The 72,089-nt window shown below is 36.1% G+C and overlaps 1 pseudogene; it reads right to left on the reverse strand.

The window, feature by feature from the left end:
* Nucleotides 1-27,989: 27,989 nt before the first annotated feature.
* On the reverse strand, nucleotides 27,990-40,343 carry LOC121476185 (annotated as a pseudogene).
* Nucleotides 40,344-72,089: the final 31,746 nt, after the last annotated feature.

The raw sequence follows: 72,089 nt of genomic DNA on the forward strand, positions 1-72,089 counted from the left end.
TACATATCACTATCCAACACAGAGCCCAACCCCTATTACATACTGTGGAATGCTTTATTGATTAAATAAATAAAGTAGTTCCAATAACTATAATAACTCACTATGGTGTTGAATAGTTCGTTTCCTAATATTTACCTGCCTACCCCAATCGCACCCAGACTGATAATCAAGGGAAAGGGCTGTGTCTAGTATTTCTCTGTAATTCTAGTGACTGGCCTAGAATCTGAGATAGAGAAAGCACATAGTACATAAATGTTGAATGAATTAATTAAATAATGTAAAGAGTTTATTTTCATTCATGTTTAGATTCAAGTCAAACAAGTCATGGATTCTTATTCAATTCTGTCTCTTCAGCCTAGAAAGACTGTGCAAAAAAAAAAAAAAAAAAGCAAAGATTTTAAATACTGACAGGCTTCTTTCTTCTTTCTTGATGACCTTTACTCAAATTGAGAAGTTGAGGTTTTTATAAGCTAGACTTATCCCATAAGATTACTGAAAAGGTCTAGGTGGGTTGGCAAGTGAACACGTGAGTGTCTTCACAGAGATGTGTGGGGCAAGAAGAGGCCGTGAGTGACACAAAAGTTATTATGAACACAGAATTCCCTATGGCTCAACAGGCAAATTCAACTCCAGTATCTTCAGGATAGATTATTTCAAATAATACTGACAGCCTCAGCCATCTGTGAACAGTTTGGTCATGCCTAACTTCTCTGACCTTTTGAAGTGCCAGGGACTCCTTTGACCATATCCATCAAACTTTGGCAGCATCTAGACTCCGGTTGAGCAAATGGCTCCTCTCAAACAATCTAACCTCATCTATGTAATAGGACCCTCTCCTATTCAAATAGCCTCCCAGCTTCAGAGGATTTTTTTCCCCATAATTGTACAGAGATTAGAAGAATGGTATTAGGGTGGATGGACAGAATTGTGAAAGAGAATCCAATTAAAAAAATAAAACTAGAGAGATCTAGTTAAAAGAATATAAGCATAAGGGTTTTTCTTTTCTGTGCAGAGTACAAAATTATACAGATTTAAGGTGTATGTCTTTTTTAGTAAGTTTATAACATCAAACATTTTGTGCCCGAGAAATGTCACTTCTCTACCTATGCATTCATGCATTTATTCATTCATTGATACATCTATGAAATATTTAATGAGTGCCTTCCATTTAGTACAAGGGACAAAAGAGCAAGATATGTCTCTATAATTTAGATTATTACAATATAATCCACAGGTAATTATGGTAAGAGCCAACCACTGTAGTAATTAAGACTGTATGGGACAGAAAAGGAGGACAATCAGGTAATGCTTCATAGTGCAGCAGGAGTCAGGGCTGGAATCACTACTTAGAGGATGATGCATAGAGGAAATGTTCTCTCTACTAAAACATAAAGAACAATTGGAAAATTTTATAGTTGGTCAAATATTTCAAGCAAGGAAATCAGTAGGTATATAAGTCTAGAGATCTGAGAACTCATAGCCTTCTTTGAACTGAAAATAGTTCAGTATGGCTAGGACAACAAGTGATACAGTGTACATGTGAGGAGAGGAAAGAGTGTATATATACAGTGTATATGGGCAACAAGTGACACAGTGTATATGTCAGAGGGAGGAGAGGGAAGAGGCAAGCAAGAGAGGAAGGAAAAGAGGGAGGTAGGTCCGGGGTCAGATCCGGAGGAGACCTGCACACTATGGAATATGGGCTTTATTTTGAAAGCACCTGGAAACTATTAAAAGGATTTAACCAACTGATTGATGTGATCATATTTGGGCTTTAGAGACACTGTGCTGACAGCACTGTGGAGAGTGGATGACAAAAGGGGGGGGTCTACAGACAAATTTCAATGTCTGAATGAGAGGCGGTGGCTTGAATGAGTGTGGAGACAGACAAGATACAAAGAACTAGTGTATTTTACTTATATTCAGGCAGTAGAAAAGATAGGACTAGATAACTTGGCATTAGAAGGCAAAGGAGAGAAAACATGGATATTCCTGGGATGCAGTCTTGAACTTTCTTTGTCTTGAGAGAATTTTTTGGGTCAGCACAGAAAGTATGCCACTCACTCCTAGGTAAGGGCTTCATGTTCTAGTGTTAGCATCTAAATCACATATGAACTATATATATATTATATACGCCAAGGTGAGGGATAGGGTGAGGATGCCAATTTTACAACTTACTATACTGGCTTTAAAAAGTCTCAAGAATTGGGAGTCCCTGGGTGGCTTAGCGGTTTAGTGCATGATCCTGGAGTCCCAAGATTGAATCTCACATCAGGCTCCCTGCATGGAGCCTGTTTCTCCTTCTGCCTGTGTCTCTGCCTCTCTTTCTCTCTCTCTCTCTCTGTGTCTCTCATGAATAAATAAATAAAATCTTTTAAAAAAAAGTCTCAAGAAGAAAATATATTTCAGGTACGCAGGAATTAGTGATATTAAGGAGAGTTATTTAATGTAGGTGAACAAAACTTATTTTTGCAAATAGCATTATCTGATGAACAGATGAGAGATATATGTCTCCTTTATAGAGTAATTGTTAGGATAAGTACCTATTCTTGGGAAGTGTCTCCTCTCACAGAAGCTCTACATGCTAAGACACAAAGGAAGGAAAAGGAACAAGCCTTTCAGCCTTTATAATTTTACCAAGTTTTTGTTGCTGTTTGTTTGTTGGCATAGTAACATCAAACTTCTCCTGGTTAAAACTGAGGGATAATTTTGTTTTGAAGTACTGAAATAACATTACACAGCTATGAATCCAACCCTGACCCCCATCATTGGTGCTTTTGTGCAAAGTGACTTTCATTGTTGGATGCTCTTCATTTTTTGAAATATGAATACTACGTGCTGCACTGTGCATTGGATGAAACAAAGTACATGAAGTTTTTTTCAACTATAATCATAATTTATAGTATTCTTATTATCCATTGTGAATAGAGGTCAGAATCCGTACATTTGAAAGGTAAAGAGAATGAGCCAGAATGTGAATGTGAACACAGAGGAATTTAGGTAAGAAGCACAGTATTCATTTCTCTTCCAGGTGAGGAAGGCTGCATAGTGCCTATATGGCCCTGAGGACACCAAGGTCATTAGCTTCGGAAGAGCAGCAGCAGGGTATTTTCAGAAGCATCTGTTTTTGTATAGAGCATTTCACTATAAAACAAAAAACAAACAACAACAACAAAAAAAAAAAAAAAACAGTAGAAGCCATCCTAAGAAAAGGTTTTTTGTATGTATTTAAAGTCTCCTAAATTTATCACATATAAATGTTGAATATCTCCAAAATGTCAATCAATCTTGTTTTTCAGTTAACTCAGAATAAAATGATAATGAACTTTGCATTTAGCCTGCACCTTACAAAGAGTGAGAGTCATTAGACTTGGAAAAGATCTATCAAGGTATCCAATTTCATCTCTCTGCCCAGAGAGGACGAGTCCTCCTGAGAATTGCCTATTACTGTGTCCTGACTGGTTTTAAAAGTCTCAAAGGAAGAAGTATTTACTATATGCTTGAAGGGCTATTTAATTACAGGCTTAAGAGGAAGGAATACCTGCATAGGAATCAGAAAGCAGCGGTTTTGTTCCTGATTCTGTGGTTTCTTAATTGGTGGTTTTGAGCCAGATGCCCAGCCTAGGCCAGCCAAGCCTCTATTTACAAATAGTATCAAACTCCTATCACAGAATTGTGGTGAGGATCAAGAGAGCAAACACATGTAAACTGACAGATACAGAGTTTGGAATATTATAGTCACCTGACAAATAAAAATTTCTTTCCTTCATAAGGCTCTCTACCTGCCACTCCCTTACTGTCTCCTACCTCCCCACACTACTTCCCCCAATACTTTATTTGGGAAAGTACAGTTTCTGAATTGGGGGGGGGGGCAGGATATTTCTGTTTTTCTTCTTCCTAGGTGTCCATGTGTATTAGATTCCTAGAGCTACCATAACAAAATGCCACATGCTGGGTTGCTTAGAATGAATTCTAGAGGACAGAAGTCTGAAATCAAGCAGGCTATGCCCTCTCTGAAAGCTCTGGTGAAGAAGTCCCTCCTTGCCTCTTTTTAGTTTCTGGTGATCCTCAGCCATCCTCTGTATTCTTTGTCTTATAGTTAGGTCACTCCACTTCTGCTTATGACTTCACATGGCCATTAATCCTGTGTGTATACTGTTTTATGTCTTCTCTTCTTATGGGGACAGCAGTCACTGGATTTGGCTCATCCTAATCCAAAATGAACTCATCTTAAAGTAATTATATCAGCAAAGATCCTATCTCCAAATCATGACCCATTACAAAGTTCTAGGAGGAGATGATTGTGGGGGTAATGCTTCAACCCACTATGTCATTTATCATATCTATCCTTATCCAACTTCCCAAAGGAGCAGCTTCTTCCCTTTTAAGATTCACTGAAGACTCTAATAAGTCATAACCCTGATGCTGTTGACTTGGTCAATAATCAGACTTTCTCTTTTGACTCAGTTTTCAGCACTTTCCCAAATGTTTTCTCCTTTGTGCCATCAGCCAAAGAAAATAATTACCATTCTGACCCAGTTGTATTTAGGTATCTCTGAAGATCCTGTATGCTGAGTGAGAGGATAAAGGAAGGATGAGAGATTTCCATTACAAGACAGAAAAGAGAGTCTAGGCTAGGAACAGTCCAAAAGTGCTAACTTCCTTTGCACCATCCTTAACTCTTTGCAAAGGAAAGAGTCAATGTAAGTCCTTAACCCTTCTCGTGTGCTGCTAAGTGACTTAAGCAATTTTTTCATTTTTTTTATTGGAGTTCAATTTGCTAACATATAGCATAACACCCCATGCTCATCCCGCCAACTGTCCCCCTCAGTGCCCATCACCCAGTCACTACAACCCCCCAATTCCCCTTCCACTACCCCTGTTTGTTTCCCAGAGTTAGGTGTCTCTCATGTTTTGTCATCCTCACTGATATTTTCACTCACTTTCTCTCCTTTCCATTTATTCCCTTTCACTAATTTTTATATTCCCCAAATGAATGAGACCATATAATGTTTGTCCTTTTCCGATTGACTTATTTCACTCAACACAAAACCCTCCAGGTCCCTCCAAGTTGAAGCAAATAGTGGGTATTTGTCATTTCTAATGGCTGAGTAATATTCCATTGTATACATAGACCACATCTTCTTTAACCATTCATCTTTCGATGGACACCGAGGCTCCTTCCACAGTTTGGCTATTGTGGACATTGCTGCTATCAACATGGGGTGCAGGTGTCCTGGTGTTTCACTGCATCTGTATCTTTGGGATAAATCCCCAGCAGTGCAATTTGGGTCATAGGGCAGGTCTATTTTTAACTCTTTGAGGAACCTCCACACAGTTTTCCAGAGTGGCTGCACCAGTTCACATTCCCACCAACAGTGCAGATGGGTTCTCCTTTCTCCACATCGTGTCCAACATTTATGGTTTCCTGTCTTGTTAATTTTCCCCATTCTCACTGGTGTGAGGTGGTATCTCATTGTGGTTTCAATTTGTATTTCCCTGATGGCAAGTGATGCAGAGCATTTTCTCATGTGCATGTTGGCCATGTCCATGTCTTCCTCTGTGAGATTTCTCTTCATGTCTTTTGCCCATTTCATGACTGAATTGTTTGTTTCTTTGCTGTTGAGTTTAATAAGTTCTTTATAGATCTTGGAAACTAGCCCTTTATCTGATACGTCATTTGCAAATATCTTCTCCCATTCTGTAGGTTGTCTTTTAGTTTTGTTGACTGTTTCTTTTGCTGTGCAGAAGATTTTGTCTTGATGAAGTCCCAATAGTTCATTTTTGCTTTTGTTTCCCTTGCCTTCATGGATGTATCTTGTAAGAAGTTGCTGTGGCCAAGTACAAAAAGGGTGTTGCCTGTGTTCTCCTCTAGGATTTGGATGGAATCTTGTCTCACATTTAGATGTTTCATCCATTTTGAGTTTATCTTTGTGTCTGGTGCAAGAGAGTGGTCTAGCTTCATTCTTCTGCACATGGATGTCCAATTTTCCCCACACCATTTATTGAAGAGACTGTCTTTTTTCCATTGGGTAGTCTTTACTGCTTTGTCAAATATTAGTTGACTATATAGTTGAGGGTCCACTTCCGGATTCTCTATTCTGTTCCATTGATCTATGTGTCTGTTTTTGTGCCAGTACCACACTGTCTTGATGACCACAGCTTTGTAGTACAACCTGAAATCTAACATTGTGATGTCCCCAGCTATGGTTTTCCTTTTTAATATTCCCCTGGCTATTCGGGGTCTTTTCTGATTCCACACAAATATGAAGATGATTTGTTCCAACTCTGAAGAAAGTCCATGGTATTTTGATAGGGATTGCATTAAACGTGTAAATTGCCCTGGGTAGCATTGACATTTTCACAATATTAATTCTGCCAATCCATGAGCATGGAATATTTTTCCATCTCTTTGTGTTTTCCTCAATTTCTTTCAGAAGTGTTCTGTAGTTTTGAGGGTATAGATCCTTTGCCACTTTGGTTAGGTTTATTCCTAGGTATCTTATGCTTTTGGGTGCAATTGTAAATGGGATTGACTCCTTAATTTCTCTTTCTTCAGTCTCATTGTTAGTGTATAGAAATGCCACTGACTTCTGGGCATTGATTTTGTATCCTGCCACACTGCCAAATTGCTGTATGAGTTAGGGTGGAGTCTTTGGGATTTTCTATGTACAGTATCATGTCATCTGCAAAGAAGGAGAGTTGGACTTCTTCTTTGCCGATTTGAATGACTTTTATTTCTTTTTGTTGCCTGATTGCTGAGGCGAGGACTTCTAGTACTATGTTGAATAGCAGTGGTGAGAGTGGACATCCCTGTCTTGTTCCTGATCCTAGGCAAAAGGCTCCCAGTGCTTCCCCATTGAGAATGATATTTGCTGTGGGCTTTTTGTAGATGGCTTTTAAGATGTTGAAGAATGTTCCCTCTATCCCTACACTCTGAAGGGTTTTGATCAGGAATGGATGCTGTATTTTGTCAAATGCTTCCTCTGCATCTAATGAGAGGATCATATGGTTCTTGGTTTTTCTCTTGCTGATATGATCAATCACTTTGATTGCTTTACGAGTGTTGAACCAGCCTTGCATCCGGGGATAAATCCCACTTGGTCATGGTGAATAATCTTAGTGTATTGTTGGATCCTATTGGCTAGTATCTTGTTGAGAATTTTTGCATCCATGTTCATCAGTGATATTGGTCTAAATTCTCTTTTTTGGTGGGGTCTTTGTCTGGTTTTGGAATTAAGGTGATGCTGGCCTCACAGAACAAGTTTGGAAGTACTCCATCTCTTTCTACCTTTCCAAACAGCTTTAGTAGAATAGGTATGGTTTCTTCTTTAAACGTTTGATAGAATTCCCCTGGGAAGCCATCTGGCCCTGGACTTTTGTGTATGGGAGGTTTTTGATGACTGCTTCGATTTCCTCTCTGGTTATCAGACTGTTCAGGTTTTCTATTTCTTCCTGTTCCAGTTTTCGTAGTTTGTGGTTTTCCAGAAATGCATCCATTTCTTCTAGATTGCCTAATTTATTGGTGTAAAACTGCTCATATTAAGTTTATAAGATCGTTTGTATTTTCTTGGTATTGGTGGTGATCTCTCCTTTCTCATTCATGATTTTATTAATTTGAGTCTTCTCTCTCTTCTTTTTAATAAGGCTGGCTAATGGTTTATCTATCTTATTATTTCTTTCAAAGAACCAACTCCTGGTTTTGTTGGTCTGTTCCACAGTTCTTCTGGTATCTATTTCATTGGGTTCTGCTTGAATCTTTATTAAATCTCTTTTTCTGCCGGGTGTAGGATCTGTTTACTGTTTTTTCTCCAGCTCCTTTAGGTGCAAGGTTAGCTTGTGTATTTGAGTCCTTTCCAGTTTTTAGATGGATGCTTATATTGTGATGTATTTCCCCCTCCAGCCTGCTTTTGCTGTATCCCAAAGATTTTGAATGGTTGTATCCTCATTCTCATTTGTTCATTCTCTCTTCATTCTCTTCCCTAATTCTCATATTTCCATGAATCTTTTTAATTCTTCCCTAATTTCCTGGTTGACCCTTTCATCTTTTGGCAGGATGGTCCTTAACCTCCACGTGTTTGAAATCCTTCCAAACTTCTTCTTTTCATTTAGTTCTAATTTCAAAGCATTATGGTCTGAAAATATGCAGGTGACAATTCCAATCTTTTCAGTTAAGACCTGATTTGTGACCCAGTATGTGGTCTATTCTGGAGAAAGTTCCACGTGCATTTGAGAAGAATGTGTATTTAGTTGCATTTGGATGTAAAGCTCTGTAAATATCTGTGAAATCCATCTGGTCCAGTGTATCATTTAAAGCTCTTGTTTCTTTGAAGATGTTGTGCTTAGAATGCCTGTCGATTGTGGAAAGGGCTACATTCAAGTCACCAAGTATAAGTGTATTATTATCTAAGTATGTCTTCACTTTGGTTATTAATTGATTGGTATACTTGGCAGTTCCCACATTTGGGGCATATATATTGATGATTGTTAGGTCGTCTTATTGGATAGATCCTTTAAGAATGATATAGTGTCCCTCTTCATCTCTTATTTCAGTCTTTGGAATAAACTTTAATTTATCTGGTATAAGGATGGCTACCCCTGCTTTCTTTTGAGGACCATTTGAATGGTAAATCGTTCTCCAACCTTTTATTTTCAGGCTGTAGGTGTCCTTACATCTAAAATTAGTCTCTTGTAGACAGCAAATAGATGGGTCTTGCTTTTTTATCCAGTCTGAAACCCTGCGCCTTTGATGGGGTCATTAAGTCCATTCATGTTCAGAGTTACTATTGAAAGATATGAATTTAGTGTCATCATGATACCTATTCAGTCCCTGTTGTTGTGGATTGTTTCCTTGGATTTCCTCTTTCTTTTACGGAGTCCCCCTTAATATGTCTTGCAGAGCCAGTTTGGTGGTCACATATTCTTTCAGTTTCTGCCTATCTTGGAAGCTCTTTATCTCTCTTTCTATTCTGAATGAGAGCCTTGCTGGATAAAGTATTCTTGGCTGCAGGTTCTTCTCATTTAGGACCTTAATATAACCTGCCAGCCCTTTCCGGCCTGCCAGGTCTCTGTGGAGAGGTCTGCTGTTATCCTAATGCTTCTCCCCATAAAATTTAGGGATTTCTTGTCTCTTGCTGCTTTAAGGATCTTTTCTTTATCTTTAGAATTTGCAAGCGTCACTATTAAATGTCCAGGTGTTGAGCGGGTTTTATTGATTTTAGGGGGGGGGGAATCTCTCTCTATCTCCTGGATCTGAATGCCTGTTTCCCTTCCCAAGTTAGGGAAGTTCTCAGCTATGATTTGTTCAAATACACATTCTGGAACTCTGTCCCTTTCGGCGCCCTCGGGAACCCCAATTAAACGTAGATTTTTGCTTCTGAGACTGTCATTTATTTCCCTTAACCTATCCTATGATCTTTCATTGTTTTTCTCTTTTTTCCTCAGTTTCCTTCCTTGCCATCAACCTGTCTTCTGTCACTCACTTGTTCTTCTAGCTCGTTAACCCTCATCGTTAGGACCTCTAGTTTGGATTGCATCTCATTTAATTGATTTTTAATTTCGGCCTGATTAGATCTAAATTCTGCAGTCATGAAGTCTCTTGAATCCTTTATGCTTTTTTCTAGAGCCACCAGTAGCTTTTTTAATAGTGCTTCTGAATTGGCTTTCTGACATTGAATTGTAATCCAGATTTTGTAACTCTGTGGGAGAGAGGACTGTTTTGATTCTTTCTTTTGAGGTGAGTTTTTCCTTTTGGTCATTTTGCTCAGTGCAGAGTGGCCAAAAACAAGTTGTACTGGTAAAAAGAGAAAAGAAAAAAAAGGGGGGGAGGGAAGGGGGGGAAACAAACAGAAAACAAAAAACAAGGGGGAGTATCCTCTGTTTCTATATACTGTAAATCCCTCGACTTCCCCTGGAACTTTCCAGTGCTGCTTGGTCAATAACTTGCTTTTCCCCTGTCTTTCTAGTTGGTCTTCTGGGGGAGGGGCCTGCTGGGCTGATTCTCAGGTGTGTGCACGTGGGGAGTTGCCCCGCCCCCTGCCAGGTGCACGGCTCAGTGGGAGCTGTTTATCCTGTGAGGCCCCTGCTCCCTGGCGTCCCTGCTCAGTCTCAGGCACAAGGTGATAACAGGAGGAGCAGCAACAGTGGTGGCGGCCAGGTCCCCAGCCCTGGAGTCAGCTCCAGTAGTAACTCCCACAGCCCCTGGTCTGCAGGGGCCTGGTTGCTCTGAGGGCTGGGGGCACTGACCTACACAGCTGGGGGCCACCTAGCGGCAGCAGCGTCCTTGCTGTCCTGTGCCCTCCGGACTTCTGCCTGTCCCGGGGGTGGGGGAGCACCAGATCTTGGGCTGTGTCCCCCAGTGCCCTGGGCTCCAGGGCCTGCGCAGCTGGAATCATGCTCCAGGGGCTGCGCAGCCCCCTCTGCGTGGAGCTGCCGCCTCTGCTGCTGCCCAGCTGCTCCCGGCTGGCTGGGGCTCACGCTGCAGCCCCTTAGGGAGCTCCGCCACGGGGTGTGGCACGCTCTCCCCCGGCCGCAGGTGTCTGTCAGTGACCCCAGGATCCTGAGGGCATCCCCGCCCTCCTGGGGTCCTGCCCGAGCTCCCTGCGAGCCCGAGCTCCCCTGAGCCTTTCCGCCCGGGAAGGTTGGTGCAGCTCCTGCTTCCCCCCGCCTGGGCTTTCCTGTCCTGCAGGCGCTGGCCCCGGGGCCTTAGCCCAGCTCCTGGGGGCCCCTCCCCCTTGGATGCTTTTTTTATTTCTTTTTTTTTTTTTTTTTCCGTCTTCCTACCTTGATAGAAGCGTGAACTCTTCTCACTGTAGCATTCCAGCTGTTCTCTAAATCTCAGGCCGAATTCCTAGGTTTTCAGGATGATTTGAAGGTTATCTAGGTAACTTGGTGGGGACAGGCGACTTGGGGAGCCTACTCTTCCGCAATCTTGCCCTGTCTCCCAAGCAAGTCATTTAATTTCTTTCACTATCACCATTCCTTTTTATACATAAGCTGCGGGAAAAACAGCAAGTTTAACTGGTTCTCAGGGTTGTTGAAAGGGCGCTATGACATGACCAATGAGAAAGTAATTTAGAAAGATTAAGAGATACACATGTTTGAATTATTTTGAAGAATATTATTGTTGCCCCAATAGATTGTAAATGACTTGGGAATTAGTCCTGTGTTTTTCTCATGTTTCTTCCTTCTTTATCCCCCCCCTCCTTTTTTTTAAAGACTCATTTATTTATTCATGAGACACACAGACTGAGAGAGAAAAGTGGAGACATAGGCAGAGGGAGAAGCAGGCTTCTCAGAGGGAGCTCTGATGTGGGACTCCATCCCTGGACCTAGGATCAGATCCTGTGCCTAAGCCAGGCGCCCAGCCACCAAGCCACCCAGGTGTCCTTTTGGACAGAGCACTCCACTAATGCCTGTAATAAAGCTTTACATATTTGGAGATCTTAATTTATGTGAAATTGAGTTGAATGACTACTTTTCTAAATCCTGTGCTTTAAATAACTGTTAACAAATAGGTATAGGAGTAGTTTTTACATGAGTTTCTTAGGATTATTTCCCAGATATTAACTAAATTCCTTATTCTGTTTCTGAATTTCTTTTTATACGTACCAAATGTTCTTTTGCATTTTCCCAACATGAATAGTCAAAATCATTTTTTATTTGTTATGAAAACTGCCCCAAATAAATTGCTTGCTGTTGACTTTATATAAAATAAATGTGAGAGATATTGTTGGCGTCTAAGAAAAATGTGAGAAATAACTATTATGTTACGTATAAAGCTCTTGGTATATAATGACAGATGTGCATAAAATACCCCACTGGTCCAGTTCCTACCAATTCTCAGAAACTCAACTAAAAGCTACATTAGCATTTCAAGCCACTCATTTGGTGGGATCCACAAGGTCAAAAGCCAATACAAATAACAACAGGGAGGGATGCCTGTGTGGCTCAGCGGTTAAAGCATCTGCCTTCAGCTCCAGGAGTGGTCCTGGAGTCCCACATTGGTTCTCTGCATGGTGCCTGCTTCTCCCTCTGTCTGTGTCTCTGCCTCTCTCTCTCTGTGTCTCTCACAAATAAATAAATAAAATATTAAAAAAAGAAAAAATAACAACCTAGAAAGGTGGTGTAAAAGCCAGAAAAAAAAAAAAAAAAGCCAGAAAAAAGATAAACTTGCTTATTTTAACATTGTTTGTTAGCATGAAATATTGTGATAGGATAAATACTTTTCAAGATTTTTTCTTGGGATCCCTGGGTGGTGCAGCGGTTTAGCGCCTGCCTTTGGCCCAGGGTGTGATCCTGGAGACCAGGGATCGAATCCCACGTCGGGCTCCTGGTGCATGGAGCCTGCTTCTCCCTCTGCCTATGTCTCTGCCTCTCTCTCTCTCTCTCTCTTGCTCTGTGTATGACTATCATAAATAAATAAAAATTAAAAATAAAAAAAGATTTTTTCTTTACTTATTTATTCATGAGAGACACACAGAGAGAGGCAGAGACACAGGCAGAGGCAGAAGCAGGCCTCATGCCGGGAGCCCGACGTGGAACTCAATCCCGGGTCTCCAGGATCAGGCCCTGGGCTGAAGGCAGAGCTAAACCGCTGAGCCACTCGGACTGCCCAGGACAAATACTTTTCAACATGGAATTCATATGAATGAATATATCCCTGAGCATGTGATTTTGTTATTTTCAAATGAATCAGTCAAGGTGACAGTAGTTTAGATAACATCAGGAATCAACTTTCTCTAGCTATTGTTTGATTTGACAACAGCTGGACCTTGCTGCACACCTAACCTTGTTTTTTTCTTGTTTTGTTTCATTTTGTTTTGTTTCCTTTAAGCAAACTAAACAATTCCTTTATTTGTAATAATGTAAGTTCTCCCCAGCATCTCCTTTCTTTTAACTGTTCATTAAATTAAATACAATCTTGGGTCTCTGCATGAGATACAGTTCTTTTTTTTTCATATGGTTTGATCTTTTCTTTTCTTTTCTTTTCTTTTCTTTCTTTTCTTTTCTTTTCTTCTTCTTCTTCTTGTTCTTGTTCTTGTTCTTGTTCTTGTTCTTCTTCTTCTTCTTCTTCTTCTTCCTCCTCCTCCTCCTCCTCCTCCTCCTCCTCCTCCTCCTCCTTCTTCTTCTTCTTCTTCTTCTTCTTCTTCTTCTTCTTCTTCTTCTTTTTCTTCTTTTTCCTTTAGAACGCACATGAGCATTTTTTCCCCCTGGTATACTATATTGAGGGTAACTGTCCTTTACTGGAAAAAGGAACCTAGATGTATTGGTTCTGTTTTTTTGCTGGCATTTGACTTAGTCTCTCTATATCTACTTTTCTAATTTGTAAATAGGTAATAATACCAACTTTGTATGGATTTTAGAAGGATGAAAATGAAGAGCCTGAATGGTACAGAGGCAAAAAGGTGTCAGCGGAAATGCTTCTTCCACTTAATAGCTGCCTAGCTCCTGGGAAGCCCACTCATCACTGCACTGAGCCTCAGGTTCCTCATATTTAAAGTGAAAATAGCTGTACCCGCATCATAGTTCAGAAGATTCAGAGGATGACAAAGAAAGCACTTAAATGTTTTCTGAGAATATAAAATTATTTAAATGCTAGGTAATGGACAGCATTTAGAAAACATGAATTCAGTTTCTTCAATAATGGCTATTTCTTATCTTTAGAGGTATTTGTTTAGGGGATGGAATGGAATTATATTTCCAACCCCAATGTTATCTACCACACTAAAAATTTTTAGTTTCTAGATGCAACAGCTCTGATGCTATCTAAATAGAACTATCTTTAAAAAGTAGTACTTTAAAAAATATTCTTTAAAACTAATGCACAGAAATTTCAAAGAAATGTAAAATTCAAAACAGTATTCTATTATCTCTATGGTCACTACCAGTTTTTGCAGTAGAGGAACCAATAACAATACAATCATTAAAGATAGAAAGGAAGGAAGGAAGGAAGGAAGGAAGGAAGGAATGAAGGAAGGAAGGAAGGCAGGCAAGAATGAAAGAAGGAAGGAAAGAGAAGAAAAGAAAAAATGAGTATGCACAAGGCAATAGAGAAACCCAGAGTTACAAATATGATATAAAGACATAAATGAAAGTGATAAGTTGCTGGAAATATTGTCATCTAACACATCCTAGGCTGACTCCTAGGGTTCATTGCCATAATGGTATAACTGCAGATTATAAAACATTTTGCCCAAAACTCATTTCCTGCAGACTCTCTCAAAACATCTATGAAGATCCTATCTATTGAGAGAAATTCTTTATATCACAGTTGTGAATGTGTAGGCCTAGGAGTTTTATGCCCACGATGAACAGATTTAATGTGTTAAGTGATCCTAAGCCATTCAATTTGCGACCCACACAGAGGTTTGAAAAGTAACCGGGTACAAAATTGCTAAATACACTTCAATTTAGATTAACTAAGAGCTTGTAAAAAGAAAAATGGCGAAAAAAATTACATAATTAGTACAGCTCTCCTAAGGAGAGATATAATTATAGTAATCATAAATCATTTTTCTCTCATAACTGTAAATAGGAAACGAAGGAAAACTGACAGACCCTCTTCACCAGTTTTCTTTCTGGTGAGAAAATATTTTTTGACATGGATAACTGTCACACATGATTGTCAGTTGGGGGAAAATGGGGAAAGAAAAATCATTTTGTTTTAATTTCTGAAAAAAAAATTTTTCAGTAATTGTCATGAATGTTCTTTGATAAGCATGAACTTTTCACACTTCTGATAGTTCCGAGGCCGCCTTTGAAGACAGGGAAATGAACGGGAAAAAATAGCTTTGTGCTTCTGAGTAATCTTTATTCTAAGCCTAAACATGAGATGTCATATGGACAGTCTTTGACAAAGTCGCGTTTTCTTTTTTTTTTTTTTCTCCCATACTGTGGGGTCTGGAAGGAGAAAAAAAAAAATGGTACAACTAGTTTTACTTCATGCTGACCCATTTTTCAATTCTGTAGTAAAAAAAAAGGACATATTAAAACATTTGCTTAGTCTATAATATGTTTGTCTATAGATGCAGTTATTTTAAAAAAGAAGATGCTTCATATTTGGGAAAACTTGGGGTTTCAAAACACATCTACAGAATTTTATTTTTTGACCTTTTTTTCTTCCAAATACCATCAGGTTGCTTATACTGATACTATAATTCAGATAACTTCAGAGAGATCTGGGCCTTCTTTTTCACAGCCTTGACAACATAACCAAAAAAAGTGGCAAAAAAGGAATATAATTTGAAATGGCAGATCTTTCTAAAAGAGCAATATTTGAAATATAGTGTACTAAAGCTGATAGGAAGATTCTTTTTATTTTAGTGTTTTGCTTTCACTTGTGTTTTTGCTTTAATGTCAACAAAATTTAAGAGAAGAATGAGAAAACCTCCTTTGACATGCAAAATGGCTTTGACTATGAGGGCACCATCCTGAGAGACTTTTTTTTTTTTTCTAAATTCTTTTAATATATCCAAGGTAAAATCATTAAATTACTCTGGAAATCCAGCCTTTAAATTATTATAGAAAATATACCACTTTGGCTCATGGTAGCAAAGCTGAACATATTAGCGTTTTAATGCTAGAAAGTGAATATGGCACAGAGAAAGTAAAATATAAATCCACACTTTTTCTAGCTAGCAGGAAGGAGTCTAGGCTGAGCGTAAAGAACAAGACAGTCCCATCTCCTTGTCTTGAATTGCCCCTTTGGGCTTTTGACTGGCCTAAGTAGACTATCAAGGATAGACCCAGGCTCTACTCCCACTATCTATATGGAATCTGGACAGTCATGTCTTGCCTACCCCCTGTCCACCAACCCAGTTGCAATCACATTAACTGGGCTGCACAGATGATCAGGGAAACTGGAGCCCTAATATTTACCTTTCTTGAGCTTCCCTCAGGGAGTTTTGCTGATATGAGGACTACAGGCCTAACTTGAGGCCAGTGTGGCAGAGTATAATAAACCCTTTTCAATTCCATATACCTCCCCATGGTGTAATTCTGTGTCTACACTTAACTGATTACCAAAACAAACAAACAAAAAACAATCATTTTAAGTAACATAATTACTCCTTAAAACACAGAATGCTTCAGCTGGATCCAATAGAGAAGAAGCTCTACATTATAAATTATTCAGTTGCCCAGCTCCACGGTGAGTGATGAGTGTCCTAATCCTGCAACTGCAGGCCACCCAGGATACTTCAGCTTTGTGCCTGGTGGCAAAGACTCTAGTACTCCAAGGGCAGTTTTTAATAGAAGCATTGCACATGTGAGTCACAGTTTGGTCTACCAAAGAAGAAACCAAATAATGAAGTACACCTGCCTGGGTTTCAGTGGTAAAGGCCAGCCAGAAAGGCATGGACCATGATCATCTGGCCAGCGACTAGCAGACCCTGCACCTAGGTGCCCTGAGGCTCCCTTCTGCTGTGATTTCACGAGTCCCCCCATTTTGCCCTCAAGTTCCTTATGCCTTCCCCAGTTTTCTTTTTTCCAGATAGAAATGGACACAGTTCCAAGTGATGACCAATGGTGGTATTTTCTAGAAAATCTGCTGCTTTTCCTGATACAAGAGTCATGACTACCATTCCATTTCATCCCCATGCCCATTCTTCCTTTTGAGAGTCTGCCAACCATCCTGTCACCATGAGACCAGGGCCAAAAGAAATTCAGAAGTACATTATTTGGGGGACTTAACGGCCAAATGTGTCAACCTTTTAACATTTATTTTTAATTGAAGTATAGTTCACAAACAATACTGTATTAGTTTCATGTGTATTACATAGTGATTCGACAGTTATATACACTATGAAATGCTCATCACCGTAAGTGTAGTTACCATCTGTCACCATACAAAGTTATTACAGTATTATTGACAATATTATCTCTGATGTACTTTTTGATCCCATGACCTATTTACTTTATAACTGGAAATTTGTACCTCTTAATCACCTTCACATCTATATCACCTTTCAACTAAATCCTTGCTTAATATTTAATTTTGTGATAACTGTACATTTGAATCTGAAGATTTCCTAAGCTAAATTTATGGTTGTTGTCTTAGGGAGAAGACATGGGAAAGGGAAAAATTTGAGAGACTTGCCATTTCTTTTCCATTAGTATCCTTTATAATGACTCCAAATATCATTTTAAAATTTATATTAGGTGAATTTCAATCAGAATTAAAATCTCTTATTTATATCTGTTTGTATTTATTTATTTATTTATTTATTTATTATTTTATTTTATTATTATTATTTTTTTTCCTAACTAAATATTTGGTAGGGGCTTACAGGGAAAATCAGATCAGATATCATATAAGTTTCCAAATGCTGTTGTAGCAATTTGCCACAAACTGGTGACTTAAAACACTACAAATTTATTATTTTACAGTTCTAGAGACCAGAATCTAAAATGGGTCTCACAGGGCTAAAATCAAGCTGTCAGAAAACTATGTTCCTTCTGGAAGTTCTAGAGAGAATGTTTCCTTCTTTTACAGTTTCTTGGAGACATCTGCATTTCCCTTTTCCTTTTTTTATTGTTTTTGTGATATTATGTATTTATTTTTAAGTTGAAGTATAGGTGACACACAATGTTACATTAGTTTTGTGTGTACAACATAGTGATTTGACAGTCTATACGCTGTTCTCTCCACAAGCATACTTACCATCTGTCACTATACAATGCAATGACAGTACCATTGACTATATTTCTTATGCTGTACCTTTCATTCCTGGGAATTACTCATTCCATTACTTGTTCCAGTTCTATGAAAAATGCTGCTGGCATTCTGATAGAGATTGCACTAAATCTGTAGATTGCTTTGGATACTATGAACATTCTAACAATATCCATTGTTCCTATTCAAGAGCTTAGAATGTCTTTCCATTTCATTTTGTCATCTTCAATTTCTTTATTAGTGTTTTATTGTCTTTAGAGTACAGGTTTTTTATCTCCTTGATTAAGTTTATTTCAAAGTGTTTTTTTTTTTCTTTTTGGTACAATTATAAATAGAAATGTTTCCTTTTTTTCTTTTTCTTTTATTTCAAGTTTTTATTTAAATTCTAGTTAGTTAACATATAGTGTAATATTTGTTCAGGAGTAGAATTTAGTGATTCATCACTTACGTATAACACCCAGTGTTCATTACAACAATGGCCCTCCTTAATACCCACCATTCACTTAACCCATCTCCATACCCACCTCCCAAGTCCAGCAACCCTCAGTTTGTTCTTTACAGTAAGAGTCTCTTATGGTTTGCTTCCTTCTTTTTTTCCCTTCCCCTATGTTCATCTTCTTCATTTTGTTTCTTAAATTCCACATATGAGTGAAATCATATGGCATTTGTCTTTCTCTGGCTGACTTATTTTGCATAGCATAATATACTCTAGCTCCATCCACATCATTGTAAATGGAACTGTTTTCTTATTTTATCTTTCTGTTATGTGGTTCTTAGTGTACAGAAACACAACCAATTCCTGCATATTAGTTTTATATCCTGCAACTTTACTGAATTCATTAGCTCAGCTCGTGTATCCTTTGAATTCACTAATTCCCTGGTTTCCTTATATTATTTGAGCTCTACTGGGACTTGTTTAATTGGGACCTTGAAAACTTTGATATTATTTCAGTCACATGTCTAGTGACATTCTTAGTGTCCAAAAAATTGATGATACAGAACCACAACACACCTGCCTACCTGTATACCTAACTTTAATCTGCAGAGTGGCAAAACCATATTTGTTTTTAACCACTAGGAAAAGGCTCTCCACATTTTTTAATGCCTCCATGATTTGTGTTTGTGTTATCTTCCTCTCTTTAGCCCCTGTGCTTTGGGCCACTGTGTTGCTCTCACAGTTTACTTTTCTCTCCCTTGATGGAAGGTCGTGTGTCGGCCATAAGAACTACAAGAAAGAAAGTTCAGTGAGAGATCAAAGGAAGGAAATTATATTCTGTTTAGGGGATTAGGCATAGCTTTATGAATTAGGAGTATAAGAAGGAGCCTGAAAACTAAATATTTTGCATCCCCACAGGGATCCCTTTTTCATACTAACTTAGATAAAGGGCAGTATATTGTAGTGATCATGAGAGTGAACTCTGGACCCAGACCACCTGGGTCTAGATCATCTTTCCCTTCTTCATTTTCTTCATCCATAAAATGAGGATAATAGTAGCACCTATTTTATAGACTTATTTGGGGGAGTGTGATTTTTTTTTAAGATTTTATTTATTTATTCATGAGAAACACAGTGAGAGAGAGAGAGAGAGAGAGAGAGAGAGAGGCAGAGACACAGACAGAGGGAGAAGCAGGCTCCATGAAGGGAGCCTGATGCGGGACTCAATCCTGGGCTTCCAGGATCAGGCCCTGGGCCAAAGGCAGGTGCTAAACCGCTGAGCCACTCTGGGATCCCGGGAGTGTGAATTAGTACACACAAAGTAGTAGAATAGTGCCCATAATTAGACTTGTGAAGATGTTTAGCCATCCTTCTTGTGGCTCTTCAGACATAATGCTTGGTATTATTTCCTGGAAATAAATTTTGCTTCCATCTCAGTGGATAAGAATTCCAACCATTAACTGAACTGCCTCTGGTCATTATGAATAGATGGCTGTCAAATATCACCTCCCTCTGAGATTATACAGGGAAGTCCTTAACTGGAGAAGAGAAGATTTGAAATAAAAAAATTTGGATTTGGAACTATGCGGAATACTATTCTGTTTTATTTGTTAGTTTTGTTTTGTTTTTAAACCATGAGTAATTAACCTCTCTTTAAGTTTATGGCTTATTGGATGTTTTGACTATGAAAAGACATCTTGTATAATGTATGTATATAACATCGTGCTTAAAACAAGTCATCTATTAATCATTATCACCATAAGCACCACTCTGATATAACTGTCAATATAAGCAGCAATAATAATTGGCACATTCTGATCTCACAGGATTCCAGATATATGAGATAACAAATATAAAAGTTCAGCACAAAGGATGTAGGAATTTAAAAAAAAAAAAGAATAAAACTGGTAAAAAGACCAATGACATTTATTGACTTAACTTGATAAGTCTAATTTGGCTAGTCATCTGATCAGAGAAATATGTGAAATAAACCCTAGTACTTCTTTAAGTGTGAAGTAAAAAACAGAATTTATACTTTAGGAAAATAAACTTATGAGTAAATCAAAGGATGGTATTTGAAGAGGAGGCAAGGGAATCAGATGTAGACATCAGTCAGAAGCTATTAGAGAAAACAGACAACACGTAACTAGATCCTTCACTGGGTACATGGCTGTGAAGAAGGGAAGCAAGAAGATATATACATTCCCATGTGAAAAATATTGCAGGTTAAAAATGACCTGAGCTAGGAATAAATATCTGTACCACTAAGAAAGAAAAAGCAAGCATTAGTGGATTTCTGAGTAGCAGAATCACTATTCTATTTATTTTTTATTACTAGAAAAATAGAAACAGAATAGTTAAATTGAGGAGTTATTTTGAATAGATAGATTATAAATGATGTTTCCATGCATAAATTAAACATAGACTTTAAATCTACCATTTGTTGGTTGGGTAATAAGTTGCTTAAAATCTTCTTATTTCAGATTCTTTGGATGTCAAGTGGGAATGATAACAACTACCTTTCCAGGTAATTGTAGAAACTAAATTAAAGGGGAGGCGGAAATCACAACATATTTAGGAATAGCACCTACTACAGAACTTAAAACAAAGTAGAAGGGCAATAAAGAGTAATCATTTTAATTTCATTACTGTCATCATAATTATTATACAGATTGAATGTAAAGAGTATCCAACTACAGATATTGAGCATAGATAGTAGTAGCACGGGTTTTGGGAAATCAGCAGACAAATTCAGACTATGGTTGTAGATCTGTAATCTATGGTGTACTGACTCAGTAGCTATTACTCCGCCATGAAGGAAGTATGGCACAGTAGTTTTAAACCCAGGTTCTGGAATCAGACTCCTAGGTTAAAATATGGTATTTCTATTTATTAATTTGACTTTGGACAAGTTATGCAATCTCTCTGCTTCTGTTTCTTCATCAGATAAATGTAATTAATGACAACCTAACTCATAGGCTTACTGCATGAATTAAGTGAAATTATATATGTGAAACTCTTAGAATTATATCTGATCCTCAATAAATGCCCAATAGGGGTTATTTTCATTACCTAATTGTCAAAGGTTTATTGTTTACAAAAGTAGTTGAGAGAGAAAATCTGTTAAGAACAACCTTTACCAGGACACCCAAGTAGCTCAGTGGTCAAGCATCTCACTCTTAATTTCAGCTCCAGTCATGAACTCAGGGTCATGAGATCAAGCCCTATGTTGTCACATGATTGCCTGACCATCTCACTCAAATCACTGCAAAAGTTTAAGCTTCTTAAATGTGTGGACCGTTATTGTTATTCATTGTTCTACTTCTAGTGTCTGAACAGTGCCTGAGACATAAGAGGCACTCAGAGCATATTTACAGAATGAATTACACAATAGACATGTCACAGAATAAAATTTTATCTCAATCACTTACTATATGGGTTACCATGGGTCTCATTTTCTTGATACGTATAATGGGCATTCCAATACCTATTTTGCAGAGCTGTCTTGAGGATCAGAAATTATGTAGGCAAAGTGTCTAACATAGTAGCTGATTTATAGTAAGCTCTTGATAATATATGTATATATATCATTATTATTATTACTATCACCATTATTATTATTTCCTTTAGTTTTTGGAGGATATTCATAAAAAGCCCAGTATCACTAAATTTTTAAAAATCAATTGGCAAATGAGAGGATGAATTAAAGAGGGAGAGGTGTCACTCAGAAAGGACAGTAATTCTGTAGGTACATTTCAACAAGGTAACCGTTGTAATAATAACCGTTGTAACCTGGAAATAGTTTTGATCTATTGACTTATTTAAAAAAGTCAAACTTATTATTAAGTCAAACTTATTTAAAAAACTTCAATACTAATAGAGACATTTGATTCAGATAGCTTGATGGTATTTGTAGATTGCTGATGGCCATTGTTATAAACATGAAAGAGCATTCATATCTCCTCAAAATCTAGAAATGATGCTTGCCATAATACAGGATTTAGTGAAAGGACACACAGTAAAGGAGACTGGGAAAAATAGTAAATTAATCTGGCATAATAAATAGTTATTAAAGGTGATGGTTGACGGTTTCTTAAAATTTTTAACTAAACATGAAGTATATAAATGTCATTATGAAGAAAAGTATGGAGAATCAATCTTTCTATTCACTAAAGAAGCTGTAATAATATTAAATACATGTTACTTACATTTACTGAAATGAAAAGTGTCTACAGCATTATAACATGTATGAACAGGATATATCAACAAAAGTCTTATTTTCTTTATATTAATTTGATTCTGTGCTTTAATTGATTTGAAAGTGCCTACCTTGGAGAGAGAGGAGGCAGACAAATTTCAGTCTTCAAAATAAAAACTGGACAGATTTTCCTCAATTTAAGTAAAATCAATATGTGAAAAAATATTAATTTACTGGATATATATATATTTGACGGGGTTTCTAAGGAAACTTGGATTTACAACATGACTCACCGCCATATTTCTGTTCATTAATAATTTGATTCTAAAACAGAGTTCAAATCAAGATAGGTGTTACTCTTACTTTATTCGATATTGGTAGGAAACTAATTCAATGATTGTATTCAGGGTTTTTTTTTTTCTTGTTAATTTAAATTCAACTTGCCAGGATACCTGGGTGATTCAGCAGTTGAGCATCTGCCTTTGGGGCAGGGTGTGAACCCCAGGTCCGGGGATCAAGTTCTACATCAGGCTCCCTGCAAGAAGCCTGCTTCTCCCTTTGTTTATGTCTCTGCCTCTCTCTCTCTGTATCTCTCATGAATAAATAAATAAAATCTCTAAACGAAGTCAATTTGCCAGCATATAGTATAACACCCAGTGTTCATCACAGCATGTTCCCTCCTTAATGCCCATCACCCAGTTACACCATCCCCCACTCACCTCCTCAACTACAACCCTTTGTTTGTTTCCCAGAGTTAGGAGTATCTCATGGTTTGTCTTCCTCTCTAATTTTTCCCCACTCAGTCCCCCCCCCTTCCCTTATGGTCTCCCTTTTACTATTTCTTATATTCCATATGTGAGTCAAACCATATGATAATTGTCTTTCTCTGATTCTCTTTTTTCACTCAACATAATACCCTCCAGTTTCATCCATGTCAATTGCATTCAGTTTTAAGAGTCATAACTAAAGGGGATTCTATGTTATTAAAAAGGGTCACTGATAATCTGGAAAGCATGCAGAGGAAGGCAAGGAACAAATAGGTAATAAAAACCTTGAAACCATGTCATAAGAGATATTTAACATAGATTTAAAAACTCAAATATAATGAAGGTTATTGGAATTGGGAGTATGCTGTTTGAATGACTATCCTATAAAAGAAATTATATGTAATGCATGCAGTTTTATAGGACAAGTTTAGAATGGTGGGCAGAAACTACTGGGTATATATATATATATGGCCAGTTATATATATATAAACATATGGACAGATATCACAGAAATTAGGCCCATATACATTTGAAGGGGCATCTATGTGAGGTCTTATACTAGTAGCAAGTGACCATCGTGTCAAGTTTGTCATGGGCAACAGGTTGTGAGAATGTGACAGAGAAGGTCATCTACCATTACTACTATAGTCCTTTCTAATATTAAATTAGTGATTAGTCAGTTCATGAAAAAACAGAGTAAAATTCCAAAAACAACAAACCGATTCTCTGGTTCTTGTTGTCGGTAGAGGCTAAAGAAATATTCATGGCAGTTTTGAGAGTGGAGTCCAGAAAGGTCTAGAGCACTGGCAGTCTTGTTAGAGTGATTACAAAATCTCTGCAGATGACACTTATGGAAGACATATAAGACATGACCCATTTTCTAAAATTAAAATCAGCAACTCTTTCTACTCATGTCTTTTAAGATCTGAAAGCCAAGTATCTCACATAAAGCAAGATCTATCAAAACTTCTTGGAATAAGACAACACAAACAGACAGGTGACTGGATATTTGAATGGCTGGATGGTGGAAATAAACAATTAGCAAAGGAGAAAACAAACCACACTGGACAAGGAAGCATTTTAAGTCATGTTCAGAAAAAGAGAAGGAATAGAAATTTAGTTTGGAAAACAGATATTTTAAGCACTTCTGAAACAATGATCTCCATCTTAATTGGCAGTTAAGATGACAAGAGAATTCTTTGTACCTATAAGAAGATAAGAAAAAAAAAAAACCAACTAGAGAAAGCAAAACTAAATAAATACATAAAATAATTCACATTTAGTGGACATGGGAAAAATAAATTTTAATGTCAGAATTAACAAGACAAAACTTTGGGTTATAAAATGCTTTGCAAATGTTTGTTTTCTTGGTAAATTCATATTATTTATCTATACTGTCACCATTATCAGCAAATAAGTTAGGTGGGTACTGATTTTGCTCTCATAGCACCTTGTGTTTACCTCTGTCATACCTTATTTCACACTAGAACAATTAACTTGTTTCTTATCTCTCTTATTCACTAGACTGGAAAATCTTTTTGGATTAAAAGTGTTTTCTTTGTCTCTGAATCTCTGATCCCAAGCACTATTTCTGTAACATAGACAATACTTAACAGATTCGTGGTCAAATCCCCAAATTCTCCCTATGTCACTACTCAGATCCTTGAAATTACACCCAAAAAAGTCATGCTTCATATTTTAGTTGCTATCCATGGATATCATTATCTGGGGAAAAAAATGCAAATTCCTCTGGTAATATGCACACACTATTTTCCATTGTAATAATAGCCATTGTTCACTGAATGTCTACTATGGGCCCAGGTAGTCTCTCTATATATTACATTGAATTCTCACAAAAAATGATCGAAGTATGTGGCTATTAGAAGATTAAGAAAAAATGGAGATGCTAAGAAATTAAGTAACTTGTGTAGTTACCCATCTGTAAGTGGGAATTGAAGTCAATTCTTTCTGACTTTAAAGATAGGAGTGTCCAAATGAGCCACAATTTAAAAAAATATTTTGTTATTTTGTTTCAAAATAATGCAAAAATACAAAAAAGTTGTAAGTACAGGACACAGAAAAGTTGTAGGTACAATACGCAGTCCCCTAACGTAAAACCAGTTTCAACTGTTAACATTTTATTGACTTTATCCTGTTTTCTCTTCTCTTTCCTTCCCTTCTCTTCCTTTTTATTCTCTCTCCCTCTGTGTGTGCATGTGTGTGTGTGTATGTATGTGGTGTGTGTGTGTGTTATATACCCGTTATTATGAGTCTTTTCCTCAACGACTTGAGAATAAGCTACCAAAGACTTTCTAGTGGCTGCCAATTCCACCTAGAATAAAATAAAATTATTATCCTTATTATGGCAATAACATTCTACAAGAATGGCCACAAAGTGCTACTCTAATAGTTCTTCCTGTTGTTAAATCCACTCCAGCTACAGTGGCATCCCTGCTGTTCTTCCCACCTCAGGGCCATCATAATTGCTGTTCTACCTGCTTGGAATATTTCTCCCTTAATTTTCATGGGGCTTACTCTTGCATTTCATTCTAGTTTCTTCCTTCACCACCTATATTAGAGTTCTCCAAAGAAACAAAACCGATCTCTCTCTCCCTGTCTGTTAATGTCTATGTGTATGTGTGTGTATAATGGAATTATATACATATGTATATATGCACATATGTGTGTGATAATGTGTATATTATATATATGAAGATATACATCCATATATATATTTATATACATATATGGAGAGAGGATCTGATTTATTATAAGAATTGATTCATGCACTTGTAGAGACTGCAAAGTTCCAAGGTCTTCAGTGAGAAAGCTAAGACCCAGGAGAGCTAACTATAGTTCCAGACTGAGTCTGAAGGTCTGAGAAGCAGAAGAGCTGATGATGTAAATTCCAGCTTAAATCTGAGACTAGAAGCAAGAGAAAACTGATATTTCACCTTGAAGGCCAGCAGAAAGAGTGGATTCTCCTTTACTCCACCATTTTTGTTTTATTGAAGCCTCCAATGGATTGGATGAGGCCCACCCACATGGTGGAAGGCACTCTCCTTTATTCAGCCTAACAATTCAAATTCTCACTCAAAAATACACTCATAGACACATCCAGATTTAACTCAATATCTGGGCATCCCATGACCAACTTGAGTTGGTATATAAAACTAACATCACAGAACTTTATCTAAAATAGAAGCCCACTGTTTTTCATATATATATATATATATATATATATATATATATATATATATATTTTTTTTTTTTTTTTTTTTTTTTTTTTTTTTAGGAAGAGAGAGGCAGAAGTAGAGGGAGAGAGAATCTTAAGCAGGGTTCCAGAGTCCAACACCAGGCTCTGTCTCACAACTCTGAGATCATGACCTTAGCCAAAACCAAGAGTTGAACATTTAACTGACTGAGCCACCCAGGCACCCCTCAGTTTCCCCATTTCTTTTTTTTTTTAAGGTTTATTTATTTATTTGTCCATGATAGACAGAGAGAGAGAGAGAGAGAGAGAGAGAGAGAGAGAGAGAGAGGCAGAGACACAGGAGGAGGGAGAAGCAGGCTCCATGCCGGGAGCCCGACGTGGGACTCGATCCCGGGACTCCAGGATCGTGCCCTGGGCCAAAGGCAGGCGCTAAACCGCTGAGCCACCCAGGGATCCCAGTTTCCCCATTTTTTTTAAAAAAAGGACCTATCACCAACTTAACAGGTTTATTATGACAATAAAATGAGAGATTGTATGCAAAGTATACAAAACACACAGTAAATACTGTACAATTACTTTTGTCCCATCTTTTCCTCCAGAACACAATAGAATGACAAAAGTACTAGAAGTTACTAGACAGAAAACCTAAATAAAAATTGGACATGGATTTTTAGTTTCAATGCTCTCAAGAATTTTTAACCCCTATGTAAAATAGATAAGGACATGATAAGAGTAAAAGGTAAACACATTTCCTCTACTGCATCCCCACCAGTTCCCTCCAACCCTTTGCTTATCTAGTTAATAAGAGAAGTATTGCTCAAACTAGAAATCTAAAAGGTATTGATTTCTCAGTCTTCTTTATCACTCAGATTGTTGGTCAATAAGTTTTGCCTATTTTATCCCAGAAATATCTCTGTAATCACCCCCTCTTTCAGAACCCACATTGCTTCGTCCTCAGCTCAGCATTTCAGCACTTCTTATTTATTAGCTTGGCCTTCCTCCTAATCTTAACTCCTCCAATCCAACTGCTTTAAAACTATCAATGTTGTTGAAACTCTGCTTATGTTTCTCCCTAGAGTAATGGATTCCTGTTGACTAGAGGATAAATTAAAACAAAAACATAAAAAGTAAACTTTAACCACATCTTTAAGATCTAGTCCTAACCTACCTATGTAGTCACATGTCCTCTCACCCCTCTCTAAGTCCCATATACTGTATTACTGTCACAACTGATTGCTCTGAATCTGCCCTTATCTACTCTTCACCTCCATCTTGCATGTATTTCTCCCAAACCATCCAGGCAAAAGTAGCCCTTCAGACATTCTATCACATTACTCTGTTTTACTTCCTTCATCTCCAACTCCTATTTTCTTGCTTGTTTATGTAGTATCCCCTTCTGCCAGAATGCCAATCCCAGAACAGTGGACCCTATCTTTTTCAGTCATACAATCCTGGTACCTACAAAATTACCCATTCAATAAATGAGTGAATGCTCCCCCTCCCCCTGGCAAGTTACCTTTATGTCCTCTACTGTTAGTCAACTAATATTCATTTTTATTTTTTTAAGCAAAAATTGCCCCACAAGGGGAATTTTATTGATGGTACTAGTTTATTTCGCTCTTAAAAGACCAAGTGAAGCCAAATGAACTGAACATAACCTCAAGATTTTGTTGTCTTCATCTTATAACAAAATATGAACCTTAGAACTGGATAGCTTGGCCCTTTCTCTTCTTATCCCCTCCCAGTTCACAATGCTAGCATCTCTTAATAGCCAAGCCATTTTCTCTCAGATCTGTAGTTGTTCACAACACATTCAAGCCTCCTCACAATCTTCCTTATAGTTTTAGTCTTTTTCAGGAAAATTGACTTAGTCAGCCCACCACAGCCAGTCTGCTTCCTGTCATAATGCCACTTCCCTGGGAAAAAAGAGAATCTTTGCCTTTCTTGTACTGCATCACTTTGTGGGGTTAGGGCTTACCACACTTCCTGCAGAAAGTCTGGCAGGTTTTATGAATGTTCACTATGTTTGTGAGAGCACCATCAGCACAGAAAGCCTAACACTCATTTTTAATTGCCCTTATTACAGACTATTCTTATAGACTATTGAAGGATGCGATAGAGATTACTGATGCTCACCAATATTCATATCCTCTTCTTCCTGTCCACATAGCTAGATTGTATTTCTCGGCTACCCTTGCATCTAGATATAATAATGTGAGGACATTCTGGCCAATGTAATATGAACAGAAGTGATATTGACCACTTCTAGTCCTGTCTTAACATAGATAAACTCCTTAAACAAAATCTTATTCTTCAGGTCTTACTCTTCAGTCAGTGGGTGAATGGAGATGAGTCTAGGGATCTACATAAGAGTGAAGTCACAAGATGGAAGAGGGCTGGGCACTTAAAGGCCTGATTAGAGCCTTTTACCCCATCCAACAACTACATTGATTTGACGCATAAATTTTTATTTCATTCGGTCTTGGGGTTGGAAGAGTAATTTGTAATAGCAGTTAGTTTCTGTTGACTAACACAAATAGTTTAGTGAGAATATGTGATCCTGCCGTCCTCAACTAGACTATGAACTTCTTAAGGGGAAAAGTCATGACTAATTCAATTTTACATGTCAACTCCAAAGACAATCACATATGCTGACAAAGGATGGATAATTGCAATATTTATCTTTTTTTTCAAATTCTTTGTAAAACATACTTCCTCTCAAATGGCACCAAAAGTCCCCTATCTTGTGACAGTTCTTCCTTAAGCATAGTGAAATAAAAATGAGATTTCTAGTATCTGTGTGATATAATGAAGAAAAGGCCAGAGAGACCCACTTTCAAAGACCCGTTTCCCACTTACTAACTTTGAGACCTAGGGTGAGTTATTTTACCTCTGTAAGTCTCGTTTTTTTCATCTGTAGATGCAGATAATAATTACTATGAAAATAGAGATAATGTTCATAAATCATGTAACAGTGCATGGCAAATATGCTATTCACAAAAATGATACTGGTAATAATTATTTTCATAGTTACAAGGCAAAAATGTATACTTCTACATGGAAACTGTGGAAGAGAGCAGAGTAGTATTCTTTAGTAGAATATTTGGGAAGATAGTTAGCACTCATAAAATGTATTTCATGGAAGGAAAGTTGTACCATCTCTCTGAGGTTTTGGTCATGGTCGAATGTTTGTGGGGACTTAAGCAGCATATGCTTTTGTAGAAGAAAGCTAATGGTAGCTCAAAAGTAGTGCAGGCACCCCAGGGCTTTACCAAGAGCTTAGGCCATTTGTAAGTAGCAGTGACTGACCCAGCCACTGAGAATATGACAGACAGAAAACCAGAGATTTGAGGATTATAAAAACTGAGCGATAACAACAGAAATTCCCTAGTCATTCTTCAAAATTCTGTGGTATTGCATCTATTATTTGTAAGTGGATATTTCTTAGACAAATAACAGCAAATCCAGCCATTGGTAGTGGGATTTCAAACTGGAATTTTCTCCAGAGAGATTTATTCAGAATAAGCCTTTGAATCATTTAAAAGCAAACCGGACAAATCCTCATGTATTCTTCCCCCAGGAAATCACCCCATTTCCAAGGGTAAGATTGGATGATATACTACAGCCAATATTGACTTATTGAAGATGTTATCAAATCATCTGTCTTTTCTCATAATGATAGAAGAAGTTAGAGTCACATTATGCTACTGAGTCTTCAAAGGAGGCAGAAAAAAATATAAAACAGAATTTTAACAGGGGGTAGAAAATTTGAAGTTGACATGAAATTGATTCGATGTACTATTTAGAATCCATGTCCTGGTCCATAGGAAAGTATTAAGATTGGTTCCTATGCTGGAGTGTATGCTTGTAATTTTAAGACAGATCTGGAGAAATCCAGGACAAATAATAATGATAACGATGAATGGCTCCATCATTGCCTGCCTATGGTGGAGAACTTCTCAGTTTAAAAAAGCACTTTCACTGGCATTATTTAGTTTAATCCCACAAAAGAAACACTATCAGACATTATGAGCATTCCATAGAATCAATGTCATGCCCATCAAGAATGAGGGTGTGGAATCCAAAGTATTGAGGGAGGGTACTAAACAGTCTCTCTGGTTTGTTTTCTATGTAGCAGATGCAAACATTGCTAGAGGTGAATCCAGGTGGAGTAAAAGAAGATAAAGGTATTTTGGAATACCAGACAATGGCTAATCTTTTGTGGATCAGGCTAGAAATGAGGAGTTCAGTTTGGGAAGATTATACATGATACAGTGCTTCGTAAAAAACCTTTGGTTTCAGAGAGCTAGAAGACTGGAAAATATAACTTAATGTAGTGTTATCTCATTTTATTGAGAGAAAAGTGAAGATCAGAGAAATTAATGACTTGATTAAGAATAAAAAAGGGAAAGTGGCAAAGTAGGGATAAGAGATCCAGTAAAAAGACCTGTGCCATCTTGTTCCACAAGGGAACTTCCTTAATTTGGAGAGGTGGGGGGGAAGTATAAGTGTAGTAAGTCCTCGTCTCTCACAGCACAGGTCACTAAATAATCTCTAAAATATATAACTTGACTTAGCAGTATAATTATTTTATTTAGTCATATGGAATTAATGGCCACAAGAAATAACCAGAGAAATTAATAGAGTTAAAACGGTCTCTTCTAAACAGTTACGACTGAGTATGGGGAGATTAGTTGTTTTTTTGTTTTGTTTTGTTTTGTTTTGTTTTGTTTTGTTTTGTTGTTTTTTGTTTTTAGATTATTTAGACCTAAAAAATGAATAAAAAGATAAAACTTAAATTGCAATACAATAGTTCCTTTATTAGCTCCAACACTTACCAAGATAACTTTAGAAACATTCCTTAAGCTTGACAAAACTCCCATTAAGAGGAGTTCACCCTGTATAACGGGTTGAATATTATATTTCTATTTCTATTTTCTTTTTACTCTATCAAATAGTCTTATTGAAAAAAGTTATACGCAGGACATAAATGCCTTCTGTTGGCATTATAAAGCCCGTGAGATATAATCAAAGCCTGACTAATGTATTTAAAATTCTTAGATAGGTACTACAAAGTGAAAGATGGTTAATAATCAAGATAAAGACCCACATCCACTGTAAAAGGCAGAATTAAAAGGCAACTTGTCTATTAACTTCAAAAGGCACTGCAATGGAAGGACGATCCCTTATCGTCTTTCAGCTATCCATGGGGATGGTGACCTACAGTTCTATGTCCTCTGAAGAGCAAAACAGACATGCATTTCATTGAATTTTTACCTTAAGGATTTGTGATGAAGGCTGTGCCCTAAGCATATTGGTTAATATGGAGGAAATGGCATCAATATATAACTCTTTTGGATTCATATCTCAATATTAAAATATTGGTGGCAACCCTAGATTGGAAAGCATGGATGGGGAAAGGATATAAATTCCGGGCAGAATGTCTAAGAGGCCTAAAGGAGTAATAGCTTGACCTTCAGTGACAGGCTGAGTTTTATATTCACTTCAGTTAAAAACGACACCTGGTACATTTATAAGTAAAAGACTTTATCATACTAATGGTCCTGAGGGAAACCATGGAATTACTAAAGACTTCTTTTCTCCCCTAGAGTAACTGCTAAAAGAGATCCTTTAAGATAGGCACCTGACATTTTTGAACATCCAATATTGTCTTTGCAATATGTGATGAATTGTATAACCAACCTGAACAAACTCACTAAATATACTGCTGGGCCCAAATTTTTCCTTCTACTTTTGCTTTCCAACCCATCTTCAACTCAATGGAAGACCCAACCATTTTAAATAAATATCTGACCCTATCACTCAACTTCTTCAATACTGTAGCTGGAGTCACACAGCTCACAGGATAAATTAAAAATTCTTAGCACGTTATATAAGATCTGTCATCATCTTCTTGGCTTTTCTCCAACTATCCAGACTAACGTTTTGCAACCACTTTTAATGTGCCGGGCACTGGACTAAGTCCTTTATGTGACTTATAACTTTAAAACTTAACACAATCTTGTGTGAGAAGTACTATTATTATCTACATTTTATGGATGAGAACTGAAGTTCAGAGAGGATGGTTTTACCAAAATTGTAACTGGTAAGTAGTAAAGCTAGAAGTTTACGATCTATATCTGTTTTCTAGCATGGTTTTCTAAACCTTCACTTAGCATGATTTTGCAACTCCAATCTGCATTATTATTTTCTATCCATTTAATAGTTTCCTTATTTGTACTGGGAACATAAGCATTGTCTTCTTTTTTAAAAATATTTTATTTATTTATTTATTTATTTATTTATTTATTTATTTGAGAGTGAGAGCATGAGAAGGAGAAAGAATCTAAGGCAGACTCCACATTGAACAGGGAAACTGACAGGGTCTCCATCCCACAACTGTGAGATTAAGATCTGAGCCAAAACCAAGATTCAGGCACTCAACCTACCACGCTTCCCAGGCATTCTGGTGTATTGTCTTCTAAACAGCAGTATTTAGTAACCAAGTATTTTTATTCCAGGATAAGGCAACTAAATCATTCTTATTTTGGTAGATAATTTGAAGAGAGAATTAAAATAAAAGATTGGAAATAGGGATATGAGGCAAAATTTAGACAGAGTATGAGGAGAGTTTTTCAATGAAGTCTTAAAGAAAGCAAAGGAAAATTAAACCTAGAGTTTTGAACAACATTCCTGAATTCCCTAGGCTGGAGAGAACTGAGTTGGGAGAAAGAGTGAACAAGAGAAATCCTGAATTTTTTTCTAGCAAGTAACAAGTAAATGAGTGTCAATTATTCATTTATTATTATTACTTAAACACATTATTATTATTTTTTTTTTTTAAGGAGAAACTTTTTTTTTTTTTTTAATTTTTATTTATTTATGATAGTCACAGAGAGAGAGAGAGAGAGGCAGAGACACAGGCAGAGGGAGAAGCAGGCTCCATGCACCGAGAGCCCGACATGGGATTCGATCCCGGGTCTCCAGGATCGCGCCCTGGGCCAAAGGCAGGCGCTAAACCGCTGCGCCACCCAGGGATCCCACTTAAACACATTATTACTACAGTCTTTGTTTGGTATGCTGTTGTTATTCATTTACTTTGACAGACACAGAAAAATTATCCACAAGGACCTCTGCATATTCACGTATCATAATAGTCTCTCTTCATTCTAGTTTTGCCCAGCTTCAAATCCTCCAACTGTGGAGGTTTTAAAGAATACAACTTTTAAGATTTGAGTGGGTGCATGTGCTATATTTGTTGCTTCCTAAAGATTTCTTTGATAGTACTAGCTATTTATGCAACTGCCTCACTTTAGGCATGCATTTTTCTTTCTTCTCTTCTTTAACTCCTACTTATCCATGGAGGCTAACTTAGGTGTGATTTTACCGTCTCTCCTGTGACCTCATACATTCTAGATCAGGTTTTCCTTCTTTGAGTTTTTATGGAAACTGTACTTGTACCTAGGATGGCATTTCCACATTGAATTGACATTGTCAGGATGAGAAATGTAGCTTTTTCAGTGATAGTCCATGTGTCATAACAAGTAAGAATGTTGGTCTGGAACCTGTCTAGCTAGCTAGGTTCAAATCCTGGCTTTACCTTTTACTCTCTGAGAGAGAGATTATCAACAGATTGTGAACTTCCCTATGCCTCAGTGTCTTGATCTATAAATGGGAATCATCAGATATCTGCTTCATCAATCGGTTGTGTCCATTTATGTAAAGTGATTTGAAAGACAGCACATGGAAGGTTCTCAGGGTTAAATGAGCTAACCAATTTGACTCCTGATGACAGGAAACTAATTAGCTTGCATGACTTCATTCCTTTAGATCTTATTTTCATCTTAAAGTTGAGGGCCTATGAGTTCTGAAAAAGTGAATACCTCTGTTCAAGAAATAAATGAACTGCATTTTTTTATCATGATAAAATGAATTTTATAATTTTTAGTATTTTATCTGAACTCCTTATAGCACTTACCACTTTACACTTGGTAATACAGTTTTATCATGATAAAATGAATTTTATAATTTTTAGTATTTTATCTGAACTCCTTATAGCACTTACCACTTTACACTTGGTAATATTCCTGTTTTATCTTTGTTGAGTAATTTGGCCCCAAACCTTCATTTGTACATTTTTTGTATTTGTGCCTCATGTGTTGCCTAATGCATAGTAGTAATGCAAGTATTTGCTAAATGAAAATATATAAGTAAATCTGCAAGGAATAAAAAAAAAAAACTAGTAAGTTTGATATCATATAGGGTTAACTTGAATTCTTCATATTGGGTTCTGTGACCATGAACCATTGTTAATATCCTTGAAAGTAAGGAACTTTATAATTATAAAATATAACTTCATAAATTTCTATTACAACTACAGGCACTATAAAAATCAAAATATATTTCCACGCTCTAAAATCTTAATTTAACAGAACGGTTAAGCACTCAGTGAGTATTTATAGACTTCATTGCCTTATGGTAGAGATTTGGTGGTAAATATTCAGGATTAGACATTTGCTCTCAAGGAACTTACAAGTGTTTGATGTCATTCTTCTTTCTTAAGCACATTTTAAATATATTTTATGATCCATCAAATGAGCTTATTCTAATAGCAAATGATATATTCTGCTTGCCTGTATACAATATATTTCATCAACTATATCCCACAGAGAAGAGCTTACTTTTTATTTTTTTCTTTTTCCTTTTTTCCCCCAGTGCCCTAAATATCAGAAACCTAATGTTTAATCAGATATTTGGGGAAAAAATATACAGACATGCTTGGGTATAAAATTAAAAGAATTTAAACCTACTAAAACTTCTAATGAGATCTAATATTTTCTTTTTCCATTTAGCAAATCAGAGAACTCATTGCTTGAAACAAAGCTAATTCCCCTTTTAATAATTATAGCCATTTATTTATGTAAGTTAGCTTTTAAACCTGTGAAGCTCCGAAAGACACCCTGGACTCAGCCAGAGAATTCTAAGTAACTATTTCTAAGCTCTTGCTCCTTGAACTGTGCTTTCTTTTATTTCAGATCATTGCTTTCTTCACTAACTGCTCCATAAATGGTTTTGAAAAGTGAAGGGACAAATTGGTAACAGATTCTCACACCCAAGCCTCTAATCCCCATAATACCTTTGCCAATCCTAGTCTACTTGCCTGCAAACCATTTCCTCCTGTTCCTTGTTTGCTGCTTGGAAAATCTTGACTACCTAAGGCAATGTCCTATAGGCCCATTCTGGAGAATGTCTCTGAACATCTCCACACCAAAATCAAGTTAGTTCCTTACATCATCTAACATCATGATGACATGATGACATTTCCAATACTGAATAAAGCTTCTCAGATATTATCTCATTTCATCTGTATAAATAAGAAACAAAATATGCACTATTACAATCACAAGTTTATGACTAAATAAACAGTGGCTAAGAAATGTTAGTTAACGTGCTTAAGTTCACTATGTAGAGAAACTAGAATTTAGTCTAGGTCTTCAGCCCTGAGTTCATAGCCACCAACCTATATGAAATGTTACTAAAGCAAACTAACCCAAAGTTCGTTAATTATCTATGTCATGCTCATTCTCCAAGTAGGTAGTGAAGTCCTTGAGAAAATGGACCTATTATCATAAATGGAATATATAGGATATTATTAGATTCTTAGTGCTTCAAACTTAAGAGGGGTTTAATAAGTATTTGATGGATGAATTGATGAGTTGGTAGAGGAGAGATAGATGAAAGTAAGAACAGGAAGATTAAAAAATGGACAAATGATTGAATGACCAGAATAAGTGAAAAGATATAATCCTAGGGACTGATTTGTGGTCTAACATGGAGAGAATACAGAATTCTTGAGTCTGCTTCCCCATTCTTTGCCCTAACTTGTTCTGCCTGTAGAACTATGTATAAATGCTAATGTATCTTATTTTTCCCCTACTGTTGTTAATATATACAAATTTTCACCTCTGGGAGTGCTTATAGAAAGCATTGCTGTCATCTGAGGAGTGATTTAATTTCTCATACATCCTTCCAGATGATGTATATAACATTTCATGAGACGGTATTTCCCCAAAAAGTTGGTTTGTTACCCATATAGGAGATGACCAGCAAACGGTTGTTACATGACTAAATGAATCAATCAAAAATGAATGCATAAAGGAAATCAGTTAATAATCAATCACCTAATCAATGTCTGAGTGTAGAGATTATACATTAATTTACTAATTCATGTTTATTTCACACTGTAGCTAAGGGAGCTAACATTTACCGAAACAGAACTGTATGACAGATACTGTGGTGTGCTCTTACACACAATGAGTCATATAATCTTCATAATAGTCATGCAAAATCTATGTTTTCATTCCCGTCTCAGTCATTTGTTAAAAAAGGCTGAGAGGGGTTAAGTTTGGTGAAGTAAGATTCCAAGCATCTATGAAGTGGCGGAGATCAGACTCAAACCATGTCATTTTGATTCTTCATTACCTGCTCTTTTCTTTGTAAAAGAAATGTAGAATGACCTTGAAAGTTAAATAAATTTGGTTTACAATGCTTAAACTAGTAATGCCCAGTTTTCTGATGACACTGAGTTTTACTGGTCAGATAAATTACTGGAGTTACCAATCCTCATCCTAGAAAAAAAATTATTAAAATTATGGGAAAGACTGAATACTCAATTACACAGAGCATGCCCCATCAAATTAGCCTCAGTTGCCTTCTAAAAAGCTGTGGTGAAATAGAGCCAAGGGCTTCCCCTAAATAACTAAGAGCCAACTATCTTCCACTCCTGGCCTTTTACCATCTTTTCCATACCTAGAATGATAATCACTTATTTATGTAGGGCCTTTTACAAATCAACATATTTTTCAAAAGGTGATTAATTCTGGAGAAGCTTTCTTGTGTTTACTAACTTAGCATACTCTCCAAAAGTTTAATTGCACCTGGGGAATGTACATTTCCTCAGGACAACTCTATACACCTGCTGTATCCTAAGCTGAAAACTCAGTAGTTTTTTTTTTTTTTTTTCCTCTTAGTAGCTATTTTTCCCAGCTTTATTGAATCAGAGTTGACAAATAAAAATTGTACAAATTTAAGGTATATGATATTTTGATATGTGTATCCATAGTAAAATAAACACAATTAACCTAATTAATGTATCTATCACCTCACATAGTACCTTTTTCTGTGTGTTGTGAGAACACTTAAAATCTAGCCTTTCATAAATGTCCAAATACACTACAGTATTGTAACTACAGTCACCATGTTGTAAACGAGATCTCCAGAACTTATTCATCCTGAGTAACTGAAAACTTTACCCTTTGGCTAACATCTCCCCATTTTCTCTGATCTCTGACAACTCTCATTCTGTTCTTTGCTTTTATGAAATAGATTGTTTTAGGTTCCATATGTAAGTGAGATCATTTGGTATTTGTCTTTCTGCCTCTGGCTTATTTCACTTAGCAAAATGTCCTTTACCTTTATCCATACTATAGTGAATATCAGGATCTCCTTCTTTTTAAGGCTGAATAATATACAATATATATACCACATTTTTGAAATCTCTTCATCTATCAACAGATACTTAAGTTGTTTCCCTATCTTGGCTACTATGAATAATGGTATGATGAACATGGGGGTGCAAATATCTCCTTGAGACACTGATTTCATTTCCTTTAAATATATTCCTAGTAGTGGGAATTTTATTTTTAATAGTAGCTCTATTTTTAATTTTTTGAGAAATCTTCATACTGTTGTCCATAATAGTTGTATCAATTTACATTCCCACCAACAGTATACAAGCGTTCTCTTTTCTCTGCATCCTCACTAACACTTGTTATCCTTTTTTATAATAGCCATGGTAACAAATATGAAGTAATATCCCATTGCAGTTTCAATTTGCATTTTTCTCATGATTAGTTATGTTGAGCATATTTCATATACCTGTTGATCATTTGTATGTTTTCTTTGGAGAAATATCTAATCAGGTCCTTTATCCAATTTTTAATCAGATTATTTGTTTTTTTGGTATTGGGTTGTTTGACTTCCTTATCTATTTTGGTTATTAATCCCTTATTGTATATGTGATTTGCAAATATTTTCTCCAATTCATAGGTTGTCTCTCCCAATTCCACAAGTTGATGTTTCCTTTGCTATGAGAACTTACTGGTTTTAGAAACATGTTAAACTCAAAGGCCTGGGGAGGTTGAGGGGGAAAAAATAAAAGAATTATGGATTCAGACTTAAAGGTAATAATTTAGATCTTTAAAGAGAATGAAATAGTCCTAAATTATTTATTTTCTTACATAAAAATTCTAATTCACTATTCATAAGAAAAAAATTAGATTATTTATAATATTAGATTACATATGAAATATGTTGTAATAAAGCAATTTTAACGGTAAGAAATCAGAAATAATTATAAGAAGACAATATATAGACTAAGTATTTATACTCAGTTAATTACTGTAGTTGTATATTTACTTTTAAAATGAATTTTCTGGCAGCCAAGTTAACAAAGGAAGACATTTGTCGGGTTCACAGCCTTTCCTGGCAAAAGAAAGTAAGCGGATCATCAGAAGAGGCAATTTCTTTCTGGGCTCTATCCTAGGAGGATTTATCCTTGAGCAAAAGTCAACAATGAAATGGAGGAACATGGGTTATGGATCACAGTCATCAATGGGGTCTTCTCTATGTAAACCTAGATAGGTTATTTAACACTGCTAAGATTTAACTCAGTGAAAGAAATTTGTGTTTAACATTTATTTATTTTTTAAATATTTTATTTATTTGGCAGAGAGTGAGAGAAAGAGAAAGAGCACAAGCAAGGGGAGCAGCAGGCAGAGGGAAAGGGAGAAGCAGGCTCTCCAGTGAGCAAGGAGCCCAACACAGGGCTCGGTTGTAGGATCCTGGGTTCATGACCTGAGCTGAAGGCAGACACATAACCGACTGAGCCACCCAGACGCCCCTTGTGTTTAACATTTAATTAATTCAGAATAATATATAAACTACTTTTGAAAAGAGAAAGAACAATAACAAAATAATTCCATGTATACCCATATTTAGAAACAAAATGTCACAATACCACAGGAGACCCCTGGTTGTCTCTTTCTTAAGACCCATTCCCTTCTCTCCACTCAATCTCAGAAAAAATTAAACTCCTAAACTTTTAGAGTAGCCATTCCCTTACTGCATTTTATAGTTTTCCTATATACAATGTGATGTGTATCCCTAAATAAGATATTATTTAATTATTCATGCTTTTGAAATTCATGTACATGTATCATACTGGATGCATTTTTTCTACAAATTGCTTTTTTTTCACCCAACTTTATGTTTGTGATTCATCCCTCTGAATATATTTAAGTATAGTTCAGTGATTTTCATTACTGTGCAATATTCTCTTATATAATTATAATAAGATAATTTAAACTTTTTATGACAATAGCTATTTGGGTCTTTTCCCCCAGTTTTGTTTTGTTTTGCTATTACAAACAATGTTTCTATGAACATTTTTTTTTCTATGTCTCCTATATGTATGAGAGTGTCTCTAGGATAAACTCTTAGGATGGCTATTGCTGGGAAACCAAAAATAAAAGTATATAGAGCCTACTGCCCTCAGTCTAGTCAGATGGACATTGTGTTCATATTAAATTAATCATAATCCTTGATTAATGAAACACCCATAAAAATGGTCCATGCAAGCATCCATATTTTTTACTTCCCCAGTTAATGTCAGTTTTCCAAAATGGTAATGCTATTTACATTTTGCCACCAGATTCAATTGCTCTACAGTCCAGCCAACCGTCAGATATTTTAATTTCTCTAACTCTGGTGGGTGAGATATGTAATCTCATTGTCATAATAATGATTCATCTTATTTCTAGTGAAGTTGAGCATATTTTAATATGTTTATTGCCTAGTCACAATTCTTACCTTCATGTTTAAAGCTCAGTGAAATATTTCAAACATGTTTGTTAAACTGATGAAAATAGATACATACCAAATATCCAGCACAAATCTTGGTACAGAGCTGGCATTTCATACAGGTCAATAGCCATACTTAGCTCTCACCCTTCTCATAAATAAGAACTACATCATAAAATGAGGAATAAAATCTTCCCCTAATTTTTAAAAAATATTTTATTTTTAAGTAATCTCAATACCCAGTGTGAGACTCAAATTCACTATTCCAAGATCCAGTGTCACACACTCCTCTGATTGATCCAGCCAGGTGCCCCTTCCTCTAATGTATTTAAAACATACCAAAATTTGCTCAGATAAATGCTTCTTGGGCATGTGTGCATGTGCATGTGTGCACACAAACAAACATTTTTACCCAATTACCAGAGGCATTTCTGTAAGAACCTAAAGTTAAACTATCCTATTGTATTCATGTTTTGCATTCCAAATAAACGAAGAAAACACAAAAGATTAAATAAATAAAAATCTGGCACATGAGAAAGGTATGCCAAAAAGAAGTGTCAGATACTGTAGCAGTCTTTGTCTGTTTTTTTAGCAATCCTCATTTGGGTACACTGTAGTCCCAAGTCACAATGTAGACACTCTAAATGAGAGTACATGTGATAAAAATCCAATGTAATGTAAATTTCAAAAGTTAGAAATATGTATATTATGATAAACTCATATGTTTTAGCAAAAAAATTACCAATGCTGTACAACTTTCTAGATTCTGTGAGTATAGCAACCTCTTTTTATAATAGTTAATATATACAAATGAGCTTCCAGGCAATCAGCAGGGACTCTTAGCAGTTCCCAAAGTTTTGGAGGGATTCCAAATGCAACGTAGCCATTTTTAGGAATCTGGAACTAAATCTAAAAAGTAGAGATGATAACATCTTCCTTAAAGTAACATTTCTAGGATTAGAGAGTATGTGTATAAACTGGTTGAAAGATAGAAGACTCAACAATAATTAGTAATTATCTATCCAACAATTTTAAAAAAATTCTGCAAGTATTGATTGAAAACCTAACATGCTGGCACTGTGCTAGGAACTGGAATATATGTATTATAGGAGGAAATAAACTAAAATAAATACACATAATGAAACAGAAGCCCTTTGTGGTACTATTAAAATTACTAGCTTTCTCTTAAACCTTTCAACAGAAAAGCTGATTTGAATATTGGTAGAATAGTCTAGTTATCATAAAACACACTATAACAAATGTTTTTTTTTTTTTTACTTTCTTTTCATTTTATTTTTTTACTTTCTTTTCATTAACTATATTTTAGGTGGGTAAATCCTTGTTATGGGGGCTGTCTTCTGCATTGCAGTTGTTTAGTGGCATTCTCAGCTTCTGTCCACTACATATCATTGGCACCCTTCCTTCCTCACCACCCAGTGTTGAGACAATAAAAAGTGTCACTAGGGGGCAGCCTCAGTAGCTCAGCAGTTTAGCGCCACTTTCAGCCCAGGGCTTGATCCTGGAGACTCAAGATCAAGTCCCATGTCAGGCTCCCTGCATAAAGCCTGCTTCTCCCTCTGCTTGTGTCTCTGCCTCTGTGTGTGTGTGTGTCTCTCATGAATAAATAAATAAAATCTTAAAAAAAAAAAGTGTCACCAGGGGTGCTTGGGTGGCTCAGTCTGTTAAGCAATTGATTCTTGATTTCAGCTCAAGTCATGATCTCAAGTTATGATCTCAGGGTTGTGAGATCAAGCTCTACTTCAGGATCTGTGCTGGGCATGGAGCCTGCTTAAGATTCTCTCTCTAAAATAAATACATAAAAATCTTAAAAACATGTCATCAGTCATGACCAAAATTTCCTACAGGACAAAGATCATCCCCAGTTGAGAATCACTGTGCTAGAATAAGAGACTTATGAGAGAAAAGAGACCTAAGATTGAAATCTGGCTTTGCCAATGACTATTTCTGCATTTATTTAACCAATGTAGAATTTAGAAAACAAAGCATATAGTAATAAGGCCATTCTAGTGGGGTTTCTTAGAAATTTTAGCTATTACACTAAGCAGGATTTATTTTAAGTATTAGATAAAAGTAACATAGAATAAGTAAAAATCCTGGTTCCCAGTTCTAAAAGCTATATAACTCATAGTTGAGTGACACAAATACTACATACTGTATGCTGCTGGCAAGCTCACTAACTCTGCATTCTTCTCAATGATTCAGTTTCCTCATCTGCAAAATGAAAGGTGATTCCTCACTTCCCAAGGTTTGGTAGAGTACCCAGCTAAGGATTTGCACTAGTCCATATATTCCCTTTATTGTCATCCTTTAACATACAATATTATAATTGTTTATTATTATTATTATTACTATAAATTATTATTGAAAATCTATATATTAAAAATTATTCAAATATGTTGGTTCATTTTTCTCTTATCCTTTCTCCTGTCTCTTTTCTTCCTTCCCCCCCTTTTTTTTACTACCAATATAACCAGAAGCCACAAAAAGAGAAGTTGTGTAAACAGCCACAATTTCTTATCATTTTCGGGGCTTCTACCCTTAATAAAATCCTTCCCACAGGTACACAATAATAAATGGAATTCACAGAACATAGAAATTTTTATCTGAATATTAAAAAAATTCAAATTAAAATATCTCTAGGAAAGGAAGCACTCAGTTTGCTCTTTTGAAAATTGTACTTAATTATATCTACTTCACAGGATTGTTGTGCCAGTAAAATGAGGCTTTTGTTTGTTTTGTTTTAATTAAAATCTCTATAAAAATGCAAGGAATATGTTTTGCTTAAATTTTTAATCAAGTGCAAGGGACTGATATAAATCTCTCAATAACCAATTTATCCCAGGAAATCATGAAATCTTCCTCTTGCCTCTCACTGAGGACACAATACTCCATTCAAAACATTTTTGGCAGGTGGTAATTTAATCAGTTATCGACAATCCTTATATAAGGTTGAGGAAAAGTCTAAAATCCATGACTAGAGCAGCAACAACATCCCAAGACCAATTCTGATCCCTTTGCTACTGTACCTAACTTTGTATTACTATAAAAATTTAGAAGGATCAAGGCTTCTCAATGAAACTTCTAAATTAGATGACTTCAACACAGACACAGGGTATCGGGAGGGAGCTTAGGACCTCGAATCGGAAGAATTTGTTGGAAACCCAGCACTGCGACTTACTAGCTATGCAGTTCTGACCAGATGGTACAACTTTCTGAGTCTCACTTTCCTCATGTGTAAAATGGACATGATAATACATTGCTGGTAAGGGATAAAGCTAATGTAAGTGAACATTCAAAGTAATCTGAGAGGTGGGCGAAATCTCATCACAGAAAACAAATGGGCCAAGAATGAACATTTGAAAGCATTTAATATGTTGGTTTATTTCATTTTGAGAATTTTTTCTTCAGGATAGAAAGAATGTTAAGATTGAATCAAATTCCTATACTTCTGTTTATAAGAGAGAAAAAGACAATAGAGGAATCCTTTCCTCTATAAACCTTTCCTCTATAATCCTTTCCTCTATAATCTCTATTGAGAGATTATAGGCTGTTACCAAGTTTCATGACTGAGCAAAATGTGTGGAAAACGAAGAGCTTCTCTTTGAAGGAAAGGGGAAAAAATGATATTCTCCAAAAATACTTGTACCTATCTTGAGATAATTACAACTTCAGAGAATTAGAAGCATTAGAGGTACCTACAGCCATACACAACCTCCAGAAAATGATTCATCTTTAGTCAGACCTGTCTTTCTCCTAGTCTGCCTGGTTAACTATAAACTTTTTTATCTAAGGAAAACCATGATCAACTCAGGTGGAGGCATGAGAAATTAATTCCATTATGTCCTTTCAGAAAAGTAGAATATTTGTAGAAGAGGGTCTCTGTCTTTCAAATCCCTAAAGCAAAGTGAACAGGTTGGTGATTTTCAGTTGCTAAATCAAATTCATAAATTATTTAAGAGAAAGCAGTCTCTATGGAATTAGAGATTTTCAGTCTCATCTCGTCCATTAAAAAAACAAAGCAAAAACAAAGCAAAACAAAACAAAATAAAAGGGATTATTAAAACTACTTAGCCCTCCATAGTGGGTTGAATAGTATTCCCCCCAAATTTGTGTCTACCCAGGACAACAGAATTTGACCTTATTTGGAAATAGGGTCTTTGCTAATGCAATTAGCTATGGATATTAAGATGATGTCATCCTGGGTGAGCCCTAAATCCAATGACTGGTATCCTTATAAGAAGAGGAGAGGACACAAAGAGACACAGAGAAAGAGAAGGCCTTGGGAATACATGGCGAATACTGAGATAATGTACATAAAAGCCAAGAAATACCAAAGATGGCTGACAACTGCCAGCACTTAAGGAGAAAAGCACAAGGTCGTTTCTCTCTCAGAGCCTCCAGAAGGGATGAATCTTGCCAACACATTAATTTCAGGTTTCTGGCCTCCTGAACTCTGAAACCATAAATTTTTGTTGTTTTAAGACACCAAGTTTTTGTTATTTTGTTATGGAAGCCCTAGAGGAAACTGATACACCTTACCATATTTTTATTGCCTCATTGGTGATATGCTGGTATATAGGACTATAAATTTATCTAATATTAGTATACAAACTACACTATATTTAGCTAGGATAACAATAGTCAAAAGACACAGATACATATGTGTCAGGAATTAGAACTGAAAAACAGTCTGAAAGGCATTACAATGGTGCCTTCCCTCCATAATACCTGTAGCATTAAGGGGAAGTGGGTGGAGGTAGGTCCTGGGGCAGACAAGGAAAGCTCCCAAAAAAGAGAGAACTGGGCTGAGTATTATAGCAGAGGAGAGGGATCAGCCTGGTAAGTAAGGGCCTTGGAGAACAAAATACTTCATACAGCTTGGTATTTCTCTAGAAATGCAGGCAGAGGTGAATTGTGAGTCCACATTTTTTTCTGAAACAGTGTGCTTCAGTTTCCTCATCTGTAAAATTTGTAGAATTGACCAAAGTCATAATCTTGCCTTCAACTCCGAGGTTCTGAGAATCTAGGAATATTTAAGTCCTTGAAAGCTGTTGTAACTTTGCTTTTCACTCCCAGGATAACTAAATAACAGTGCTGTTATTTAATCAGCAATAATCATCAGATAAATGAGTGATATTGAAAAGTATATGTAGTTAAGTGGTTGATTAACCAAATTAATTAATTACATTTTTTAAAATTTTAATTCCAGTACTGGTCACATACAGTGTTATATTAGTTTCAGGTGTACAATATAGTGATTCAACAATTCTACACATTACTCAGTGCTCATCATAATACGTGTACTCTTTAATCCTCATCAACTACTTCACCCATCCTCTGTCAACCATGATTAACCAAATTTACAATGCACTGTTACAAAGCTCTTTATCAAAATTATTGGTTTAAGGAAACCAAGAACTCCATTATATCCCTCTACATGAGTTTGTGTCTTAGTGAAAGATACACCAGGCAATGGATCATCCAACTAAGAAGCACATTTTATTTCTGTTTATGGACCTGTATCAGGCTTCAGGCACATTGTACAAGTCAGCATGAGCAGACTGACCATGTGAGGTCAACTTGAAATGAAAGATTTAAAAGGCCTTTAATGTAACTGAGGTGAAATCTAATCCATCCCTTCTCCCCCTCAACATGCACACATATGTAGGAGAAATGTCTTCAATTGGCCATTTTAGATTATCTTTCCCAAGTTCAAATTTTGGTTTGTAAAGGAAGGTATTGCAAAACTTGCTGTAGTTTCAAAAAAAAACTACAACTGAAAAACCTTAATTCCAATACAGTCTCTGCCATTTATTAGTATGTTCCCTTAGAGAAAGTACATAACTTTTTTCAGTATCAGGTTCTCAGCTATAAAATGGGAATGATTATACACTACCTTGAATAGTGAGCACAAGGATTTATAAAATTACATATCTCATCCATTTACCACAGTAATACATAATATATTTGAAGGTAAAGGTACCTTTTAATTAGCTTCATCAATTAGGTCTAATGGAGAATCTAATATATATGTATATATTTTTTAATCCTGAGATCTTGGATAATTTGTTATAACACATATTAAAGAGAAAACTTTAAGGTCCTAAGTACACTCCATACACTGAAATGATTTAATTTACGCTAGCTTTCTATGGAGATTTATACAAAATTATTCATAATTCATTTCTACACAGCGGCATGTGAGGGTTATGTTGGAATTTTTCCAATAATTTGAAGCTGTATACAACTTCAGACCTATTAACCAGGTAACCAATCACAACTAAAAGTACATTTCAACCTAAGAGAGGTGATCCTCCACGATTTAGAATAACTAATGAAAATTTTACATCAGTGGTCAGTTACTTAGTAATGAAGGCTTTTTTAAAATGGCAGCCCAAGTAGCACAGAACACTTGTCTTTGAATCATATAGAATTGACTTCCCATTCTAACTCTGTCACAATTTATAAGAAGAGAAAGTTAACCTCTTTGGTAATATAAAAGTAGTAATGACCACTATACTACTGCATATAGTTAATTTGATCATAAAATGAGATAATATATGTGATTAACACAGAGCTAAAATCTTAGATATAGGAAGTAGCAGAATAACCCTTTTTTTGTCTTTATTTTATAATTATTTGGGTGCAAACATTTTGCAAAACTGGTTTTTCAGTCATTTTCTTATCTAATACTTACCAAAAATTGCTGCAGCTTCTGACTATCCTCCTCCCCACAACACCCCTATACAACACACTGAATAATAAAAACCAGATAGACAACAATCACAGCTAAAGAGACAACAACAAAACCTCAAAACATCACTGGAGTCCCTCTGATAGTTTGAAGGCTACTGCTTTTTTTTTTGAGAGAGACCTAGAATTTCAGCTTTAACTCTCCAATTTGATGGTATTCCTATTATCGTTATTGTTATTATTACTATTTAAACATAATTCATATGCAATATTACATTAATTTCTGTGTAAAATATATTGATTCAACAATTCTATACATTACTCAGTACGTATCTTGATAAATATAGTCACATCTGTCACCATACAATGTTATTACAACATTAACTATTATTAACTATATTCCCTATGTTGTACTTTTCTTCTCTGTGGCTTATATATTTTATTACTTGAAGTTTGTACCTCTTAATGCTCTTGATCTATTTTGCCCATGCCCTCACTCACATCCCTGGGCAACCACTAGTTTGTTCTCTGATTTTAAGAGCCTGTTTTTTTGTTTGTTCATTAATTTATTTTTGTTTTTGTTTTGATTCCACATATAAATGAAGTCATATGGTATTTGTTTTTCTCTGTAGGACTTATTTCACTTAGCATAATACCCTCTAGGTTCTCCATGTTTCTGCAAATGGCAAGATCTCATTCTTTAAAAGCCAGGATATGCATGTACACATGCCACCTTCAATCTTTTTATGGACATAAGCTTGTATATTTAAATAGATAAAAAAGTAGTAACTTTGGACACCACATTATTGGCTTATTTTTAGTCAAATGCCTAACACAATTGCTTATTCTTCTCCTCACATTTTATTACAGAGACCTGGACAGTCTATTCTGTTATATCCTTTGCAGAGTACTCAGTTGATGGTAAATAGTAAACACAGTAGAGCACATCCTACACTTTTTATGTCTAAAAGTATCTTGTGACTCCTCAAATCAACCAAACAAAATGCACAATTTATAGTGACATATATTAAGTTACCATTTATATTCTAAAGTTCAGAACATTTTTTTTCTTGGCAAAGCAGCACTTTATTTATTTTTACCATCCTTCTGGTATTTATCTGGGTTTTTATAAATCTCACACAAAACTAAACACCAAGCATGTTGTGCATAGCAAGAATATGATTAGTATTAAATACATGTATGCATACATATACGCACATATTAAATGTCCTTGAAAACTGACATAGCAGCATCGCTTATCTGGGGAAAACCTCTAGCACTTTGTAAGAGTTATATGTGATGATGGGATTATATAAAATACATGTGGCTTTTTTTCATTATTCATATATTATTAAAAAATGACATTATTGCAGTTGCCCAAGGATTTTGCCTCAGTGCCACTAGCCTTGTCCTTAAAGATCAGGAGCCCAGAGGTAAAATGTAATCTTTTCAGATAGAAGAGTCCAAAGTCTAGACCCAAAATATTTACTTATTAATTCAGCACAGGTACAATGTGACAATGGATGGTACTTTCTCTGATCTCATTACTGCTTCTATAGAACCGAGTGCCAATCAGTCAGAGAAAATCTTCCTTATTTGTTGCATTTCTGTCCCCAAGACACCCATTTACTAGAATGAGATAAATAATGACCAATAAAAACACAGGTCTCTGAAGGTTATTTTTTTAAAGTAACTTTAAAGAAAAGGATACATATGTTTGGGCACAAATTTAATGTATTATTATTTAAAAGAAAAAGATTATAGGCTGGCACTTGCTACACATTGGGCTTGTTTCTTGAGTCCATCAGAGTAGAGGAAGTTGGGCATGCTCTATAAACCCTGATTCAAATCCTTATTTAGGAAAATGGATGCAATAATAGTTTAGAAGTAGATTATCATGACAGTGACCTTGGATGAATGAATTAATAAAGCAGCTGATATGGAGCCTTTTCCTCTTTGAGTCTCCTTGGGACAATCTTAAACTTGACTGTGGCAGTTATTTGGAGAGAAGGAGCATTGGGCCTGGGATACAAAGATCCTGGGAAAAATTATTTTTCCTTATCATTTAATCTTGTCTAACCTAAGCAATTCACTTAATCTCTCTGAACTATAGTTTATACATTATAATAATGAAAAAAACAATATCTAGTATAATTACTCCGATCGCTTACTGAAGCTGAATTAGAAACTAGATATCAAAATACTTTGTAAACTATGGAAAATCATTTAAAGAAAGTAGCTCAGGAAGTTTACTTGGAGGGATTTCCAGAGAAGAAAGAAAGAAAGAAAGAAAGAAAGAAAGAAAGAAAGAAAGAAAGAAGAAAAGAAGAAGAAAAAGAAGAAGAAGAAGAAGAAGAAGAAGAAGAAGAAGAAGAAGAAAAGAAGAAGAAGAGGAAGAAGAAGAAAACACAAGATGTTTGGAAATATGTATAAGACAATTGCATTTTAAAAATATAATGACAAAATCCATATACAACGTGTAGGGGTTTGTGTGTGTCTGTGTGCCTGTGTGCGTGTGATATATATCTTGGTGATTATTTCAGCATGGATAAATACCAACATCACTTACAAGACACAGTATTGGGGTAGTAGAGGAAAAAGAAAGGTTGGCAGTGGATCAGCAAATCAATAAACTTATTAAAAAAACTTTAAGAAAACAAAGAAAAAATAAAGATACCTACATCCAAGATAACTATATCTATATGATATACTCTATGTAAATTTATAGTGTCTAAATATTTGTGTGCATGGTATAGACATGGGCTGAACTATATAAAGATGATCACAAAATATTAATGATAAGCATCGCAGGGTAAAACCCAGTGGAGAAAGATGTTTCTACTTTATTACTAAACATGGCTTGTATTGTTTTATGCTTATTCAGTGAGCACACATTATTTATAGAATCTGAGATACACATATATTTTCATCTCAAAAAATAAAACAAAATTACTGACCTAATCCAAAGAAATACTACACTTTACACTCAGGATTTTTAATCTGTGTGCACATATTTCCCCTATTTTCCCCATTGCAGACATTACTAGTTGATCATGGCGTCCTTTTTATCAAGGCTAGATACAGCCCCATAATTCTTCACAAAATGCAACAGGAGCCAGTACTAAATGAGAGAGATAATCACATTAGATTACATTACCTTGCCATGAAGGCATCAAGTCACTTCCTTGAAGGTTAAATGGATGGATTTTCATCTCTGCAAATGCATTGCATTAGCAATATTTCAGCCAAAAGTTTACAAAATAATGAATATTATCTAAATATAATAATTATAATTTGAATTTTTATGAGGGTACAAAATACAGTATTAGGAAATGATTAAATAGCAAAAAAAAGAATAATAATGTTCATATAAGCCAATGATTCCATCTGGGAAAAATGTCAAGGACAATAAAATAATATTTTAGGTTTCCAAAGTAGAGAGAAAGATTGAACACATATCTCAAAATTGTGTGGTCATTCTCCTATTACTAGGGGAGAAACAATAGGACATTTACTTACTTGCAAACTGTATTATGGCCTCAGCAAGATAATTTGAAGACGGATTTCCAGCCTGGTTTGCCCTTTAAATTCATGATGATTTTCCAGAAATAATTTTATGTCAGACTCATATTCCTCATCTGTGAAATGGAACTAGAGCAATCCCTCATCTCACTCCAAAGACTGGACACATCTAAAAGCACTCTGCTAACAATTAAGAGGGATACAAATGTGAATAATTGTGACATTAGAGGGATATTAAGCCCATTATTTATATGAGAAAAATGATATGCTAGTTTTGAACAAAACTTAGTAAAGCAGTAGATGATTTTCTGAGGAAAAAGTTTCTGTATTGATGAATGATTTACTTTTGTTATTTTAGTTTAAGCATCCCTTAAGTCTTTAAAATGATACTTGATTACGGATGATAGCAATTGCCTCTTATAACTGCAATGAATGCTTGTTGTGTCAAATTATGTGTTGTGGAGGAAGACTAAAGATCTTCAAATTCTTGTTTTATTGGTCTTTTTAAGGAAAAATTCAACATTTTGGAGACTTCTTTTACTCTGTCTCAAGGGGAAAAACATTAAAAGGCATGACATAAAATGATTAATAATGCAACCTACTTAGGTAGTTATAAAAACTGACTAATTTCATTACAGCTCCATAGATTCCCTCCCATCACTAAGCATTGTCTGCTCAGCCACTGTATACCAACATTTTGCTAAGTGCTACAAGGTACACTGTGGGAGGGACAAAAATACTCAAAAGAAGTTGAATTTGAGACAGTCTGTAAATGTCTCCATAAAGATTAAATACAATCTAGGGGTTCAGATTTTAGTTATGTTTAACATACAACTATGTGTTAAGAAGTTACCTTTCACTAAGAACTGTGCTAGACATTTATAATACTTACCTTCCCCAATAAGGAAGAAACACAGATGTGGGGGAAAATAATTATTGTTAGGATGGCACAGGATGCTATCACAGAAGGAATCACAAGGTTTATGAAAATACAGAAAACCCCCTCCACCACCCCCCAAGACACACATAATCCCTATTTATCCAGATTAAAAAAAGGCTTTTTGAAGGAAGAGATCCTTGAGCTGTGCCTTAAAGAAAGACAAAGGAGCTTTATCACAGGGGAAAAGAGACAAAAAAATGAAGAGGTGAGTCAAAAAAAAAGGCAAGAAGAAAGATAACCATTCATTCAGCCCAAATTTTGAGGCCTGTTCTCTATTAATCCCTTTTAAAGATGATAGCTTATGCAAATGTTAATCATTCCAATGAGATATATATTATTTTTAAGCTCTATTACTGTATTTTCCTTTTCGCATCTGACAAATGACTCGATAAAGGCTCAAAAGCATTAAATGGTGATGTTGGTATTATAGCTCAATTCCATTTTCATCTCTTTTTCTTGTAGTTTTTTAATATTAACTTTTCCCTCTCAAACTCAGCTCCTTCCTTTTTGTTCCAGACACAGAATAAGAAACGAGTATCAAATTCTTAACTTTTTTTGGCCTAGAATTAAGAATGGAAATATAATTTCCCATACTTATTGTTTTTAAGTTCTTTCCTTCTTTCAAAAACATTACTGAGCAGATAAAACATTATCAAACATCAAAACATGACATCATGTAGTAAGAAGAACAAACAAGGGGATGTTGTTGTAAATTTGATCATGGATGTATAAAGATGGGTACAAAGTGTTGAGGAAACAACTATGAGAATGTTGGAGAGGGCGACATGGGAAGGTTATATTTAAGATGGAGCTTGAGGGATAAGTAGATGTATTTCCAATCCAGGGAGGAAACAGGACACATTCTAGACAGAGTGGGCCTCACTAATGAAGGAACTCCAATGAGTGGGCTGGCTATTTTGAATAAGGAACAATCTATGATTGGAACTTAAAGCACATGTGTTGGGAGGTAGCATATATCTGATATCAGAGAAAGGCACACAGCAATGAGCATACCCTAAATGTTAAGTTGGGGGGTTGGATTTTGTCTTGACGGTTTTGGGGACTTGCAAGGATTGTAAGAAACACAGTAATATGATCAGATACGTATCTGGGCGAATGGGTATGCCCAGATACGTATCTGGGCGAATGGAGGAAGGGCAGGGGTCAGTTAAGAAGATGCTGGAAGAAACAATATCAAGGGTGTTGAGGCTATAAGGATGAAGAGGAAAAAAAGAGATATGAGACCATTTCACTCAGAAAGGTCAACCATGGTCCAGATCCTGAGAAACTTAGCAATCTAATTGGGAGATAAGACATTTATTTATAGGAATGCCTATGCTACTAGGTAGCATCTAAACGTTTCCCCCCTGGTGTTACAGAAGTTGATCAGAGGGGGATGACTTCAAAGACTACTCGAAGACTACTTGGAAATATATTACAATGGCCTCATTTATTTTGAGCATGGTGGATCAGTATTAGTAACGAGATGCACTGGGTGACTGGCCGCCAGTGCAAAAAAAAAAAAAAAAAAAAAAAAATCACTAGAAGGAACTTTACCAGATACAGCCATAAGCCACTGTCTCTGTCTCTCTCCAAACACCATACTATTCTAGAGCTGTGTTTCAGCATAGTCTGAAAAGCACATGTGATTCACATGTGGGTTGAGCCACTTATAAATTTAAAGACGAAGGGCAAATTAACCATATTTTTGAACCATACTGTTTCCTCATTTGTAAAGTGGGCCAATAATACCTCTCTGCCAAGGTTGCTGTGGGGATTTAAATAAACAATTTATGTCATATCCCCTGGCACAATCTAATAGATAGTAGGTACCTAATAGGTTTTGTTTGGGTTTAGTTTTTGTTTCCTTTCTTGGGGATAATCAACATAGTTTATAGATTTTTGTCACTAACACCAAGGAAATAAATTTCTTCTGCATATGACAAGAAGAGATAGAGCTTTAGATGTTGTGTATAGTATTCTTACATTGCATGCATAGCACTGGCATATATTGAGTCCCTCTTAGACACCAGGCACTGTGGTTAATCTTGGAGACACAAAAACAGCTAAGAAAAGGGCCATTTCCTCAAAAATTTCACAACCAAGAGCAAATAAATAATCACAGAGTATTAGGTACCAAAATAGAACAGGAATTCAGAATAAGAATTTCTTACAAAATCTCCGCTGGGTATACAACATCCATTATGTCCAGAAAAACTGTTGCTAGAGGACACTTAAGTAGTAAATGAATTTAGACTAAATATTTGATGCAGTTCAGCACCACTGAGAAATTCAGCTTGTGCAGAAGAAGTATTTTCAGACCAGGGAGCATGAATAAATTCCATTAACCCCAAGTAAAAGCTGTATGTGGAAAAAAGTACTGTGATCTGAGAGACAGTTATTATTTTTCCAATTTAATTTTTTTTTTATTTTGCCTGTCTTTCCCCAGAATTAAGATTGACTCCTTTTTTTTCCCTACTTAGCTTTGATGTATATATGTAGGGGCTGCAGATTTTACAAAAATAATATTTTCAATAATATATGCTCTCTCAGATAGACAGAACTCTCTCTGTAAAATATATATGAGAACATTCCTTCCAGCCACCAGCTATGATTCATTTATTACCCAGTTGACCAGGGTTCTTGGGAAAAGAGAATGGTCATTTCTCTCAACATCCACCACCAGAGCTCTCCAGCTTTTACCTGTTCTGCTCGTTATAATGCCATTCAGAATTTATAGGATATATTCCCTTCCTTCTGCCTCTCCTCCCACCTCCTGCTGAGTTTCCTCCTACCTCATATGCTATCCTGACTCAGTAGTTATTTCCTGGTATTAAAAGCAAAACAAATTTTCCTTGGAACATTTGAAATAAAATCGTTAGAAGGGGATTCAATGTTGGCGCTTATTTATTTTTTTAAGATAATTCAAGCTTTTTTTAAAATTTCATTTTATTTATTCATGAGACACACACACAGAGACGGGCAGAGGCAGAGGGAGAAGCAGGCTCCATGCAGGGAGTCTGACATGGGACTCGATCCTGGTTCTCCAGGATCACGCCCTGGGCTGAAGGTGGTGCTAAACCGCCGAGTCACCCGGGCAGCCCAATGTTGGTACTTTATAGTTCCTATTAAGTGTTCACAAGTAACTGGCCTTTGAGTGACAGACATTAATTCCAAAGGATTTTAAGAACATTCAGATCTTCAACTGCCCTTATATAGTGATACAGTACAATCAGGAATTTCACTGTGTGCCTTCCATTCTGCCATAAATAATAAACATGCAGTCAACAGAGGACAGAAAAGAAGAAAAGAAACCCTTGGGGGAGATCTGCAGTACTTTCTAATTCCATAATATGATTCCCAATGGTATCAAAAGATAAAAAAAAAAAAATTAAGAATTAGGAATTAGACACTAAGAATTAGAATCAGACAATAAGTTTGTCTTTTAATTTTTTTTTAAATTTATTTATTTGTTTATGATAGTCACAGAGAGAGAGAGGCAGAGACACAGGCAGAGGGAGAAGCAGGCTCCATGCACCGAGAGCTCGACGTGGGATTCGATCCCGGGTCTCCAGGATCGCGCCCTGGGCCAAAGGCAGGTGCCAAACCGCTGCGCCACCCAGGGATCCCTCACTGTCACTTTAGATTAAGACTATTACTGGGGCATCTGGGTGGCTCAGTCAACTAAGTGTCCAACTCTTGATTTCAGCTCAGGTCATGATGGTGGGGATTGTGGGATGGAGCCCTGCGCTGGGCTCTGCATTGGGCTTGCAGCTTGCTTAAGATTCTCTCTCTTTCTCTATCCCTAACCTCCATCTCCCTCTCAAAAAATATTATTACTATTATGAAAAAAATATGTAATCCATAGTTTCAGGTAGGGGAAAACTCTATGTTCTGACAGAAGACGTTAGGAACTTTTCTTAATATTAAGTGTGTATGTGGGTTTATGTGTGTGTGTGTGTGGTTTTGTTTCGTTTTTTTAAATCAGATTTTTTACTAAACCAAGTTTCTGGAATATTTATACAAAGAAAAACAGAAAAAATATTATAAACTAAAATTATATAGTATAAAGCTGGAAGGGAACTTAGTTCTATCATTGATTTTACAGAGGGGGGGTTAAATTTAGAGAATTGAGGTACTCTACTAAGGTCATGCAGCTAGGTGTTGGCAAAACCAGAATAGAAATGGGATTGATTCCTCTACTGCAAAAAGATATTGGAGGCTTGGAATGCTGCTTTGTCCGTGCATCTCACCTGCTCCTGTGCCATATACCATGCCCTCCTCCTTTCTCTGTCATTACAATAAACCGCAGTCAGATGTATTCACCAAAAAATAAAAATAAGGAAGCTAAAGTCAAATAGTCCTATTACTTTTGATGCCCAGTTTTACTTAACTCATTTCCCAGGTGAAAGACTAAGGAAATAAAATTTATCTTTATAGTTAACATAAAACAGTTATTTTAAATCTGAATTCATTGCAAAATATGATGTTTCCAAAACAGGTTTCATATGTCACTGAAAAAAAACAAGCCTCTAAGGAGACTTTGCCAATAAATATATTTTTCTTACTTTCCTTTCTTCCTTAAACTTTATAGTTTGTATAAATTATTTCTGAGACAGTCTTCCAAAAAACAATGGAAATCTGAATGTAGAAATGGAATGTTTTAAGCCTCAGAGAAGGATTTTTCTATTGAACTTTTTTTTTTTTTGAATGAGTAGTTAAGTGATGTATTAGCTCTTTTTCCTCCTGGGCCTTTGGAAGGGGAGGCAGGTGAGCTTGATAAAGTGCCTGTACCAAGGAACAGCTGGAGACACTATGTCATGGTTGCCCAGCATGTAACAAGATAGACTCCTTAATCAGAACCTGTGCCCTGCAAAATTATGAAGTAGCCTATGTTCTTTTTTTCAAGACTTTATTTATTTATTTGAAAGAGAAAGAATGAGCAGTGGAGAGGGGCAGAGGGAGAGAGAAACTGCCTACTGAGCAGGAAGCTCGATCCCAGGACCCAGAGATCATGACTTGAGCCAAAGGCAGATGCTTAACCGACTCAGCTATCCAGGTGCCCCTGAAGTGTCCTATGCTCTTGCCTTTATAAGAATGGATAATACCATCTACTGCCATAATTTTCGCATCTCTCTACACACAAAAGACTCCATAGGCACAATGCTAGGATATCCTACTAAACATTCATACCCAAAGATTTTCAAATCCAACGTGGCCAAATGTATATGCTATCTTTCCCCCAATTTTCCTTCCAGTCTTCCTACATTTCCTATATAGTCTCACCCTGACAGAAGTTCTGGAAATCAACAAGCTCTTTTCTTCTGTTTTCTTTTCTTTCTTTTCTTTTCTTTTCTTTTCTTTTCTTTTCTTTTCTTTTCTTTTCTTTTCTTTTCTTTCTTTCTTTTCTTTTCTTTTCCTTTCTTTTCTTTTCTTTCTTTTCTTTTCTTTTCTTTTCTTTTTTTTCTTTTCTTTCTTTTTTCTTTTCTTTTCTTTCTTTTCTGTTTTCTTTTCTTTCTTTTCTTTTCTTTTCTCTTTTTCTTTTCTTTTCTTTTCTTTTCTTTTCTTTTCTTTTCTTTTCTTTCAAATAGTACTACCTTAGTGCAGGACCTCTTTGTTCCTTATCTGGACTAATGTATAGATTCTTTATTCTCTTGCCTATCACTTATCTTTTCCCTTACAATCATTCTGCTAATGATGCAAGAGTATTTTTCCAAAATAATAAAATTCTAATTCTGTTCACAATCTACCCCAGTTTGTCATCATCGAGGGGGGTTCCATCATTTGCAGTTTAATTTCTAAAACCGATCTTATGAAATACTAGTTGTTGCTCTGCAATAACAAAAGGAAATTCAAAGCAAAATAAATTTCTATTGTCCAATAAGTTGAGGAATGTCAGGCATACAGTTGATTCTCACTCAATGTATAATGATAGACTAGGTGGATGGATGAATGGACAATGAACTGATAACTGCTATTTTATTTTATTCTAGCTAATGAGGCAGGAAAGCTCCACAAACTAGAGTTTAATAGAGTAGTCCATTTAGAGGTAAAATAGCAAGTGTCTATTGCTTACTGTTCTGTTCTCTTTCTCTTTGGGGTTTTTTGTTTGTTTGGGAGGGTTTTGTTTTCTTTTCTTTTGTTGTTCTTTTTTCATTCCTTGCCTAAGTGAATATTGACTCTTCACACTTGAAGTTTCAAAGTAATGAAGTTTCAGTCTTAAGTTTTCTCTCTGGAGAGCCTGCCCCCTCTTCTTTCTCTTCCTCTTCTCATCCTTTTCTTCCTCTTCTCCCCCACCCTTCTCCTCTTCCTTCTCCTCATCCTTCTTTTTCTAGTGCAGAGAAGTGAAATTCCACTTTTGAGAAGACCTCATATTTCAAAGCATTCTAGATAATTTCTTAATCTTGAGGAATTTTTTTTTCTTTTAACTTCTCATATAGGTGTTTAGGTCTTTTTAAGCTTATTTATCTATTCTAGGGTAAAAATTTCTAAGTTGACTTTTGAGAATCTGCAGAACAGTCCATAATTGAATGAGCACTCTGAAGTTTGGACACAGGTATTCACAACTTCTGTTTATAGCCCTCACTTGGTAAGTTGGTTTCTTAAATTATTTTTTTCTTGTACTAAAAATATAATAGGGCCCAAGTACCAAGACTGACTCTTGCACAAATAAGTTGCTTTTTCCTATTTTCTCATTCATTATTACATTGTACTGTTCACTTTTTAAAGCTCTGGGGAACAGAACGTACATTAGATGTCACAGGAAATAAAACTTTGACTATTAACATATTCATGATAGCATATACTAAGGCTTCAGTGAGACTACACAGAGGATACTGAAAGAAAACAATGATTCTGATAAGCAGGAGATAAAGCATCAGAAAACCACAAACACTGATGAAAAACAGAAGTTAACTGAAACAACAAACTGCCAAAGTCTAGAACAGCAGAATAGCTAAATCAGGTTGGGGTGGAGCCTGACTTAGCTATTATATATACTTGCTAAGCATTGATAGTTAAAGAAGGGCTGTTTAAGAAGGTCCCAAGTGAACTATGATAAAATTATTTTTTTAAAGATTTTATTTACTTATTTGACAAAGAGAGTGAACACAAGCAAGGGGAGTAGCAGGCAGAGGGAGAGGGAGAAACAGACTCCCTGCTGAGCAGGGACCCTGGGATCATGACCTGAGTTGAAGGAAGATGCTTAACTGACTGAGTCACCTAAGCGCCCTTACAAGTATTAAATGGAGACTTCTTCAGTACATGATCAACAGTGACCTAAATGCTCAACATGATCACAGAGTCCCTGAGAAGTGGAAGGACAATGGGGTGAGAGAAGCTAGTAAAGATTTTTTCTTTCTTTCTTTCTTTCTTTCTTTCTTTCTTTCTTTCTTTCTTTCTTTCTTTCATTTCTTAAATAATTTAATATTTGGCAGAACAAATTCTTAGCAAGGAAGAGTAATCTTGAAGGAAAAACAATCATTTTCACTCATGAGTCGATGATTCTTTTGTTTACCTTGTATGCAGAGTTGCAAATTGATAATTGAAATAATAATAATGAAGGTGATATTTATATTGCACAAATTACTTATGTTTGCAGGATATTTACAGTTTCCAACACAATTCCATTGCTATTATTTCTTTGATGCACACAAAAACACCACAGAGCAGGTGACCATTTTAGACAAGAGGATCTTAAAGGTAGTGATGTCCTGAATGGCCTAACTTAGTGTAGGGATTTCTTTTTAAATAATAACTACGGCTCCACATTTCACTTTCCATTCTGTCACATCTTGTCTAAGTACCTCATAGAAATTTCTATTTCTTATAATAATCCTCTAAGGTAGGTATCATGAGTCTGCCTCACTTATTACAAACCCTAAATTCCAAGTGACAAAGTGGCTTTCACAAGGTCATGTATTTAGTATGTTCTAGTCTTGCTAAAAATTGATGTTCTACTTCCTAACCAAGATGTCTACAATTTTATACTGAGAGATTGTCAACCAGCCTCTACTTGTATACTTCCAAGATTAGGAAACTTTCTTTGTACTTAGTCTGATTTATTATCAGGTAGTCTGATCAACAGTTTCTTTATTGATGATTAAAATTTCAGCTCCTTGTTGGATTCAGTGATAACTTCCAAAGATTCCCTCTTTTATAAACAGTCTTTATTCTGTACGGAGAATTAAAGCATTACAATATTAAATATAGTAAATAGGAAAGTAATTGTTTTTGTTTGCATTGTGGACCTTGAACCAGGCCCTAATGCATCTTGGCCCTCACCCATTGGCTTTTCAGTCATAGGCAAGTGAGCAGTGTTACTCACAATCTGAAAATTCTGACAAGTTTAACAATATATGATGCTTGCATGCTTTGTATATTTGTGTATGGTTTATCAAAAGCTAACCGGGCCCTCAAGTTTGCAAGTGATTTGTTCAGTAGGTCATTTCATCAGACATCCTACCTGATACTTGAGAACTCTCTATGGATGCCTTACAAGTGAATGTAAGGATTTACATTGTAGGATGTGACATATCCACAAGGTTGGGAAACACAAGGCCGCCTGTTGTCTGTTGGATTGAAAAGAGAGGGAATTAGCAAGCTTAATACATATACCAAACCACATGGTATTTATTTTCCTCTTTTATAGGTGAGATAGTTGAAATGAATTGATGCAAGGCTGCATATCCCCAGTAGGTTTTGTGCAAGTATTTGAACCTAGATCTAACTGGCTCATTTATATACACCACATTATCTAATAAAACAAAACAAAACATAAGCAAATCATTTAGCTGATTACTTCTGTAACACAGACTCCGAATGAGGAAAGGCTTTTGTTTTTTAACTTGTTTTTGTTTTTTATCTATATATTGGTTAGTTGGAATGAATCACTGGCTGAATAATGCCTGAGTACCTCCAGAGAACTCTCAATGTGTGACTGATAAAATCAACACACAATGGATGGGTTTAGAAATATGAATAGTCTTCTTAAGGAGAATGAATAGTTCCCAAGCCAGAACAAGACTTGAATCATTGGTATTAGCTAAGCTAAAGAAGAAAAAAATATATGTCAAGAGAAAGTAGGTTGTAAGCAATGGCAGCTCAGAAAAATGAAGAGAGAGGAAAACCAATGTTAGCAGTTCATATCTGGACAGTGTCCAAGGAAAGAAAAATTGAATCTGGATAATGTGAGTATTGTCTCAGGGAAACGCAGTGGTCCTTTCCATCCAACCCCCTCCTATTATATATGTCCTTTTCTAAGAAGAGAATTATTAATAGGAGTGGCCAAATTTGAGGACATTGATTTGATCTGATTTTCTAGGAGATAGAGCTTTAGCTTAAGAATAAGTGTTTATCAGGGTAAATGCCTCTTCTATACTTCCTTGAAACAATTTTCTTTGCACAAAGCTAGCAAAACCATCCTGTGTCCAGGGTTACTGATTCTACCTGGATGAGCACCAAAGACTAGCTATCCCTGAGTTTTAAGACAAACTATCTCCTTTCCTATGGATAGAATATCAACAATTAACTGTAATTTGAAATGGGCTTACTGAAAAAACAGAGCAGACTACTCATCCTGCTATAATCCTAGGCTCTAGATGGCCTCTAGCCTACTCTATTAACTAGAGTAGACTTAACTATTGTCACAAATAGGCTTGTAAGTGTTGTTAGCTCAACATAATGAAGTTTGTTTGTTGTTCATATTAAAGACTGGTTCCAGTTTGGTAGGAACAGGTAGTGATAGTGTGTGTGGAAGTGTATGTTGAAGAGAGGGGATCTCTCTACACAGTCATTCATAAACTAAGACTATGGTAGTTCTAATATCTTCAATTCATAACTCCTAAGGTTGCCCTTAGGACCCACTCCATCCTCAAGCTGAAAGCAGCAGAAATCATACAGAATCATGTGGAAAGATTTCTATGATCATGCCTATAAGTGGTATATATCACTTCCACTCATATCCTATTCATTACAATTAGTCCCATGTTCATTCTAGCTGCAAAGGATCCTGGGGAAATGTAGTGTGGCTGTGTTCCCAGGAGGAAGAGGAGAAAAGTTTTTGCCAACACAATTCACTGCAAACTAAGCGAAAGGATTTCTACTTGTGGAGCAGCTAAGATCACAGAAGAGCTACACAGTGGTTGAGTACAACAGTTTCTCTTAATTCTAAAGCATGACTTGTGTGTTTGTCTGTGTATTGTTATATCTAGAAATTTTATCTTTTTTTTCTGTTTTTTCCTCTCTGATAAAACTTATTAGAAGGGACTTAGGTTTTGGAGTGAGATGATCTCAGATTTAAGACCAGCTCTTCTACTTCCTACCTATAAGAATTCATCAGATTTTAGTTTCCTCATCAGTAAAATGAAGGTTACAGTATCTAGGCTGCTTAAGGATAGTCTGGGATGAGATCTGGTGTTAAGGAGATTCTGTGTTTTGGTTAGATCGGCTCATATTAGAACAATCTGATCACTAGAAAAATGGGGAATAATATATTTTGAGGTTTGACTGAAAAGAGCATATTAAAATTTTTCTTTTTTCTTTCATCAGTTTTACTGAAATATATATAATAACATTCACCAATTATAAGTGTGCAACTTGATGAATTTTGACAAATTATGTAGTACTATAATAGCAGTCATAATATAAAGTATTTACATCAATTTCCATCAGCACAAACTTTCTCTCATGTCCCTTTGCAGTCAACATCTACTCCCTCCACCTCTAGTCTTTGACAACTGATTTCTATCACTATGGCTTTCCCTTTTCTAGAATTTCAAATTAATGGAATTAAACAGTTTATTTTGATATCTGGACTCTTTAATTTAGCATGATGTATATTAACAGCTAATTCATTTTCATTGGGGAACAGTATTATATCATATAGATATACCAATTTTGTTTATAAATCCCACTCATAAGTTGATAAACATTTGTACTGTTTTTGTGTTTGGCTATAATGAATGTATCTGCCATGAACATTTGAGTGTAGGTCTTTGTGTGAACATATGTTTTCATTTCTCCAGGATTAGGATGGTAGTGGTAGTCTTGCTTTGCTAGGATGCTCACTAATTTATGGGTGTTTGCTAATTTGGCTTTCGTTATAATTTCATACTGGGAAAGAACATGCATTGTATAAAAGGAAATGAATTTTGATTATTGAAATGAGATGAATCCCCATTTAATACTTTCGTTATATAGTAACCTCTCAAGCTTGGTCAATGTGAACTTGACAGAGTAATAGCAATATAATAGTAATGCTTTTCTAGGTTTCTTCCATATTTTTTCCATGAGCTGATGTCACAACAATAGCAATAAGTATTAGGCTTCATCTACTCTGCCACTGGGATATATTTGTGTGTGTGTGTGTGTGTGTGTGTGTGTGTGTGTGTTATAATGTAGAAATTAAGATGTAGAGATGATTGGATTTGCCTAAGGTTTTAGGTTAGAAAGAGGTATAGAATGGAATTCAAATCTAAATCTACCTGAGTTCTGATACATTTTCCATCTGTCTTAGTACCTTCTGACAGCTATAACAGAATACCATGGACTGGGTAGCATATCAACAAAAGAGATTTATTTCTTAGAGTTCTGGAGACTGAAAAGTTCAAGATCAAGGCATCGTAGATTCATGTCTGGTGAGGGCCCATTTCCTGGTTCATCGCCTTCCTTTCAGTATGTCCTCACATACAGAAGGGAGCAAGGAATCTCTGTGGAGCCTCTTTTATAAGGGCACTTATCCTATCCATGAGGGCAGAGTTCCAAAATGCCCCCCCTCCAAATACTCTCGCATTGGAAATTAGTTTTAACATATGAATTTTGAGGAGTTACATTCAGTCAATAGCACCACTGATCTGTGTTTTTGAATCCACAAAGCTAAGGAAAATTCTCTGGTAACAGAGATCCATTATGGCTCTGTCTTGAGAAGAACCATCTGGATGTCTGGGGGTTCCTCTCTTCTTAATAGGCATCCTTCTACCTATTACAGATCATGCAGAGCAAGTATTGGCTAGAATTGCTTTCTGTATTACATAAAATCCATTTAGACCTTTGAGAATTATTTTCAGAAGACTCTTTCTCAATTAAAAAAAGTACACTTGGGGTTTTAAATATTGTTATAGTAGTCCTTGACAATATAAAAGTTTCCTAAAAATAAATCACCACCTCGACATAAAAGAATCTCTTATAATGGGACAAACTGCTTAACAATAAAAATCAAGCCCTAAAAATAATCCTAACATTAGTTCCCTTCCCTGTAAATGTACCACATCCCACGTAAATGTACCAGGAGCCCCTGGGTGGCTCAATTGGTCAAGTGTCTGCCTTCCACTCAGGTCATGATCTCAGGGTCCTCAGATCAAGCCCCATGAGCTCCCTACTCAGTGGGAGTCTGCTTATTCTTCTCCCTCTACCTCTCCCCCTAGTGAGTGCTATCTCTCCCTCTCTCTCTCTTTCTCACTCTCTCTCTTAGATAAATAAATAAAATCTTAAAAAGATAAACTGCCTTATCTTTACAAACAATATTCGAACCCTTTAGCTACTTTTTTTTAAAAAAAGATTTTATTTATTTATTCATGAGAGACAGAGAGAAAGAGAGAGAGAGAGAGAGAGAGGCAGAGACACAGGCAGAGGAAGAAGCAGGCTCCATGCAGGGAGTCCCACGTGGGACTCTATCCCCAGTCTGCAGGATCACACCCTGGGCTGAAGGTGGTGCTAAACCGCTGAGCCCCCTGGGCTGCCCTAGCTACTTTATCTATACCTTGCACATTAGGCAAAAATTGTTTTGCTCATGCAAAGTTCTCAAATAAGTACTTATTCTAGAGCATAAGATTAATTCATCACTTCCTCTCCCATTAGTATGGATGTCACCATCCCAGGATTATGCAATTATTTTCTATTAGGACTTTGTTTTAGCAATTGCTGAGGGAGGGATTACTCATAGATGTAACCTCAAAGAGTATCATCCTGTAATTTAATAAAATAAAATTCAACTCTTTAAAAAATTCCATTAAGTTATTCAATTTATAATTTATTCTGAGCAGGGTAGGTAGTCTAAGGAATCCAGATTAGTTTCATTTGAATGTTTCTTTTCTTTTCTTTTTTTTTTTTTTGACATACTAGTTGGAGTATTTTATAGTTACCTCACTATGTAATGGACCAAACATTTTTTTTTCCCTCCTCTCCATTCATTCCTTTGTGGCAAAGCTTATCAGAAGAGACACAGTCTTTGGAGAATGCAGGTCAGATCTTTCATTTTCCAGCTACATGATTTCTTCAAGTTTTAGTTTCTTCATCATCCAAATTATGGTGATAATATTTATTTACAAAGCAGTCATGAGGATTAAGAAGCTGTTTATTCCATTCATCTAGGTAGCAAATACAGAAGGAGAACAAGTTTATATGGGGATTATAAATTCATTCCTGTGATGAATTCAGGCACCTGTGGGACAGTCATAAAATTTTAAAATGGTGGATATGTGCAATAGAGCTGAATGGCCAGATCAGAGGTATAGACATTTGAGAACCATCAGGTGTGGATGACTGTGTGCTACTGAAGCATAGCGGAGGGACAGGCTGTCCAAGAAGAGGATTTATAGTCATAGGACTCTGGACATATGGGGCTGGGACCTTGGGAATAACAGTACATCAGGAGTCAGCAGCAGTGTCTCAAAGGCATTGTAGAACTTCCAGAGAAGAAATGTATAACCATGGTCTCCTGCATACTTGTGAGTTGGAGGTGCTGTGGTGTGCTATTTTTATAAGACTTTTATTCAGTTGATTAAAAAAAAATCCTCCAAAAGAGCATTAGGAAACACCATGGGAAACCTATAATTGCCTAAATATCCAAGTTATCTAAAAAGTTGGTGACAGCTGGTCAAGCAGTCTTTTCTTCTACACCCCAATTTAGAGGGAAATGCTGCCAAAACCAGTCACTGGCAGAGAAACCAACCTGGATGCCTTCTTTATAAGGCAGGCTGCTCTGGGGGCAAAGTGTAAAAGGAAATACCAAGCTTGTCTGACAAAATTTGCATGCCTGACTTGATCCAGCTTGTCTCCTCATTCCATTCAATAAATATCCTACTTATTGAGTACCTTATCTTGTAATTGGGCTGGGCTATTAGAACAAAAATATAAGTGAGAGCAATCTTTGCCAATGGAAAGATAGAGCCACAACAACTTAAAAAGGCAAGCAAAAAGAATGCCCAACAGCATGACTAAACCAAAACTTCTCTATATCTTCTTGAAGGATAACTTTCATTTTGTAACTTCTTTCTATCTGAGGCAATATTTTGTTTTCATTTATATTGTGAAAAAGGTATTCTCTCCATTTTATAAATGAACAAATTAAGGCAGAGACCTTAATTTACCTGGCATCACAAAGTCAACGATGGGTGAAGGTAAAATACTACCTGGTTCTATTCAGTTGCAAACCCAATTTGTCATGATACCTTATGGTCACATTGCAATTATAAATGCAAAAAAAAACTATCACAAAATTTTAAATGGCAATACACTCTCCGCCTCTGAAATTCAGGAGAGACAGAAAAAGGTTGGGGAGACAGAGGGATGAAGGCAAGAAGGGAATGATAAAAGATAAAGTGAGAGCAAAAGGTAAGAGGACAAAAAGTGAGAATATGTAGGACTGACAGAAGGAAGAAAAAGGAACTAAGTGATACAGATAATAATGCCTTTCTGAGCTAAAGACAAACATCTCTCCCCAACCAATAATTATTTTAAAGTTTCCTCCCCAGACTCTAGAAGGTGAAAGAAGATGATTACTCAGTAGGACTTCTTCAGAGGATGACTAAAAGTTGTATAGTCAATAATGTAAAAATGATTCCCAGGAATCAAGAAAAGCAAAAGAAATGAAATAAAAACTCAAATGGAAAATAGAATGAAAGATAAAAATCAGATTGTGTTATTATTCACACCAGGGCTTTGAAACAAAAGCAGAATATTTATAGACTCTAGGCTATGAAGTGAAGGAAATGGTTTCTATGGCATGCAGATGTATGATATGAATAGAGGGATATGTACTTAATAATTTGTCCACCCTACTCCTATCTCAAGATCTATGAAATGTGACAGAAAAATGTGGGACTCTATGTAGAAACCTTCACTTCAGCCTGGCCCTCACCCTTTACCCTATTATTTGGAAAAATAATTTATTTTTTATGAACATTAGGGTTCTCAACCTTAAAATTGAAACCATTAACTTATGTGTCATGTGAAAAAAATTATTGTGTCCATCTATCTTAAATAAAGTGAATTGATGTTGTTTCAGCATGATATTTAAGGTTATGGGGTTTGGGGTAAGTGTCCAGGTTTGAATTCAGGCCCTGCTTTTAATATGAAGCAATCTATTTCACTTCCCTAAGCATAATTCCCTCATCTGTAAGATAACTATACCCAACTCATGAGGAGGCTATGAGGATTGTTTGAGATAATGCATGTAATATGCCTTGCGTAGTAACCCAGTAAGCAGCAAGTTCTTAACAAATGCTACTTGATGGTTGTAAAGATGATGGCAATGACTAATAGAGACAATGGAAATGATAATGATGTCTGGGGTGGTGAAGCTGTAATACCCTCTGGAAAGCCTTCCCTGACCCTTTATCACTCCTGGAGACAGGAAAACCTTGTTCTCTATCACTGTACAATTTTGAATATATTTCTACTATAGATGTTACTACGTGATCCTGTTGTTACTGAATATCCTCTTTCTTTCTTGCTAATCCATGAGCATCATGAAGTTCTACCTTAGTCTTTTCTATTCCTTCATTGCACTGGACATAGACTCTTAAAGGAATATCTGTTGAACAGCTGAATCAATCAAGATAATATTTTAGATAGCACACTGTAAACTCTAAAGCAGTGTAGGAATGCTCAGTAGTATTGGCATAGTTGTTTAGATAGGTTTTTGCTCCTGTTCAATTATTCTTCCAAATAATTGAACACACTCTGTGTGTTGGGAAGGTATCCAATATCCCCACTACCTTTGACTGTGAAAATAGCTGTTCTTTGTTTGGTATGAAAGAAAGCAGGAAGAAATTGACTTGGAGCTGGAAGTACTTAATGCAACATAAAAGAAGAAAAATTCCAAGAATACAAATTTTGCTGATGAAAGTGCAATCAAAGAAGAGCAGCATTAGCATCTCCTGGAATCTTATTAGGCACTACCCCAGTTTCTACTAAATCAGAATCTGCTTCAATTTTTAACAAAATCCTCAAGTGATTCCTGCTCATACAGAATTTGAGAAGTTCTGCTTTAAAATCCTGAATACACTCAGTGAATCAGGCAGTGGATTCTCTTTTTTCTAGACTCTCTTTAGGAAAAGACACGTAGAAAAAAGGAAACAAATGTCTACAAGTCACCTGCTATGTACCAAACTCAGAATAGGTGTTTTGTTATGTGTTTTATTTTAATCCCTCCAGTGTTTTTGTAAAGTATGTGTTGTTATCATTCCTTTTATAGATGCTAAGAGGGGATGATTAATGAATACCATAGTGTTATTCACACAGTGAGCAACTGGCAAAGTTGGAATCTGACCTGATGATTCTACTTTAAAGCCAGTTGTCATAGCAAGGCTCCTCACCCCCTAATTTGGTAACATTGATCTCAAGTCTCAACTCCCTTTCAGCATTATCAGAAAGACAACTTTACTTCTGACTATCTGAAGTCATCCAGTAGAAAACCACTTGTTTCAAGCCCAGGCTGAATTCGGACAGAACTCAAATTCCAGCTTCTCTTAATCTCTATGCAACACTGAGCTGAACAGGAATAACACGTACAACTAAAGGGCTGCTACCAAGACTTAATAACATATGCATAAAGCACTTGGCACAGTCCCTGCTATATATTAATTGTTCAACAGATACTAGGTACTATTCCAATTAAATTATTTATTCCTCAACACATTATTTAATATAAATAACAACACCCATCAAAATTCTTAAAGTATTGGTTATTCCTACATTCTTATAGTCAACCATCACTTGTTTACTATATTTGGATATTTCAAGACTGCCTGGAATCGAATATATATAATTCCAAACTCATGATCTTCCCCTGACCTCTTCCACGGCAGCTTGAACAGTCTTTGTCATACCAATTAGTATGCTTTATTGTAGTTAATTTTTACTCTCACTAGACTATGACTTATTTTATATCAAGGGCCGCATATCTTTCATCTCTTGAATTCTCAGTCCTGAGCTCACTGAAAATATTACATGATTCTTTATGATACTGGTCTAGACATGCTTTGTACTCTGTTCAAAACTTAGTTAGATCAGAGAAACACCATTTTTTTTTTTGTCCCAGAGGGAAATGCCATGTTTACCACAGATTTTAAATTCAGTAACTTTACAAACTATTCTGTTTGAGAAAGTAGACTATTCACCGCAGGGTCTGGGTTTATTATTAAAATGATGCTATATTCATAAAATATTTTAAGATCTGGAAAGAAAATTCCCATGTGTGAAATATTCCTAGTTTGCTAGGCCACAGATAAATAAAAATACCTCACTCTAACTTCTGGTTCTGTCTTGGTATGAAGAGTTAATATAAACGTGTAAGAGGAGCTGCCATTATGTTAACTAAAATATCAACTTTTTTGCAATGAAGTCATATTCAATGATTATTTGACAAGGATTTTAATATTCTTTTGGCATTACTTGGGTAATGATATAATGAAAAATGTCAGGGATCTTAAGTGTGGCCAGTCTCTGAGTAGAACTAAAGTTAAAAACAGTATAGAACTGGACATCTGCTCTGAGTCCATGATGTAACCCAGAATCTGTTTCACACAGAGTTGATATGCAAAATGTGTGAAGGTTCAACACAGCTTGAAAGCAAACAGAAATAAAGCCTCTTTGGACTACTGAGTTCAAAGTGAGAGCCTTTTATTAACTATATATCTCAATGTTTAGTGGTTTGTATTTTCTGAAAGGTAGAGTATCACAAACATTCACAGGTATTATAGTTCAATTGTCCTAGCGTTTGAATTCCACATCAAATACCTCTTAATTATGTGAAGTTAAAAAAAATAATTAGCTTTGCCTATCCCTATTTTTTTTTAATCTGTACAACTGGAGTAACAATATAACTTTCATGGCAGTTGTGAACATTAAAACGAGGTAGCATGCATAGCAGACAGGAGGTTTGTAAATGGTAGCTACTCTGTTTTTTTTTTTTTTTCCTAAAGTGGATGTCCAGATTATGGCCATATTAGATACACTATAAAAGAATGTCAATAAAAGTTCACATTGTGGAGCTCTATTTTTTCTCTTTATCTTTGTATACACACGCACACATTTATACATATAAAATGCATATTTATATACACTCTCCTATAATTAGGTGGTACATTTTCCTCTAAGGGATTTATAAAGCTCATACATAATACTTTAGCAGAAGTTGCTTTAAGGGACAGAATTCTACCAAATTAAATCAGGAAAATAGAACTTGTAAATCTAATAAAGATATGTAAGATTAGAGCAAACTTTTTAAGATGATGGTGAGGATGGTGGTGGTTTTGATGGTGGTGGTGATTGCCACCATTTATTGAATACCTATTATGTGCTAAGATCTGTAGCAGATGTTTTGTAATGAAGGGGTTTAGAATGAGCCTCCCAAAACGTGCCGTATGGCAAATGTATGGATTACTTTGTGCTGAAGACAGGCCCAAAATTTTCAGGAAAAACTTTTTACCTCCCACTTAACTGCCTCTTAGAATTTAGTGAGAGGGCCTAGTTCAGGACGAGAGGTAGCCCAGGAGATAACTATAAGGAGAACGAACTAGGTGTCATAAGGTTGAAGAGCTTCTCAGGGCCTATTTGTTCAAATTCCTCTCTGATTCTCACTGTCACTGCATGGCATGGCAAACATTTGTTTACAAAATATCTGTTCTTCTTATCTTCTGTGAATTATCCTCCTTTACTTTGAAACCCCAGACTTCTTATCCTCTTCTCTTTACTTTTTTAAGATTTTATTTATTTATTCATAAGAGACAGAGAGAGAGAGAAAGAGAGAGACAGAGACAGAGTCAGAAACATAAGCAGATGGAGAAGCAGACTCCTCGCAGGGACCCTGATATGGGACTCCTTCCCTGGTCCCCACCCCAGGATCACACCCTGAGCTGAAAGCAGACACTCAACCACTGAGCCAACCAGACATCTCACCTGCCTCTCTTTAGGTCAGGATGGCATATAAGGCTCAATTGCCTGTCTTGGGGCCTTTCATGTTCTTGGAAGGCTCCTATACATATGAAAATAGATTTATTTTTCTCCTGTTAGTTTGTTTCATGTCACTTTAGTTCATATGCTAGCCAAAAGAACTTGGAAGAGTGGAGTAAGAATGTTTCCTTCTCTACAATAAATTTTATCTCCAAGTTTTGAAAATGTCTATAAAGGAGATGATATTACCATCCATGTTCTACAAAAATTGAAGTTCAGGTGGTATGAGTGGCTTGCTTAAAGTTAAACAACTAGCTGGCAGAAGAGGAACTAGAATTCAGATTTTTTCTGATTCCACAACCAGTAGATGTAATACACTACCACTCTATTATATTGGAAGTAATGTATAACAAAGGGATTCTGTTAAGAATCTACTAAAAAGAAAACTATTAATCCATAGATTTAAAAACTACCAGCATATCCCCAGCATTATTCAGAGATGTCAGTGCCCTGACTAGCTGGCATGAAAACTTTGGTCACTTTGCAACTCTAGCTCTATGTGGATCCAGGTATATCTGCTAACATGAATTTTTCAGATTATCAAAAATATACCAGGTTAATGTGACTCAAATATTTAAGAACTTAATCATTATTAGATATGTTTTAAAAGTTTCTGGATCCACCAAGTTGAATCTATCTCTAAATTGTTCTGCTCCCATTAAGCGTGCACTATACTGAAGCTGCCTATATCATTACGCCCATGTTAGGAACAGTCAGCCAGTCTTCTCCTGTGACATTACTATCTTTAATGATACAGCAACTTAAAACCAAATGGCTTTAAGATGGCCATTTTAAAACAGATTTCATGACATTTGGTATGTGGTAAAGTATTGAAATAAATCTCTAACTGCAGAAAGTATGCACATTTCCTTTTCCTTATTTCTTTTCTTTCTTCTATTTCAATAAAAGCAAAAGAAATGTTTGCCAAATCACAAATATCATCTGCATAAAAATCAGTGGATTCTTTAAATAATTCTTGTATGCCAGTATTTATGGACACATTTGGAGAAAACGGAACTTTTCCAGAAGGTGACTCAACTCCCGAATGCCAATGTCATCTCCCTTTTGACAGACTACCAAGCAGGCTGTTTCCAAAAGAGATCAGCCCTTGAGTGTCTAAACTGGAGCCAGTCTATTTGTTCATTGAGATTAAGTACCACAGTGTTACAAGGATAGATCTGTCAAGACCCATATGTAGACACTGGCCCAATTACCAAGTGGCATGCTGCACCTGAATGGTGACAGGGAGGAGTGACTCAACACGTCACACTGTCACAAACAGCACAACTTAATGACTGCTTTGAGAGGAGCTCAAAAAGTTCAAAAGCAACAGGACAAATTAGCCCGCCAGGGCTTTAGCCTGGTGGAGTTTGATGTTATCCTCTTAGCTCCACTCCTGTCCATTAGTATAATGAAAGTAAATCAAGCTAATTATTTAATAAAAATATTTTCTTTTTAATGAAATTCATTG

Source organism: Vulpes lagopus, chromosome 15 (genome assembly GCF_018345385.1).
Source record: "Vulpes lagopus strain Blue_001 chromosome 15, ASM1834538v1, whole genome shotgun sequence".
In the NCBI taxonomy this organism is placed as follows: domain Eukaryota; kingdom Metazoa; phylum Chordata; class Mammalia; order Carnivora; family Canidae; genus Vulpes; species Vulpes lagopus.